Genomic DNA, 72,089 nt, shown 5'->3' with positions numbered 1-72,089 from the left:
AGGACTTCTTTCCCAGGGCTGTTGCCATTTTTTTGTTTTACATGTTATGTAAGGTCCATAACTGGGTGTGGCAAAGCTGCTATCATCTACAGGCCATGAGTGTCCCCTTGCATTCCCTTGGGGATGGCACTGTGACGTGAGGGCCAGGGAGTTACTCCAGTCCTCAGTGGGCTAATATTAGCAAACAGTCAGAGTCCAAATTAGTCCGAGGCTGGAACCACATCTCTGAGCTACATTCACTCCCCGATTCACCATCGCACAATGAGTCATCTCTCTTGCACCACGACGCTCACACACCACCACCCACATTAATCCCCGGCGTAGACACCAATCTCTCCACTCTCCGGCGCCTTCACCTCAAAGCGGCATGCTGCCTACATTAAATTAATTACCTCGAGTACTGCTAATTTTATATATGAATACATGATGTGGGCCCAGCTCTTGGCCCAATAAACCAAATCTCGGACTGTCTTCTTCCTCAATTACCCCAGTGCAGTCACGGCTCGCTCTCCAATACTCGCGGGGGGCGTCACGTGTGCCGTGGGAGAGATTAAAATAAAGCACCATTATTAATATTCAGGAAACTAAACTTACCGGATCCGCGCCGCCTCTGCGAGTCCTCCTGGGCCAGGGTCCGATTCCCACTTTGGCGCCTTGGCAAGTATCGCCTGCTCTCAGCCAATCCAGACACTGCTCCAGCAGCAGCGCCAGGATTGGCTTGAGCAGTAATGCACATGCTCTGTTTAGGGCTTAACATTTTTTGCTACCAGCCCGAACATGCGCACTAGGCTGCTCATTAGAAGAGCAGCATGGAACAACCCTTGCACTTCTAATGAGCAGCCTAGTGTGTGCATGTTCGGTGTCGAAAAGTCAGCCCATATCGCACCCAATGCCCAGGCTGCTGGTGCAGGGCGACTCTTCGTTTCCATCGTGAATAATTACCAAATAAAGAGACGGGCGCTGAAGGCAGGAAAACAAGAACAGAGTTTATTACTCCAGAGGAGAGCATGTCATTTGGGACACTCGCATAGTGTCTTCGGGAGGTGCTCTAACAAGTTTCTCTGAGGCTTCGCCTTTTATACACAGGTTTGTGGCACACAGGCATCCTTTTATTACAATCAATACATTGTGTAGTATGAAGGTATTCCAACACGTGGCTACAGTAGGGGCCCTTATCCTTCATGCAATAGGAGGGGGCTGTCACGCCGCTGATAGTTCTGCTGATTCCATTGGAATGTGTGTGCCTGATCGAATCCCAGGGGGCGGGGTGGTCATGATCAATAGTGGCTTCTTTCAAGAGAGACGAGTGCATACAGTAGTGGGCAATAAACTGTATCCTCAGGCTAAGGGATGACCAGCGGTCCGTGCAAACAATTAGGTTCAGAGGAAGAGGTCATCACAGGAGGGGTATTCATGGAGGGACAGGAGGTGTTGGTCAGGCGCGGGGTGCGATTCTCAGAGACAGAGTCATGCGGGAGGGGAGGGCTCATGACTCGTGCATGTGAGAGCAGGGGCGGTCAGGGTGCATGGGGGAAACTTGCAGGGTCAGGGAAATGTGCCGATGATCGATCGTGAACTAGGAGACCATGATACCTAAAATGGCTGTCGTGTACGTGTGTGCATGGGTCTATGCTAGCGGGATGACACAGTCAGTGTTTTAGCGATATCCGTTCTGCTTACAACAAGGGGTACAGTGAACACAAAATGAACGCCGCTTATGTACATACACATTGCCATTTTCAACAGTCGCCGCTTTTTTACATAAGCAAGTTCAGTTTCTACATAGTTAATGCGATAGGCAGAATGCACTACATGTTAATTTACATTTGTTGGGTTCTTCATACAATCCTAGGGATCGGCATAATTTTTTAGTCGGAGTCAAGAAAAGAGGTTCCGAAACATTACAGCATCAAGTTCAGACTTTTTCTCTGATGACATTAATTAAGAGTAATCTGATACCTTCGGGTCTTATCAGTACTTTGGAGAGCTAGATACATGGGTGACTGACGAAACATTTTTGTAAGCAATAAAATTGAGGGAGGAATGCAATTCAATGTAAACAGCTAGTCAAGGGGTGGGTAGAAAGTTCAGGAAGCGGGGGTCTTAGTGAAAATGTCTTTTTCAACGACGAGCCACCACTGGTAGACTCTGGTAGTCCGTTTTCTTTTCGTTGGCGCTTTTGAGCAACGGCGGTGGAGCTATAAGTCCAGCTCGGAATCATCCTTACGCGTTGCAGGGTGCGATCAGTCCTCTGCTGTTAGATCACAGTCCTGTTTCCTAACTCATTTTCTTAGGGGTGCCTCATGCTGGGCACCTGCGTGTCTTTCTTTTTCCGTGGCAAAATCCCATTCCATAGTCAAAAGTTTATATGAAAGAGTTTGTTGAATAATCGAGGGAAGAGAGGGCGGAGTGGGGCCAGATCTTCGAACACACCAAGAGACCAAGGGAGCAAAGGACAATGAGCAGGCAGGCCCATCAGTCGGACTCAAAAGGGGACGGGGACTTCAGGCACGAGTGGGTCAGCAAGTCGAGGGCTTCAAGGTAGCCCTTCATTCTTTCATCTGCCGAGTTTGAGAGTTGTGCCTCGTCCCGCGTCTCGTTGCTCTGCGGCTCCACCTTAGGTTGTGGTCACATGTGCTTCATGATCTGTGGCCAGGCTGTGCGTCACGTCCAGCTCCTCTCCTCCGGTTATCATATCTTTAAATGAGTAGAAAACAAGTTTTAAGAAAAACTGGCAGGAGAAGACATTTATACATCTCAATTCCGTCCCCAATCCTATGTAGGTGGGGGATAAGTTCATTGGTCACAGTCAGAAGTCGTCATTTATGGAGTCTGTAGGAGTGCATTGCTATGGAATTCATAACCCTGTTCGGTGCTCATTCGTGACGTACGTGGAGAAAAATTGGACCTTTATACGCAGTATATTATATCAAACTCAAAATCGAGTCCTTATGTAGAGACTCGTCCTTCCCTTTAACCCACGCATCGACAATCTTACATCTCCCTTCGGGGTCGGCTAATTCTTGTAAGTGGGGCGTTAACGTAATGAAGAAGGGGGAGGGGGTGTACGTAAAATATGCTCTTCTTGGGGAGTGAACGTTATCAAGGTCATCAATTTCGCTTTCGAGGGTGGATGACATGAAGCTGGGGTTAATCGGGGGAAACGGGTGCGCTTTGGACGGGGAGCTGGGGTCGATCGGGAGAAGTGGGGTACTCTGGACATTCGTACTCAAGGGCAGAGGAGCGAAGTAATTTGTGCATTGGGAATTGCATTTTTAGCGAACTGAGAAACAGAAGGCCATTGACGTTATAGTTCCCTTATAAAAGGCCAGATTAGGGGACGTCCATCGTCTTACCTGTCCTTTCCTTCATTACCAACTCGGGTTCTATCGTTTTGCAGAAAGGAGAGGTAGTAATATGGCAAGTCACAATCGTTTTGGTTTTGGTCAATTTTGTTGAACACCTTTGCGTTCGAGGAAACCCAATTATGTTTTGTGCCGGAGGGGCACAACGTCACCATACAAGGAAAGAGGGAACAGGGGCTTTTGGAGAGAGAAAGAGAGAGAGAGAGAGAGAGAGAGAGAGAGACCGCACCCTAAATGGTCCATTCGGTACACGTATGACATGGAGAGAGAAAGAGAGAGAGAGAGAGAGAGAGAGAGACGTATACAATAATGGACCATTCAGTGCGCGCACAACATAGAACAACAGGTGTTAAGTAATACGGACGCACAAACGGAGGGATGACGTAAATCCATACATTACGTACACACAAACTCAGACGGGGAAGACAGTACATGTATTATACACAAAAATCCAAGACAAAACATAAAAAAGTTATTGGCCAAAATTATCCCTTTCTGTATGCTGTGCATTCTTAGCATCCTAAGCTCTTTTTACCTTTTTCTTCTCTTTTAACCGTCGGCTGCCCTTACTGGTGGCTTTGATTGTACACACTTACGCCTTTGGCAATTGGTCATGAACTAACCTGGTCGGGCTAATGCTCACGATGGTCTATTCGAGTCATTTTTTAGCAAATGTGTTTCCAGGCTGAGACAACAGTTGGTGTCAATTGGAGAACAATGGGGCAGCTTTTAGTTACTTGTCTATGAGGATGCGAAAAGGAGGTAGTAGGTCTTTAAGGGTCGGCGATATCCCTAGTCCTCCCGTCGGAGGGTACTTTCCTTAAACTTTCCCTATTTAGTTAAGTGTGGAGGGTTTAATCATGTGTGCACATTATTTTTAGTGGTATTATTCGGAATGCGTGGGCACCATAATCAAACGCCTTTTTCCCGTCTTCTTCGTCCGTTAGATCACCATTTTCCTTCTTTGTATTCTTAATCGATGTTCCAAGGTGACCTGCAGAAAGAAGGAAAAAGAAGGGGGGCGGGGGCAGCATTTTAAGAACACATCAGCGCGCATAAACCCGAAAAGGCTTTTACTTACTACATACTCGGTCTATCTCCCCGGAACGCAGTTCTTGCCAACTCGGCATTTAAGCCTAGATGAACCTTTTAGTGTGTGAGAGATGATTATCGGAAGCCGGTGGATAGCATAGGTCACCCAAGTGTGGTATTACGGATCGTATGTAGGGAGGCCAGATGGCACTCCTTTGGAGCGACTTAGGGGCATTTTTAGCACAATTTTTCTGATATCGGTAGCATATAAAGTATAGACTGAATTCCAGGGTCTTTTATTTATCGGTTGCTTTGGGCTGTACAAAAATGTGCAAAGTACATACAACAAAACCTGTACCATTCATTTTTGGCAGTATCTCTGCGTACTATACTTTTTAATCCTTAAACAGTGGTCATTTATTCGAAACTTACTAATTCACACGTGACAACTACGTTTGCTTTTTCCAAAAATCTTTAATAAGAATGTCGGTGCATAAATATGGGCCTACAACCCCGTGGGCCAGCCACGGAGCAGGCTGGAACTGTAGATGCGGGGATACTTTATTAATAAAAACTTTAGTGGAGTCAGTGGTCGTTTATTTCATAATAAAAGTGCGAAAAGCGCAATAAAATCATGTCGAGACTTCAGTGTGAGCGAGTGTCATAAGTGTTGGGCTTCCAACTTTCAATAATCATGATGCGTCAAACTTAACAACAATTCATTGTCCGAATGTTCAATTAATACCCATCTGATGTCCATTTACCGTCTGAACACATAACCAGTACCCATCCAATATCAATTCTTTGTCCGAACATATAACCCGTACCCATCTTATATCAATTCATTGTCCGAGCTGACAGTATACATCCTATATCAATCCATTGTCCGAACTCATAATCAGTACACATCCTATATCAATCTATATGTTTAAAAACTTCATACATATCCTATGACATCAAGGCTGAGCAATCGGGGTACAATAAGGAGTTGAGAGTTTCATTTGCATCGGCGCCATTTTGGGTGCAGTCAGGCAGAACCAGGCATAGTCTAAATGCCTACTAACTCGTGGTTGGCCCAGAGCTTCTTTCGGCAGTCCAAAAGTTCCGTTAAAGGGTAAAAGAAGGGATCGGTGGTCTGAACCATCAATCAAAAGGGGAGGGAGGCAACAATGTTCCTACCGGGTCATACTGTGCTTCCACCGGAACTGATCTGAACTGTAGTCTGCAGGATTCTAGTCATTCAAACTGAGGCTGGCGACAGCATGGAAGTGCCGACGTCCTGCGGCTATATTTCCATCGTTCCGTGGGCAATCATGGCAGTCATTCCCCATCGGGGGTATCTGCGGGGGTCGGGGACTCCCGCGGCTCCTCTAGAATCTTCAAGGTTGTGGAGAACTATGATGGTGGAGTCAACAAGTGACCGGGCCATTCCTTCATGCTGGGCCCGCTCTTGCCAGGTCGGTCGCCATTTTGAAAGTTCGGCAGCTACCGGCGATCGCGGGGTCAAATGAGCGGACGGGCTCTACCCTGCCGGGCGAGGCGTTGCAGCATCGCCACAGTGGAAGAACCCTTTTCCGGGCGCCTGGAGCGCTGAGGGTGCGGCTGGGAAGCCTCCGCCTGGGGAGGCGGGAGAGGCTTGTTCGCACCGTCTCTCCCTCCCAGTGCACCCCACAGCGTCTCGCTTGACATTTGTTATGGCCGGACCAGGCGATGAGGACGAGGGGGGGGGGGTCGGAGGCATGTGCAAGACATCCCCCCCCAGTGTTGTTGCAGCCATTATGGAAGAAAAAAGAAATGTCCCGTCTGTCTTTGGGCCGGGCCTTCGGTGGATGGCGGCCGGACGCCCTTTGCTCTGGCCCCATGAACGGGTTCCTTGGCTCATCCGGTGGGGCAGGCCTTGGCGTGTGGTGCCTCTCCTGGGCCTTTCGTGCAGTGGCCTCTCCACTCCCAGGCCCTCCATGGATGCTGGCCCAGACTGGGAAAGAGAGAGAGGGTCAACCTGCAACTCTCCAGTGTTACCGCCACCGCGGCCGGATCCCGTCGGCCTCAGCCTCTGGTTGATGGTGGCCGGACTGGGAGAGGGAGGGGAGGGTCGAGGACACGGGCATTCCTCCCCCTTGCAACTCTCCAGGGTTGTCGTAGCAGTCCCCCTGGCCGGGTCCCGTTGGCCTCGGCCTCTCCTCCGGCTACACCCTACGTGATGATCTCCGGTCGACGGTTGGCAGCAGGACCCGCCCTATATGTGTTGCTTCCGGCTGGGCGTAGCCGCAACCCTGTTGCACTTTGGAAGTTTCCAGAATGGGGGCGGATGTCTGCTGACTTGTATCTTTCCCAAGTTGCCGTTATTTGGGCGTGGCAGGCAGTGGGACAGACATGTTTGGGGCAGTGAGGGGCAATGAAGCCTCGTTGCCTTGTGGCCGTTGCAATGTCACGCTTGGTTTCTCTTACTGTTTTCAGGTTTCTTATTACGGGTTTACTTCTAACGTTTCTTGTTTCTAGGACAATAATAGATTTTATCATTAAGTATTGTTATCGTTTTCTTGTTCGTTATTTAATAAAAAGTTCATCAGTGGCCTACTGATTTTCGTTTTCCTATTCCTTTCTTTCCAGGTTGTTTCATGCTAAAGTTTCTGTTAACAGGATATAGTGATCACTTCGTTATTATTGCATATGTCCTTTTCACTAGGGGTGCTCTCTGGTCGGGCCAGATGACCTTCCTCTAGTAAATGGTCCGGGTGAGACTGGTGCATCAATCAGTGGGGAGTAGATAGGCATGGCAGATTACAACGGGGGACAAAGGTCCGCATTACCTACCCTTCACTATTTGCAAAGACTAGACAGAGCATGGCGACTCTGTGCTTGTTTGTAAATAGAGAATACCTCCAAAAAGAACCAATTCCAAACAATCAATGTTTGGTCAAACAATCAATCAATGAGGAATGAAATAGGTACGACGTGTTAAAGGTTTGCGTTACCTACCCTTCACTACCGGCAAAGGGAGGGAGAATATTCCTATTCTTCCCCGTTTGCAGGCAGAGAAGATCCTTAAGAGAACCAACTTCGAACAATTCAATGCTCGATTCAATCAATCAATCAATGGGGAGAAAAATAGGTATGACGGATTACAATGGGGACAAAAGTCTGCATTACCTATCCTTCACTATCTGCAAAGACTAAACAGAGTATGGCGACTCTGTGCTTGTTTGCAAATAGAGAATCTCTCAGAAGCAATCAATAAGTAATACTAGTATTTTCAAACAATCAATCAATCAATTTCGCAACTCGTCGTGTGTCACGACCTTACCCGGACCGGACCATGTGGACAGTTCTTCGCCTTCCTTTTTCCAGCGCCCGATCGTTCTCTTTCTCCATGTTTTTACCGCAGCAGTCCTGTGGGATTCCAGTCAGGACAATAGGTCACTTGAGAGAGGTCCGTTCGGTATCGGTGAAGTTCATTCAATCGGCAGCCGGACGAGGGCCCTCTCAAGGCAGGTATACTCCAATCATTTAGATGTTCACCCCATCGTCTGGACCTCTCTTACCGGACCTTATGTCGCTGATGGACCCCGCGTTGGGACGCCAATTGTCGAAAAGTCAGCCCATATCGCACCCAATGCCCAGGCTGCTGGTGCAGGGCGACTCTTCGTTTCCATCGTGAATAATTACCAAATAAAGAGACGGGCGCTGAAGGCAGGAAAACAAGAACAGAGTTTATTACTCCAGAGGAGAGCATGTCATTTGGGACACTCGCATAGTGTCTTCGGGAGGTGCTCTAACAAGTTTCTCTGAGGCTTCGCCTTTTATACACAGGTTCGTGGCACACAGGCATCCTTTTATTACAATCAATACATTGTGTAGTATGAAGGTATTCCAACACGTGGCTACAGTAGGGGCCCTTATCCTTCATGCAATAGGAGGGGGCTGTCACGCAGCTGAGAGTTCTGCTGATTCCATTGGAATGTGTGTGCCTGATCGAATCTCAGGGGGCGGGGTGGTCATGATCAATAGTGGCTTCTTTCAAGAGAGACAAGTGTATACAGTAGTGGGCAATAAACTGTATCCTCAGGCTAAGGGATGACCAGCGGTCCGTGCAAACAATTACGCTCAGAGGAAGAGGTCATCACAGGAGGGGTATTCATGGAGGGACAGGAGGTGTTGGTCAGGCGCGGGGTGCGATTCTCAGAGACAGAGTCATGCGGGAGGGGAGGGCTCATGACTCGTGCATGTGAGAGCGGGGGCGGTCAGGGTGCATGGGGGAAACTTGCAGGGTCATGGAAATGTGCCGATGATCGATCGTGAACTAGGAGACCATGATACCTAAAATGGCTGTCGTGTACGTGTGTGCATGGGTCTATGCTAGCGGGATGACACAGTCAGTGTTTTAGCGATATCCGTTCTGCTTACAACAAGGGGTACAGTGAACACAAAATGAACGCCGCTTATGTACATACACATTGCCATTTTCAACATCGGGGCTGGTCGCAAAATGTTTAAGCCCTAAACAGAATATGCACACTCTTGCTGTGCCCTCTGCCGACGACCACCGTGTTATGGTGGATGTCAATCAGATACTGTCTTGCAGATGAACTCCTCTCCTGTAGTGCTGCCCCGCCCCTTCTAAGCCAACTGCCTCCAGCTCTGGTGGCACGCTCAGTAGGGTAACACCCAAGCGCCCTGATGGACGCACCGCCCCTGGATGAGTGCGTGGGTGACTGTCTTCCTTCACTCAGGGGTGGCCCATTTGAAGGTCTTGCGGCGGTGAGTCGAGTACGATGCCAAGGTTTTTGCCATGGTCTGAGGGGGTTAGTGGGTTTCCGAGGGTGGTCAGCCACCAGGTGTTGTCCCATGCTGAAGGGGTTGTTCCAAGGACGAGTACTTCTGTGTTCTCGGCATTGAGCTTCAGGCAGCTGTTGGTCATCCAGACTGCTGCGCTTTGCATTCCTTTCCCACTCACTCATCCATAAAATCATTCACAGACCTAAACAGCCACTCACACACCCATCCGACCACTGACACATCCAATCAAACACCCACACAGGCACTTACACAGCCATACTGCCACTCACACACCGACTCCTAGACAGATAAAACCTCTCACACAACCACTCACACATTCACTTACCCACCGACTCAAAGACCCCAAAAATCACTCACACACCCACTCACAGACCTACACAGCCACTCACACACAGACACTTAACACTCTCACATACCCACACAACCACTCACATACTCACTCTCATGTAGTGTAGTCCCAAAAAGTACCCTGTCATGCAGGATCTACGACAATTACGGATAACATGTACTGTGGGTCTGGTGGCAGACTGACTCTGTGTACACCCCTGCCACAAATATTAGCCTATAGTTCACATTAGCTAGCTCCCAGTGCCACTAGAATCTCCTGTTATCAGAGAGATTAGTTTGTGAAACTTTAGAACACAATAACCTCAGACTCTTGGAAATAATGTACAACTTTTCACCCAGTGACTTATGCTTGCTTGTTGTTGCTCTCAGAGAGATACAGAGAAGAAACAGTTGAACATGTTTATAATAAGATTTTAATGTACAGTAGTTCTACTCATGTAGAATAAGGGTGCTTTTACGACTGTAATACAGTAGCAGAGATATAGAGCCAGCAGTACAGTGAATAAGACGAAACAGTATTGTTCTACCATTTTGCAACGGTCATGAACCTATACATTAATATCGATTGCATTTATGAAATAAAGTGTGTACTCCTAAGATGCCTGACTAGATGTACCTAAGTGTACCTAGCATGTGAGTAGGTGTGAAAGAGCTAATGAGCTTAAGAGCCTAATAGCCTATAATCTAAGAGCCAAGAATCCAGCTAGGATTTAGTACAACCCCCATACCTGAATAGTGAGAGTGTGGGACTCCGTCCTGGTCTCGAGTTGGACACCGCTCAAGGGATCGTCAGGCCACTGTCAGCTGGAGGGATCTCATGCCGGAGACGCAGCATCTCTGGTCAGTGTGTCAGCCTTGAAGTCTCCGGTCCCTCCTGCTTACTATTAGCAAGAGGTGCTGTATTTATACAGTCTATATGCGTGTGTTACCCATTGTTCAGTGTGAGGATGACATTTGGGGATTAAACCCTGTACGTTGAGGGGAGAGGTGAAATGTACCTCCCGGAGAGTGTGCTCATTAATTACTCATATGTCCTAAAGATGACGTCTTAGCAGTATTAATCTGGCAGAACCAACCCTCGTCATGAACTAGGTGAAAGGTTTAGTCCATAAAAGGCTGCAGACCTTGTAAGGCATTATGGCCTATATGTAGGTAAATGTGATTTACCGATTCATAAATACCGAATTTTACCGATTCGGTATTCATGAATCGGTAAATCATATGTAGGTAGAAATTCGGTAAAAAATACCGAATCGGTATGATTCGGTATTTACCGATTTGGTAATTACCAAATCGGTATTTGCCATTGATTCCTATGGGCCTTGAAGCCCATAGGAATCAATGGCAAATACCGATTCAGTAATTACCGAATCGGTAAAGACACCGAATTGCCAAGGGGGACAGGGTGTCACTTTGACACCCTGTTGCACCCCTGTTTCTGGCTTGTGTGCCATGTGACACACAGACATGCCCTTAGGGCATGTCTGTGTGCCACATGGCACAGGTGTACATGCACAGATGTGCATGTACACTGGAATTCGTTATTTACCATGTAATTGTATTACATGGTAAATACCGAATCGGTAATGGCCAGTGGCACTGTTTTCAGTGCCACCTACATATTGATTTACCGATTCTGTAAATTTACAGAATCTGTATTTTACCGAATCGGTGACTTTACCGATTCGGTAAATATACTGATTCTGTAAATTTTAAGGCCCCTACATCTGCATTTGTAAATACCGGTCGGTAACAGACGAAATCGGCCGTAACGGACCGGTATTTGCTGACCTAAATCTGGCCCTATGTAGGGAAAGTGTACGATGTTCCCTGGACCTATATTAGGGTACCGATATTGAAGATAACACCCACTCCACCTAATACTTAACAATAATAATACACATTGTCAAAATACACATTGATAACAGTGCCAATGCATAAAATTATCAAGCTGTCATTTAAAATGTTTAAAAACGTTAACATTTTCATTTAAAAACAGTTTAAAAAACAAGGAAAACATTTCTTTGGTAATGTTTGATATTGTGGTAAAGTTCCTCAAATCATAATTCTAAATGAGTTTGATCATGCAAGTTGAACTACTGCAAGCGTACTTAGAAGGCCATGCTTATAGAAAGTGTCAATTTGCAAAGTTAATTTGAAAAGGGGAAAGAAAATTACTGAATTCGTTCGCAGCACACGGCAAGCCTGATTTAGATTAGAAGTCCTGGCTGGGAGTCATAACATTATCGCTGCCTGCTACAGCAGGGGACACACACTGTAATACCTTGCACAGCACGTCAAGTGTGCATTGATGAAACTCCTTGCTGACGGCAGCTGTTGTGGAGGTAGATGGTGCTGAATTCCATACCTTGGTGCCAATACTAGGGCTGAAATTCAATTCAGTCGTGAAAGGCACCTGCGGTTCCTCTAGATAGGTATGCATCAATATGGGAATACGCTGGGGTCAGAGTTGTGCATGGGAACACAAGGGTTCCAGCCGGGAGTCTAAGTCCGCTGGTGTCTCCTTGTCAAATGTCAGACAGATGTCTAACTCGCATTCTCCTCCGCTGAACAGGCATCGGAAGACAGGTACGATGCAGTCATCAAAGACTGGTATGAAGGATAAGAACTAAGAAGCACTTCGTTCTCGTAGGCGAGGTGCATCCGATGGATTTAGGCCCAGATCCTTGTGCTTGGGTGAATGTATGATATTGTTCTACATTCTGTCCATCAACTGTGTTTTTTGCATCCAGATGTTGTACCATGCGCTCACTGAAATATCTCTCCAGGAGAGCTTTTGCAATCTCACTGGCGGATGCTCCGTCCATTGTGCAGCAGGTAGACGATAATCAGGATTCCAGCTACAGCGAGCAGGATCAGATGTAGACCCCCCAAGAATGCCTCCAAATACGAAGTGTATAAAGATAGGAATAACTCAGAGGATCGTCTGGAAGGTGTTAAGGAATCCTGACCCTATGGTCTTAAATAGGTGTACATTGCTGTTTGTATCTGACATGTTAAAGATACGTCCCACCATTGCTATGAAATGTAAGGGGCAGTAGGTACGAATTAGTACTTGTATCTCTGTCGAGGTCCTTGCAATTTAGGGTTTAAAAGGTTTCTCGAGCGGAGCTGTAAAAGCATTGCTTTCATTCTACTCAAAGTATCAAACTGTATAAAAGAAACATTCAGTGAAGGCCATACAAGCACCTCCCTGACTGTATTTGTCGGATAAAATAATACCTGCATACAGCAAGTAACCCTGGGTGTTCACCGTGACCAGATATGTAATGCCTGGAAGCATGCCACAACAACTTTGATCACTCAGCTTCAAGTAACTTCCATTCGAGAGTAGCTCAAACGCTGGCGTTATTATGGCAGCTGGTGTTCCTTTCATGTGGCAAGACAGATTCGAAACTGAGTCATTGCAAGCTCTGTATAAAACAGTGTCTTGGCATAGTATAGAACCACTTAAAGTGTTCTTGCAGTTTGTGCCACTAAGAAATACTTCTCGATCCACACTCCGGCATCAAAGTTTATAAGGTAAATCCCAAGATTTCTTAAAGTAAAGCTCATGTCGATGGGCAGTCAAGAAGATTAAGCAGTTTGAATATAATGATACAGGGCTGCATAATATTAAATCATTCATCAATTGTGAGACAACATATGTTGTATATGTTATTGTGTGTACCTGCAAAAAAATATATGTTGGTAGCACTATAAGACGACTGAGAGACAGGATGGTGGAACACTTTCGGGCACTAAAGAATGGGGACACAAAATATCCCATTTCTGCACACCTGGTCCAAAATTGTGATGAACATGAAAAACACAAATTCAGCTATCATGGAATTGAACATGTAGTGATGGATAGAAGGGGAGGAAATAGAATGCTTAAATTAAGACGTACTGAGGCCAAATGGATCATGAAATTGAGAGCAGTAGAAGAGGGGTTACATTTAGACCTAGAATTTCAATATTTTCTGGGTGATTAAGGTAGTTCTTATTATGCATTAATTACCAATCATTTCATAGATGAATATTTGAATGATGAAGATGACTTTTGTGTTTATCTTGATGCAGAATATACTGTTGCAAAATATGTCTGTCTTAGTACCCCTCTGAAGATGTGCAGCAATCTCTATAGTTTACTCTACTATAGATATTATAATGTGGATAGCCTTTTCTGATACTACATGTACTGATGTATTACGGGATTAGTACGGTATTGTGTTGAAGAATGTAGTAGTTATTATCCTTCCCTTCTGACTTTCTTTCCTTTTTTCTCCTCCTGAACTCAGTACATGAATATTGTGATGATGAACTGAGAACTGTAATATCAGAATGCTGGTAACGGTTTACGTTACATAAAGTTCTTATTAAGTAGTTCTTGGCACTATGAGATATACTGACATGGTTCAACTAACAACCTCGTGTCATTTGCCATATAGTAGCATGCGTTACTATTAAATGCGTAATATGTTTGAAAATAAGATTCCTCTGAGATGGTATGTTTTAACATGGTAGAGATGTGGAGTACTTTATTGTTTTCCTACCTACGATTGGAGAGGTTGCCGGTTCGATACTGGTACAAGATGTCGTGACCAGACAGCTGGGCACTAGGACCCACGTGAGCACAGACTCTGGGGACAGACACCGGACACCACATCCGTTCAAGGGGGCAAGGGGCAGAGCACTGGGAGCGGGGACAAGGGAAGGACGCATCCACACGAGCTTGTACACGAAGAGAAATAAAGGTACCTGATTATAGACACCAAGTGTCCTGTCATCTGTGGGGGGACCCTCCAGGACACCATAACTGGCGACGAAGGTTCGAGGAAGCCACGCGTGTTGGATCGACCACATCATGATCAAGCCAGGAGCCCACCCTGGATTGTGCCCATCGTGCTGAAAATAAAGCAGATCTGCCGCCGTGACGAAGAGTAGCGACACGGGAGCCCACCACGACCGCTGCAGAAATGAAATCGCCTGTACCCGGTAAGCGCCACAGAAAGAAGCGCAAAATCAAAGAAATTTGAGAGTCTCTGCGGGCATTTTCAAGTCAGGCAGAAGCGACGAATCAGCACGCAAGAAAGAGGAGCGGCCATTTTGAGGTCAGGCGAAGCGCGATTGGTCGCGAAGTCTCGCGAGAATCTCGGAGGCCATCTTGAAGTCAGGCGAAGGAGCCAATAGGAATACAGGAAACGCCGGCAGCCATTTTGAGGTCAGGCAAAAGCGAGAAAGCTCGAAAAAGGGCCAGAAAGAGCCCCAAAAGAAAAGAAAAAGGTGGCGAAGACAGCTAATATCAAAATAAAGAGTAAAGAAAGGCTCCAGTTAACAAAAAACAAAGGAAAAAGGGCCAGAAAGAGCACCAAAAGAAACAAGTGCCACACAGAGCATCACAAGAAATTAACAAAGGAAAGAGACAAACACATACATGGCAGAACCACGACCAAGCGCCCAATATCGCAGACCACTACCATTCAATTTATCAGAACCACAAGTAGGAATAAGATGGGAGCGATGGATCACAAGGTTTGAGAGATACATGGAGGCTACTGACGTAGTAGAAGCCAAGAAACTAGGCCTGTTTCGAAACCTAGTGGGTGATGACATGGATGAACTACTAGTGACCTTACCAGCAAGTGAGACATCAAACTACAAAAAGCTCATCAAGTGCCTGATAAAACAAGTTTGACCCTCAAAGAAACATCGATTTTGAAAGATACACTTTCACCATAGCTTTCCAACATACTGATGAATCGTTGGACGATTTTGCAACGCGACTAAGGAAGTTGGTGACGCACTGCGAGTTCGACAAGTATTATAACAAGCAAGCAATTCACCTGCGGATAATCGAAGGGTGTCGAGACACCGAGTTCCGCACACGAATATTGAAGGAACCAACATCGCTAAAAAACATCCTGTCGCTAGCAAGAGCAGAAGCAAGAGCAAAACTACCATCAAAGCAGATGGAAAGGCGAATTGAACAAGCGCACCGCATGACAGATAACAGTCGCGCCAGCAACTGGAAGAAAGGACAACACAAACATACAACGAAGAAACGACAAGAGTCACAGTGCTAGCGATGCGGGTTAGAATTTCCACGCAAAGGCGCTTGCAGAAAATGTAACAGGAGCAACCACTTTGCCAGTGTGTGCCAAGGAATACAGTTCAGAAATGACAGAGGAAGACCAGAAGGGCCGCAGATAACGACAAGCAGGCACGTCAGGCACATCAAAACAGCAAACAGGAGCTCATCAACAGAGTCAGGAGAAGAGGAAGAAGAAGAGAAAGTGGAGCGACTCTACCTCATGTCCACTGAGGAAGGCACAACGGAGGAAAGCATTCGTCTAGTGGATAAGAAAGCAATCAAAAAGACGGAATCTGTGACAATAGACGTCGGACCACACAAGGCACGGTTCGTGCTTGACAGCGGCGCCACATGCAACATCATGTGTGCGTCAGAATATGAAAAGATGGAAATAAAACCGGCGCTACAACCATCAAGAGTTGAAGTGTTCCCTTGGGGTTCAAGAAAACCAGTAACGAATCTAGGGAAATTCACAGAAAACATAACATACAAGAACCAAACGCTAGGAGAAGAGATTCACGTGCTGAGAGGAGACATTCCAGCACCATGCGTACTGAGCAATGTCACAGCACAAATAATGGGCCTGATGGCGATGACATAACATGTCAGAAAAGGAAAGCATCCTGAAAGAATATTCAAAGCTACTGAAAGGACGAGGGAAGCTAAAAGGGGGACAAATTACGCTACATATCGACGAAACAAAGAAGCCAGTAGCTCCGCACCACCGGCGGGTACCAATACACCTGCAACCTCAGGTAGAGGAAGAAATAGAAGCACTACTGAAACAAGACATCATTGACCCGGCAGAAGGACCAATGCCTTGGGTGTCGCCAATAGTGACCGTACCAAAGAAGAACACATCAAAAATTAGGATCTGTGTTGACATGAGGATACCAAACATGGCAATCGAAAGAGAAAGACACCCTGGACCGCACCTCGACGACATGATTAGCTGCCTGACAGGAACAAGACGATTCTCGAAGTTGGATTTATGCAAGGGATACCACCAGCTAGAGCTGGATCCGTAGTCGAGATACATAACAACATTCTCGACACACCTCGGTCTATTCCGATACAAACGCCTGAGCTTTGGGATATCGTCAGCAGCAAAAATATTTCAGGAAACGATCAGACAAGTAATAAGGCCAGTGAAAAACAGTCTCAACTAAAGCGATGACATCCTAGTGTTTGGCAAGACAGATGAAGAACACGACAAGGCCCTGCGGGAAGTATGTGCCCAACTAGAACAGGCTGGCCTCACACTAAATGAAGACAAGTGTGAACTAGGATGATATGAGCTTGTATTTTTGGGACATATCTTTTCAAAAAAAGGAATGAGGCCTGATCTCAGCAAGGTAGACACATTGGAAAAAGCGAAGCCACCAAACGATGTAGCAGAAGTCCGGTCATTCCTTGGGCTTGCCAGTTACTGTGCAAGATATATCAAAGACTTTGCAACAGTAAGTGCACCACTACGGGAACTGACGAAACAGGGACAAGTCTTTGCATGGACAAAAGAGTGCAGCAAAGCCTTTGAAGAAATAAGAGAAGCAGTAACTGCTGTAGACCATCTAGCATATTTTGACCCACTGTTGTGTACAGAGCTAACAGTAGACGCAAGCCCAGTAGGATTGGGGGCAATATTGGCGCAACTCAGACCAGGAAAGTACTCACCCAGATGAGTAGTGGCCTATGGGAGCAAGAGCCTGTCAGACATTGAGAGAGCTTACTCTCAACCAGAGAAAGAAAGTCTGGCAGTTGTGTGGGCATGCAAACATTATCACATGTTCATATATGGGAAACCTTTCACGATCGTAACGGATCACTAAGGTTTAGTAACAATCTACAGAAACCCAAACGCTAAGATACCACCAAGAATAGAGAGGTGGGAAATACGGCTAATGGACTACAACGTCAAAATAATACACAAGCCTGGCAAAGAACACAACCCAGCTGACTATATGTCCAGACCTCCATTGCCACACAAAGCAGAAACCACGACAATGGCAGAAGAGTACCTAAATTTCATCTTGAAGCACAACACACCAGCCTCAATAACAATGTCGGAGTTGGAACAAGAGACAAAACGAGACCACACCATGCAAGCCATCAAGAAGTTGACCAGACAACAAAGGTGGCGGCACATAAACAACAACAGTATTCTGGAGGAAGGGGTGGCAAAGGATTAACTGTTAGCATTCAAGAAAATAAATGAAGAACTGTCAGAGACTGAAAATGGCATCCTTATGAGAGACACAAGGATAGTAATGCCCCGCGCACTGAGAAAACAAACAATTGAAATAGCGCACGAATCACATAGAGGAATAGTGGCAACCAAGAAAATGCTGAGAGAAAAAGTGTGGTTCCCGGGGCTAGACAGCATGGTTGAAGCGATCGTCAGGCACTGCCACATCTTCCGGGTGATGGGACCACCACCAAAACCGGAGCCTCTTCAATGTCAGAACTACCAAAGGCGGTGTGGACCGAATTAGCGGCACATTTCCATAGACCGCTAGAGACAGGAAACTATCTACTAGTCATCATCGATGAATTCTCCCGGTTCCCAATAGTAAGACAAGTAGCATCAACGTCAGCAACTGCAACCCTACCGCTGATGGATGACGTGTTCGCCGCATGGGGCTCTCCGCAAACATTGAAGACTGACAATGGCCCACCATTTTCAGGAGAGGAGTTCTGAAAATGTATGGAATACCTTGGAATCAGACACAGGAAGATAACACCTCTGTGGCCACAAGCAAATGGAATGGCGGAGCGATTTATGGGGACCATCAAGAAGGCAGTTCAAAGAGCAAAATTGACACAAATATCAATAGGACAGGCACTATGCCAGATATTGAGGGACTACAGGAACAGCCCTCACAGTTCCACAGGACGATGCCCTGCCGAACTGGTTCTAGGGCGCTCGAGCAAGACCAGGCTACCACAAATGGAAGCAGTGACAGATGCAGACAGAAGCGACATAGCCATCAAAGATGGAGAAGCCAAGGCAAAAATGAAGGTCTACGCGGATCAAAGGAGGCATGCTGCAAAACCAAAATGAAAGGAAGGCGACACAGTAGTAGTGCGGCAACGGCAACAGAGGAAATCAGATAGCACATTCTCGAAAGACCCACTGACGGTGACGGAAGTAAAAGGACCGATGATAACTGCAGCGGTGGGTCGATACCACATCACAAGGAACAGTTCACATTTCAGACGGTTGAAGACGGAAGAAGAAGAACCACTGACAACAACCACTACAGCAATAAAGGAAGAAGATAATGAACTAGACAACGAAAATGACAGAAGACCAAGAAGAGCGTGCAAGAGACCACAGAGACTGATTGAAGAGATGTAATGTGACCAGCTCTCTATCTCTCTCTCTCTCTCTCTCTCTCTCTCACTCTCTCTCTCTCTCTCACTCTCTCTCTCTCTCTATCTCTCTCTCTCTCTCTCTCTCTCTATATATATATATATATATATATATATGTATATATATATATATATATATATATATATATCTCTATCAGCACTCACTAGCCGTGACCTCGGATTACAGCAACGAAAATGATTCTTTGCAACAAAGGGGGAGATGTAGTGACCAGACAGATGGGCACTAGGACCCACGGGGGCACAGACTCTGGGGACAGACACCGGACACCACATCCGGTCAAGGGGGCAAGGGGCAGAGCACTGGGAGCGGGGACAAGGGAAGGACGCATCCACACGAGCTTGTACACGAAGAGAAATAAAGGTACCTGATTATAGACATCGAGTGTCCTGTCATCTGTGGTGGGACCCTCCAGGACACCACACAAGGGAACTACGTAATAATATAGGAAATTGTTTTTGTGATTTTGTGATTATATCTTTTAAAGTTTACAGGAATAATATATTATCTTTATCTAGTTATAGATTTATAACTTGATTGATATTATTCGACCGTAAGATAGGTAGCATTCATATTACGATATAGATACTATTACGACCCATTTGACATTTGCGGGAATAGTCTAACTGTGAATAGGAAGATATTCCTATTTAACCCCTTCCATGCTCATGAGAAGGTCAGCTCGTCATGCAGTACACTGGAGCTGTGCTAATGACGAGCTGACCTTGTCATGAACAATGGTAAAGACATGGATACTGTGATAACAATAAAACCCTCTGGAAAAACAAGCTCCATGAATATAAATCTGCTATTGCTGAGAGCAAATCGACCTACTACTGCTCCACAATAGTTAACGCAGCGAACAGTTCAAAAAGCATATTCCAGATCCTGGACAACATCACACACCCTGACTGGGCCAAGAAAACTATCACCCCATCTCAGTCCCTCTGTGACAATCTCGCACAGTTCTTCTCGGACAAAATCGAGACCATCATCAACAACTTGGCAACTCCCCAACCACAAAACACTACAACTTCCCCCGGAGCTGTTTCCGCTAATCTCGATCCTCCAAATCTAGTATGTCCTCTGAGGGAAAGTCTCCTGACCTTTCCCCAGATCCCCGAAGCAGAATTTGAGAGATTGGCACTGGGCATTACCTCGGGTTCCCCCCTTGATCCATTACTCCCCAAAACCTGGAAAGCATGCAGGAACGAGCTATTTCACACCCTTCGGAGGATCTGTAATCAATCTCTCCGCTGCGGACTCGTTCCCAACCCTTGGAAACAAGCTCTCATCACCCCGCTACTGAAAAAAACATCTCTGAATCCAGATTGCCTCTCTAATTTTCGACCCATATCACTTCTGCCCTTTCCGGCGAAAGTGGTGGAACGATGGGTCAGCACCTGCTTGTCAATACACCTTGAGCAGAATTACGCTCTGGACGACTTCCAATTCGGATTTCGTCCAGCCCATGGCACCGAAACAGCTGTACTTACTGCCATGGAAGAACTTCGAGTGCGGGCAGACAGGGGCCAAGCCGTGGCCCTGATCCTATTGGACCTGTCTGCCGCATTTGATACGGTCAACCATGTAATCCTGCTAAAGAGGTTGAGAGAGGCGGGGGTTGACGGCACTGCCCTGCTTTGGTTTCACTCTTTTCTCAAAGATAGGAAACAGGCTGTATACCTCCCCCCTTTCCAATCGGCCTTCTCCCCAGTCCCCCACGGTGTACCCCAGGGCTCTTCTATCAGTCCGATCCTTTTCAATGTTTACCTCAAGCCTCTGGTCACATTAATCAAAAGCCACAATTTGACTACAGTAAACTATGCGGATGACACCCAGCTCATTTTCTCTTGGGAGGGGGAAGACTCCATCCCCATGGATGCCTTCCACGACTGCCTAAGGGACACTGCTGGCTGGTTACACCGTAACTCCCTCCAATTCAACTCCTCGAAAACCGAGGTCTTGTTCTGTCCTGCGAGCCGAATCCCTCGCCTTCTGCCTGTGGAGTTCTGGCCCCCGGAAAACTCAAACAATCCGCCACCCACCACCAGTGTTCGCAATCTCGGCGTCATGCTAAACAACAAACTTAGCATGGAAACGCAGGTAACGAGAACAGTCGCCACCTGCTCGGCCCTTATGCGTTCACTTCGTAAAATCCTGCCTTTACTACCACCTCAGGCCCGAGCATTGATAGTCAGGTGCACTATTCTCAGTCGCCTTGACTATTGCAACGCCCTCCTGCTCGAATCTCCCATGGTACTGCTGGACAGACTCCAACGAGTCCAATCGGCAGCAGCTAAATTGGCCCTTGGATGGACCAGGAGATCCTCGGCCACTGCAGCCTTAGCCGAGCTACACTGGCTCCCCTTGAAGCAACGAATAGCCTTCAAGGCTCTCTGCTTGGTCTTCAAGGCACTACACGGATTAGGACCAAGATCCCTACAACAAATGTTTTCTTGGTATATCCCAACCAGAACTCCACGATCCGCAACCGCCTGCCTTGTGATAGTGCCCAGGTTTAAGAAGGCCAGGATCGGGGGAAGATCTTTTAGAGTAGCTGCGGCTAAGCTGTGGAATAGCCTGCCTGCCGACATTCGCCAAATTCCACAGCTCCTACCTTTTAGGAAACGAATAAAAACATGGCTCTTCCCCTAGCTTTTCCCCTGCCACTTCCATCCCCCACAATCACTCCCTTCGCCTGTAAATTAGGAGGAAGCTTCTTAGCGCCAGGATACCTGCCAGGTGACAGCCGCGCTCTACAAATGTTTTAAATAAATAAATAATAAATAAATCTGACTTGTCAGCACTCAGCACCCAGCGGGAAAAGCCTTAGCACCAATGTGGTTAAGATCCTTATGAACAATATAGTTTTGTATAGACTGGGGAGAGTTATTGATGGTTACATATCTTAGGAACATATTAAAACATGGCGCTTACACTTTAGCGATCGGCACAAGATAAATCAAGATGGCAACCGCGTAAGACGCCACTTCGTGACCGCTAATACAGGATACAGCAGACTTATGATTCGGTAAGCAGCAACTTCTCCGTCAGGAAATTTAAGTTGTTATTATAAAATGTTATTATAGATATGTACTACTTATTTATATATACATCGTGTTCTTTTTACCACAGATACACGTACTCGTGTTCTTCTTTAACTTGAGAATTCTCACCTACGATAAACAGGTGAGCTTTTATATACTTGTGAATAGTAGGAGTGTAGGAACCATGGTAAATTGAAACTCAAGCTTCGGATACATTTATTATATTTATATCTTTTTAGGATTACCACGTCCTTAATTCATATTTGGACAGTCACAGACTAGTGACCTTGGATACATTTAGATTAATCGACAGTCATTGACTAGCCATCTCGGATAAATTCTGATTACTGGAATTATGAGGTGAGCCCAACTTGTAGACTGGGTATGTGTACGAGAGCAAGTATTATATTCTTAGTTGAAACCTCTAAATAGCAGATACATTTTGCTTATTGCAGATACTAAAACTTACTGAATTCAGAAGATTCTTATGTTGGGATCATTCTAATAACGGCAAGATAGTGAATCAGCCGATTATCTGAATTTATACGGAGTACTTTTTGGATGTAACTATAATTGGTGCCTTTCGTAGGGGTATAGTTAGAATATTTGAGCAGTCATAGATATTGTAGGATACAGATTTTGTAGATGGTTTTCCAAAAAATTGATGGAGAATAGGTTGTAATACTAAGCTGGCATTCTTTTGTTACAGATTCAGGTTCATACTGATTTGAGATTATTTTTTTATCTTATTACGCATGGATAATGTTTGAGGTAAATATATATTCTTTCCTTAATACACTGGTGTCTCGGGCTCTGTGAATACACTAAGGGTGTTTTTCTGACAAGTGAATTAACACCACAGAGATTTTTCAAAGTTCTGTCTACTAATAACACTTAGGGTGACTAAAACTTCCTACTTTCTAAGCTTGCTTTTCTGCTTAGGTTGCATTGGTGAAGGAGATATACTTAGATAATATTTATTTTTGAAAATTATTTGATATTGTGTATTTATATTTTCTTGGGTCGCAGTCCTGATGAAGTCAATGATGCATGTTAATTTTGCATGACGAAACACGTGTTGGCTGCAAAGAAGTTCTTTTGGATGACAACAATTAAACTTCTTCTGGATGTACTTACCTTCTTGGATATTTGAGTTTGGTGTTCTACAAACGGAACTTGATTACTTGGACTTTTTATGGGAAATATTTGGACTGCGTTGCACTTTAAATGGATATATCATTGCCTTATATGAATATATGTATTTGAATTATTAATATTTGAAGTGCTCAGGGGGAATCTCTTTTCAAGTGTTGTTTTACCTCTGTAAGTGTTGAGGTTTCTTGCCAATCTAGGCACAACTTCCCAACACTATAGGATGTCCCTACCCCTGGATGTTCTCTCTGTACATATCGTGGATCTGGCCTATGTAAACTAAGTCCCTCGGTGATGTGCAGGAACCGTTTATGACATGTGTTTGTGTCTAAGGGCAAAACCATCCGCTCCTTCCAATTGGGGTCTGATCTATTGCACTTTAGTAGTTGATAACAGTACAATTTGTCATAGTTTGATGAACTCTCCAATATTTCAGTATTAGAAAATGCAGAAGTTTTTTCCAGATCAGATTAACTGTTTCAGTGTCCCAATCATCAGAAAATGTACTGGAACTAATGAAAACACTTAATGAGATTTTAAATACATGAATAATTTTTAAAAGCTTGGTCGGTCCGAATATGTTAAAATCAACTTTGTCCCATACTATACAATGAGGTACAGGAACAGCTGTGATGTTCACTGATGACAAGTCTCTTTGTTCACGATGTTCATGATGCCAATGGGAAACCTGGGTACCAGTCGATTGGTAACTCTCCTGATGAACTAGGGTATTTCTTAGTATAACATTTGGTACAGGGAATGGAAACATGTTTACTTGGAATGTAAGGGTGGCTTCAGGAGAATGTTGACCTTTCGGGCTGTGAAATCTTGTTGAAGATTATGTCCATTAATGAACATGCTAAAAGTCAATACTAAACCTAGCCATAAAAAAAATTATCCCAGAAATTACCCGGAGTTCAATCTAAGGTGATACCAGGTATGTCTTTTGCAGAAAGAGAAGGTTCTTTAATTCTTGCTTGAATGGTGTTTTGGCTGGCGTCGTTTCCAGCTTGCTTGGATCCAGGGAAAACCTATCAAAGTTAATGAAATAGCCAGAAGCTGTTCGATCAATTTTAGGAATTGCATCTGGATTGGTTGAAATGTTATTATCCTCTTGATGAGGCAAGCTGATGTAGAAGTCTGGGGTATTATACCAAGACACCTCTATGGTAGGGGATAAGACCCAGTGGCAGGCGTGGATGAGAGTAGTAGGAGGATGGCCACGGGTGAAGTTAGGGGGGGCTCAGTTGGTGGGACCAAAAAAGGGGGAAAATTACAACGTTTTTTTGCAGTCGGATGGTGTTTGGTGAAAAAGTTCTTCGCAGGCACTGTGCTATATTTGGTGTTGCAATGTTTGATTAATACAAGTAAACAAATTGTATTATGTCTGTCAATGGGGCTTGAAATTAATTTCGTTTAATGTGAATGGTCTTAACAATAGGAAAAAAATGCGTGCCATAGAACCATGGATTCAGACTGAGAATCCTGCTGTTATAATGTTACAGGAAACTCATCTTTCTGCTACCAAAAAGGAAGATTTTCCGATGTTTAAAACAAGGGCTTCGTTCCTGGGTTTTTCATGCGCCATTAGTTCACAACGAGGTGTTGCCCTTTTTCTGAATAAAAAACTGGAAGTTGAAATTATTCAGATGGATCAGGATGGTCTAGGTCGCTGGTGCTGGGTTTCATGCCATTTCAAAAATCAACAAAGACCTATTACCGTTGTCAGTTTTTACGCCCCTATAGAGGATAATTCTCAGATTTATGATGCGATGATTCAGTCCTTGTTATTGGTAGGAAGGGATATTGTCATAGGTGGTGACTTTAATATACTCGTGAACCCTAAGTTAGACTCCACTTCATCCTTTAAAAGACAGTCTAAACCTAAAACCCGTCGGACTATGCTAAATAATATGACAACATTCGATTTATGTGATCCATGGCGTGTGAAAAATCCACGGAAAAGTGATTTTACTTGCTGGTCGGGTAGGTTTAAATCGTCCTCCCGCATTGATTTCTTTTTTGGCATCCAGACAGCTTAATTTTTGTCATAATGGTTTCTCAGATCATGCCATGGTGGTTATTAATTTTGTTCTGGGCAACAATAATAGTAAAATAGCTAAACGCTGGATTTTCAATAAAGCTTACTTACAAGAGATAAATTGGGTGGCGGTACTCAAATCAGAGATTTCAGATTTTATAACTCGAAATATAGGATCAGCTCCCGTACATATCATCTGGGACTCTCTAAAGGCTTTCATTCGGGGCATAATCATATATAAAGACGCAGCTGAGTGGCATGTCGTAAAAAATATTAGGAACTCTCTTTCACAGAAAATTCAGGATTTAATAACACAACGACATCTTAACCCAACTCGTAATGTTCAGGAACAACTTAGCGAGGCCAAGAGGGAACTTAATGCCCATTACGTTTCACAGAGCAAAGAGGTTTTTCGTAAACAGTTTCAAAAAGTTTACGAACAAAGTAACTTTACGGGGAAATTTTTAGCCTGGCAGGTGAAAGCACAAGCTGCCTCAAATATGATACATTCTCTGAAAAATTCAGTCACTCATATTGAGACATCTAATCCGGCAGAAATAAGTTCAATAATGCTTTCCACCTATTATAACATCTATAGTACACAGTATTCCATTGATCATCAAAAGTTGTCCAATTTTTTGGGGAGACACGTACTTCTAAGCCTATCTTTAGACGATCAACTAAATATGCGACGCCCATTCTCTAGGGCAGAAGTTGATTCAATTGTAAAGGGCCTACCATTGGGTAAGGCCTGTGGCCCTGATGGTTTTCCTGCAGAGTTTTTTTAAGGTTTTCTTTAGTTCATTCGGCGATTTGTTTCTGGTATTATTAAATTCCATGCTCGAAGGCGGGCAAGTTCCCGCATCTTTCCATGAAGGGACGGTTGTTAGTTTTTTGAAAAAAGGGAAAGATTCTAAAGACCCCAATTCATACAGACCGATTACACTATTAAATTCCGATTATAAAATTGCCACCAAATTATTGTCACTTTGTTTCAATAATATTTCGGCGGATCTAATTCATCCTGATCAAAACGGGTTTATTATAGGTAGACAACTATTCACAAATACACACCTTTTGATTGAGGCATTAGATTTTTTTGAGTCACGGGGTCTACAGGCTTTGGTTCTACTATTAGATGCAGAAAAAGCTTTTGATTTGGTGGTTTGGGACACACTTTTCATTATTTTGAAATATTTTGGGATTCCACAACAAATTATCAATTTAATATAGAATTTGTACACTGGTGCCACAGCTAACATAATCATCAATAAACTGATAGCAGGCTCAATTTTAGTTCAGCGGGGAACTAGACAAGGGTGTCCCTTGTCTCCTGTTCTTTTCGCTTATTTTATCGAACCACTTGCTGTAGCTATTAGGAATTGCGTACAGATTGCTCCCCCGGTTATCTCTATGGCCAAGATCAAACTATACGCCAACGACATTATGTTATTAATTAAGCCGGATCTTCGATCACAAACACAGGCTCTCAAGATTTTGGAAGAATTCGAGGCTGTAGGGGGCTACCGAATTAATAAAAAAAAGACAGAAATATTGGTCTGTGGGGGTGCAGACTCTGTTTTACATCCGGATTTATATGGTTGCATCAACTCAAAACCTAAAAGGTATTTGGGGATCTTTTTTTCTCCCATATTTCAGGATTTATATATACTTAACTTCGTCCCGTTGATTCAAAAGGTTCGCTTAATGTTTGCTCGGTGAGATCCACTACCGTTATCTCTTCTCGGTCGAATTGCACTGATTAAAATGTCAATACTTCCCCTTTTCAATTTTTTATTTTCCACTACTCCAATTTTTCTGCCTGGTTCTTTTTTTTCTAGAGTCGAATCTATGTTTTCTGCATTTGTCTGGGCAAAAAAACCCCTCGTATCGATATACGGACTCTATATGAAAGAACTGAATATGGCGGCCTTTCATTACCAAATTTAAGAGGATATTACTAAGGAATATTTTGCACACTATTTAGACCGATTCAAAAATGTAACTTCAGAAGCGAATGTATTTGTAAAAATTTTTGGGGGTTTAATATGTTCAGAAATTCAGATCCCATCTCCCCTTCTTGTACCCAAATCACCAAAATGTGTTCGATATAAGACCCTGAACTGTTTTTTTAAACAACGTAATGCCATGCTTAAGAGATACTCCCTCCCCCTCTTTAGTTTAACAACTCCACTATTTGGTGTTTTTTTCTTTTTTAAAGACCAAAATCGAACCCATAACCACTGCGAACTGGGAGCGTGCTGGGTTTAGAACGTTAGCTGATTTTGTGGACAATGGGTCCTGGCTAACGGTTGACGCCATGCAACGCTTCAATCCCAGCAACTTTTTGCTAATTAGGTCATATATTGAGATCTTTAAAATTCTGATTCAACTAGATCTAAGTCATATTAGTATCTCATCCCTGTTGTTTGAAGATCTTTTTATAAACGCCGCAATAAAAAAGCCAGGGGAATGGAAATATTACTTGGCACTGAGTCGGGAGGAGGAGTTGTGCTCTAAAGCTATACGCAAACTATCGATACATGGAAAACTATTAACAAGTTTAATTTTGGTTCATTACGCGGCGCCAATTGGCGTAGAATTTTATTTTTTAGCAAATGGCTTTTGTATCGCACTCCTGCTATTATTGCCAAAATGTATGATAATACGTCTGCAAATTGCTTTAGATGTTTTCAATGTGATCCAGCTAACTGGTCTCATATTATGGTATACTGTCCTAAAATCTAGCCTTTCTGGGATGCAATCGTTGATTTTCTTAAAATGTATTATGCGATTCCAATTGCTTGCAACGCTAAAATATTACTGTTTGGTTTTGATCCTATTTGCAAACTTTCAGAACATTTAGCAAAATTTGTCTATATTGCAATGGCTGTTGCTAGATCACTCTTATTGCAGAACTGGTGGTCACTACAAGTTCCGGTGTTTCAGGAATGGTTTGACAAAATGAAAAGGGTCAGGAAATGCGAACAATTGTATGCAAAACGAGCTGGGGGGATAAAAAAGTTTGAAAAGATCTGGGGACAGTTTTTTTGAGTAATCCCATACCTAATTATGTTATCCTATTAAGAATGCGAATGTATATTTGTGACAAATTATATCTTTCTTTTGTAATTGATTTAAAAGACTGCAATTAACTTCGATAAAAATGTATAAAAAAAAAAAAAAGAAATGTTATTATCCTCTTGATGAGGCAAGTTGATGTAGAAGTCTGCATGTGGTCGAATTGCAACTTGTAAATTATTCAGATTTTCATCTTGAATTTGAATGTTCGGTTCAAGTGGAACACGTTCCATAGCATTGTTGCTCAGTCCTTCATTCCTTACAGGTAGCTCTTCAAACGTGATGAGGCTTTCTATTTGAATTTCTTGGATTATAGCTAGAGGAGGATGTCTGCTACATTGGAGTCCACCAGGCCTACTGTTTATTATCAGCCACATAGTGTGGTTAGATTAAGTCAATTGAGACAAATCATTTTCTCCTTTTTTCTGGCAAGAGGCAGGAGCAGCACAGTTCTTGTTTTGTGTACTGCAAGGACTGGTACAGGTTTTCTGTAAGAAGGTCCAAATTCCTTTTTGGCCGCAATTTTCTCTCTGACCAGATTCCCGACTTTTGGGCTCCAGACAGGTCTTGCATTGACTACCTTGACTTCTTCAGTGGCGATCTGTTTTAGATAGACATTGCTTTATTTCGTCCAGGATTCTTTTAGATCCTGTAAAACAGCTAAACAATCATGGATATCAAATGGTTTTTCATCCGCCACTGCACCTTCACAATCAAGATCAGGTACCCACATTTGTGTCCCAAAGAGGACTCATATGGAGTGACACCTCCTAGTGAGTTTCTTGGCTGGTTGTTTAATGCCTGCTGAACCCCATAAAGGTGTGTGACCCAAGTACCGCCCTTGCCTAATACCCTAGCTGTTAAAGACTGCTTTAAGTCCTGTTTTTTCCTCTCCACAACATAATTTTCCTCAGGATGATATGGAGATGAGAACCGCAATTCTACGCCCATTTCTTTCATGGCCTCTTTGTAAGGCCGAGAGATAAACGCAGGGCTGTGGTCAGAGTGTAACATGCAAATTGCTCATGTACTGATAAAGACTCGCAAATCTTTCATAACAGTTCGAGTGCAAGAAGAACACTGAGGCAATACCCAAAGGCATCCCCATCCGTTTGTAGCGGGCCGCAGTGGTCCAAGTACACACATGCAAGAGGTTTGTCTGACTTTAGTAATGGCGTCTATGCGAGGCGTGCAATGGTGGAGCCTTTCATCTGCTGGCAGTTGTCGCATTTGAAGACCTACCCCCAGATGCATCAAGCATCCATTTTGCGATTCCTTATTAGCGAAAAATAAGGAATCGCTAATAAGGAATAGCAAAATGGTATGCAAGAAGAAATCACTTTAAAAATAGCGATTTCTTAAAATTCCTTAATTGCGATTCCCAAATTGCGATTCACAATTAAGGACTACCTCCCCATTCATTCCTGTGGGCCTAGATGCCCATAGGAATGAATGGGAAGAATTTTCAATTTGCGATTCGCAAAATGAGAATGCGATTTCAAGGGGGCAGGGGTGTCCAAAGGACACCCTGTTGCACCCCTGAAATTGATCTGTGCACATATGTTGAGCACACACATGCCCTAAGGGCATGTGTGTGCGCAACATGAAACTTTAAAAAATGCACTTTAGGTAATTTTTCAAAGTTTTTGCAATTTGCGTGCCCTATTAGCGAAATCGCTATTTTTTAAACTTTAATGCATTGCATTTAAGGAATTTCAATTTGAGATTCCTTAAATGCGAGTGATCGCAATTTAGCGAATTCTCAATTTGTGATTTTTGCATTTGGAATGATGCATCCCTAATGCAAAAATACCGGTCGCAAAGGGGGAGATTCTGAGAATCTGCCCCTTTGCGACCAGATTTTCCTTTGATGCATCTGGGCCAGAGTCTTTAGTTTGCTTAGTTAACCCTGGCCACCAATAGCACTGTTTCAGTAAAGAAATAGTCGCTGTAATGCCTGTGTGCGCAGAGCCCAAACCCTCGTGTGCAGCTAGTATTAACCCTTGCCTGCGATCCATATTCGGTATCACTCTATCCCCCTCTCCAAGAATCTGAGCATATGGAATGTTTTGTGCATCTAACTTGTAGGGGTATTTGAGTGGAAATTGTTTTGCTTCTGCTGCGCTGCCTTTGCATGATGCGATGACAGCTATCATTATATCTCTGTCTATTAATGTCTTTGAATGAGTCAGCGCAGACATGGAAGCTGTACAAACAGCCCCCTTTGCTGCTTCATCAGCCAATGAATTCCCTTCAATGTGCACGCCATCACGTTGATGACTCAGTTTATGGATCATGTGAGTCCTCGTAACTCGGATTTCAATTCCGCTACCTGTTCCCATAGCATTTTGTGCTTTATTATGCCACCTTTTGCATCTTTGAACCCGTTCTCCCCCAATGTTGTAAGTACTCATTGTACGACTGTACACAGTAAAAGGAATCACACATATTAGTGTGGGGAATTTGTGATCCGTATTTACAAGTGCCAATATCAGTGCTTTTAATTCTGCCAACTGAACCGTGCAGTCTCCTAGAGATTGCGTCTTTGTGTAACTAGGATGGAACTTGACATCATGCATGCGACCTTTTACGATTGCAGATGCTGAAAAGATATTTCTGCCTACTCCCTAGCGCCGGTTGAGCAGATCCGTCAGTGTAAATTATATATTCATACTGATCTAGAGGCAAGATTTCATTTGGTAGAGGATATTCTTGTTCATATTGCAGGAATGCCTGTGTTTTTAAACTGGATCAAATCTGTATTCAACGTCTGTTGCAGTAAGAGAATTAGCCCATTGTAACTACCTGGGATGTAACGCTTTCACATTCGGAATGCTGGCTTTTGTAACAGCTTCTAAAGCTGGTACTGGAGTAACAATAATGTGTTTCCCCTGAGCCAGTGCTCTTTCTCTTGCTACCGCAGACTGGACTGCTGTCAGAATCTTTTCTGGTGAAGTGAAACGCATTTCTGCATTTGCGTACATTTGTACTTTTTTTTCGCACAATGTTATTCATTAATGCAGCACTATGTGCATTTTAGACAGCAAATGTCAGTGTGCCTGAACTTAAATGTCTATAATTTAAAACTAGACGATATGTATTGCCGGGTTTAGCGACAGGAAACAAAGGATTGTTCATTGAGGAGGTACATTTTTCAATGACCTCTTGGTATTCAAGTTGATCTAGGATCTCCCTGACCTGTTTTTTAGCTTCTTGCTTTATTGGATAGTGCCTCTGAGCATTAGGTGAAACTATTAATGGGATCTCATCCCATCCTGCGTGATCTATGTACAGTGGTGGAGCTTGGGCTACTGCCCACTCCTGTGCATAAGCAATTGATTGGGAACATAGTTGGAAATTTCAGGAAAAATTATACTTTTTCCCCCGGGGTACTCCATAACGAATGAAGGCAGCCAATCTTGTTCTGCTAACAGAATGTCATAACCAGATGATAAGTTCTTCCAAAATAGAGCTTTCACGTTCCTGGGCTTGTCCCCCTCCAGCCAGACTGGTACTTCATATAACCTATGTGGGACGCACACCCTGGTGTCTGGTGTTTCCACTGTGATGTAATCATTCAATTCAGCTGTCACCAGAAATTACTTCAGGTTTAGGCGAGCTATTGTCACTTCTACCACACTGTCTAGAATCGTCAGAGCCCATTCCTCATTCAGAAGTTGTGTCCTCAGAATTCTGGGCATGTCTAATTTTCAGACCAGCAACTTTCTTTTTCTTAAATTGAGGTTTTAGATTTTCTCCTTTATTAGAAGTAAAGTCTTGAGCGCGCTGCTTGCCTCTGGACTATGTGCGCTCCTCTCTACTTTCTGACCATCCTTCCCTTTTGGAGCTTTTCTTCAAGCCCTGAAAGGAACATAGAGGAATGTGTATCAGTATCCTGATACCTGTCAGGTTTCCTAATATTACCCCTATTCCTGAGGTTATACCTCTTTTCAGAGGGCTCCTATTGAGAAAAAGTCTGAATTGTAGTCTCAGAACGAAAAAAAAAATGCATACTCTAGAGAATGACAACGGGTGCACCAAATCTACACTGTGACTCTCGCTGTCACACCTTACATCAATGTCTCATAAACATTGACCCCAATAATCAAACTAGAGGGTGAGAGCTCCACGTGCCCAAACAGACAAATAACGTACAACCAAACTCTCATGTTGAACAAACCTGTATATACACATCATTAAACCAGTGGACACACAGTGGTTATCTGCGTGTCAAAATCATAGTGACCGAAGACAAAGAGGTACAAAAGAAGAATTTTTATTTTTATTTTTGCAACAATGCAACCCAAAAATAAGAATTATATAATTACCAAAAATTCAAGTCGATTCACATACTGTTTTGTGCGTAATAACCGGTAGACTTATTCAGTAACTGAAGGAGACCTGGAGATATTAAATGTTTTGCCGCGAATCACGGGATGTTCAAAAAGTTTTCAGCACGTGATCTTTGGGACCCTTCACATCCACCTGAGTTGTGTTGCCAAACAAAGATCTCCAGCATCCATCTACCTTGGAGGTAAACTTCGCACATTGCTACATAGGAAAGCTTCCATCAACACACTTTTGGAATCACAGTTGTACGTACACATGGACAAAGCAACAACACCATATTGTCACACCAGCTGAAGCTGCATGCAATACGGACACCAGCTAACACAACATACTTTGGTGTTTACCATACTGGGGATGGTCTGAAGCTCGCATGATTTTCCAGCTGGTCCTGGGAGTAAACTGAAAGAAGGTCATTCACAGGTCATCTGCTTTGTAATACCAACCCCTATGAAGTATCCCTATGCCTGCATGTGTGACTGCTAGGGTGATTGTATAAGGGGAGTCTATTAAGGTTTTGTTACACCACTGTCTTTCAGACTGCCAGACAGTGTGAGGAGGGTGGAGAGAGATGAGGGGTGGAGGGAGGGCTGGTGCAGACAGTTTGTAGGCTCAGCATCAATATTTTTAGTAAACGACCCCTTCCTGGTTCACAGGCCGTCCTCAATTAGATTTTTGCGGAGCCCGTCTCATAGTACACACACCAAAAATGGTCTGCATGCTTCACATGCATTATTTAACCCTCCAGGCACTGGCCTCTGGCTTACTGCGCAAGGACAAGTCTGTTTAAACTATTGGCACTACTTCATCATTCTCTGAAGTTAGGAAGTCTAGGAAGCACGTGTCCATCAGAGGATGAAGAGTTCCATGTGGAGCAGGCACACACGAGTAACTAAAAAGTCGCTTACTACTTAGCAGACTTTGACACAAGCAATCATGGCTTGGAATCCCGGCTCTCGGCTTTCCATTGACCAATTTGTGTGCTCTGAGGTAGATCTCTTTTCCTTCTATACAACTGTATCCTTGAATGTCAAAATATGAAAATGTGCATAGAAGCACCTTAGTTTTCAATATTCGTAAAGCACAAAAAGGTAATTTATTCATAGTGTAGAGTCATGCCTCTCAATCTGGAGAGTGTGTGCAAAGAGTGTGCTACAGCTGAGGTTACTTGCCAGTATGGGTCTGGTTGCTCCTAAAACGGTTTATTTGCATCTATAATTTACATATGGATTTCCCGTGTTGTGGAAACAATGGGAAATTTAAATGTGGTAAACAACAGTTACTACTAGGCCAGGGGTGGCGTCACCCCTCCCACCCCTCACAGACACAGCTGTTTTATTTTGGAAATAGTGACTTCAGAAAAATAATCAGCTGACAGAGGCATACAACTAAAGCCTCAACTGAGTTTGTGCCCTAGAACCCTTTTTCTCCGTCAGCCCCTCCCCGAACTCCTGCCTGGGGAGATGCTGCCTGCACCGTTCTCCTACCTGCGTCAAGACACATTCGTGCTTTATGACACATTCTTGATCTCTTTTTGGGCTAGATTGATAGAACAGCTGTCTGCAAGATGATTGATAATACTTCTTTATGTTTTGTGGGGGCTATTTTCCTCTCACCTCATGCTATTGGTTGTTCGGTTTAGTATTCCACCTCAGATGTAGTGTTAGTATTGCAATGCATTAGGGACTATTTTACATTCCAAAGGTACACTGAAGCTTCATAGATTACATGATTTAACTCATACATGCGTTGCATGCAAAAAGCATGTATTTTCTTTAGTGTATCAGACTTTCAGTAATGTTTTACTATGAAGTGTGCATGTTTTCCCTTTCTTTCCTCCCCATTATTTCTTTCCTTTGTGTCTTTCCTAGTAAATTTCCATCTATGTTAATTCTCTAATTTACAACTGTATGAAACATCCCCGATGTTTCTTTCTCCTTTTATTCACACAAAATAGCTTTGCCAAAGCCAATATGTCTTGCTTTAATAATCTAACCAATGCAAATGCAGGCGTGCGCAAATATTGTTACATGTGTAGACACATTAAACTCAGATCTGTTGGTTTTGCCAATGCTTGTTTAACAACTTTTTAGGCGGATATGTGGAAAAGTAAATTTTGTCATGTTCTGTGTCCCTACGTGTCATCCATCATATGTTATGTGTGCATGACCAATATGCATATGTACTCCCCATGTCCGATTAATGACGCAATTATAGTTGTGTCCACCTCTGGTATGTCATTTTCCAGTCCCCGTGAATACTACGAATATCAGGCTTATGTAAAGTAATGTTGCCACGCTTCTCAGTGTGCACGTTATTTCATTATAAAGTCCCCGTTTCCAGGCCTCAAAAGGGCCTGGACACCAGATTCAGCTCCTGTCTCCTGAGCCTCGTTGAGGAGCGATCCAGCCCCCACCTGTATCCTCGACCTTTCACTTACTTCCTGCCTCGCAGTGCCCGGTGCAGCTTGGCTCAGTCTCTGAGTCTGCCAAGACTATGTTATGATTCCCGTTATCAGTTTAGTCCTCCTTCTCTGCATTCCTAAGCTACTGAACTGCATCAATAGTTTCCGTCATTGTCTAGCCTATGCAGCTCCATATTAAGAGAAATACTGTATTTAATGGTCATTTAATATTCTTCATCACGCACTACATGTAGAATAAATGCATGCTCTAGTCTTAGAGTCAGTTAGCTTTTCCCCTCTTGACTTCTAGTTTATATCAACATGTTCCCTAAACATCAGATACTAGATAGGGTTTAGGTACATGTCGCTCCGACCCTCCAGACTTTAGTCTCTGCTCCTAGCACAGAGTTCATAGCCCCCAGCTTCTCCTCGTAACACGTCATTGCCAGTTTGCGCGCACCACCAGGTTAGAGGTCCCGGCTCCTTAGGTAGCCCCCTCCTATGTTTCCGCCCATTCATGACATATTCTGTTACGTTTGCATCACATGTCTGAGTTACACCTTCTTTTTACTCTTATCTTTCGCGACTGCTACGCGTCACGCCTTCTGCTCCACCCACTGCTACGCCTACTGCAATGTAATGCTATGTGTTTGCGCTATGTATATATGCTCATGTATTGTTATTAAAAGTCAGCGCGCTCATCCCAGCCCCAGCAGCTGCTGGGCCCTGTCATCCTATTCCTATGCAGGTTGTCCTGTTCCTGTCCTTATGCTGTATTAAACCTGCAAAACTCCTACTACCTCGAATCTTGACTCTTATTTATTGAGCTATCTGTTATGATATATGTCTAGTCAAAAATAGGGTATTATTTATTTATTTACCACATAATGGCGCCCGAACAGGGACTTGCCCTTTCCCCACGCGTCGGTGAAGCCACGCCGACCCCCTGACCCTCTGCAGTCGTGACGGAACTCTTCTGCGCAGTGGCAGATATTTCTGCTCAAGTATCCCTCAGGCCCACGGAGGAGACGGAGGAGGCGGTCCAGCATCCAGACGAGACGGTGGAGGAACGCGGCGAGTCCCGACCAGAGCCCAAGCCAAGAGTCCAAGGTCCGAGGTATCCGGAGGTCCACCCGTAACTGAAGTCCGAAGTCCGAAGTTCGTCGTCGTAGCAGTCCAGTCCAGTCCGAGGCCTTCCGTTCTTGCTGCCCGGTGAGTACCGTTACTGGGGTGGTATCTAGACAGGGTCAATTTAATTGACTCTGGTCTGTGGGTTGGTGGTACACAGTCCCACAAACGAAGTGTCCACTTCGGTGGATGCGGGTCCTGACGTGTCTCTTTAAGAGACCGGTAAGTTTCGTACTGTTTCAGCAGTGCATCTAGTTTCTGTTCTAGTCAGTTCTGTTCTCGAGAAATTTCAAGTATTTCCAGGTAGTATTCTGTTCGAACTGTTGTTTTAAATGTTTTTCATGTATTCTAATGTCGTGGTATGAATGGGAAATAAGTATCGTGTTTATTGTGTATTGTATTGTGTCTAGATTACAGTTCAGTCATGCCTATATTTTCCAAGTTACGTCAGTTAAAGACTAGAAAGGGTCTGCTGGAAGCAGCAGTTCCCGTCCCGCCCAGGGACAGTCCAGGTCACTTTATGTATCAGAAACATGGCATAAGTGCCATATTGTATCTAGATTTATGGGTAGAGTATACCAAACAGTTAGAAGAAAAGTATAGATGGCCCGTATCGGGTACATGGGATGCCGAATGCATCATGCGAGTAGAAGAAGCATTATGGAAAAAGAAAGCCAGACAGTCACAGAAAGATGCCATCGAGTTATGGCGCAAAGAAGCTCATAAAAGAACCGAAAAAGAAATCAGAAAATCAGAACTAAGTAGAGAATCCCAAGAACGAGCCCAAGAAAGAGAATTAATCGAGATAGGTGAACGAGTTAGAACTGAGCAATCAGACAGACAGAGGAAAGCCCTCATTAAGGGTATGTATCCTCTTCTTGCCGAGGGCTTGCCAAAAGCGACCCCGGAGGCATCCAGTAATTTCCCGCCACCGTTAGTTCCGACCAAGCTACGTCACAAACCGACCGCAGCTGATATTTTTATTTCGTCCTATCTGGACGACACAGTCCCCGAATATGCAAATCCTGTTCGCGCTCCGCCAGTCCCTGTAAATCAGGTAATTCCTGCTCCTCCAGACACCGGGGTGCCCTTAACAGCCCCCCCGGGTCAGCCCGCCATACAAGTCCAGCCCACGTTACAATTACCGACCCTGCCAGGACGAAAAGCATCAGTTGATGATTCTAGTTTAGGGGCCGCAGGAGGAGGTCTTCCTCAAACTCCGCCGCCATACAAGCGTTTATCAGCACTCGAATTACATGCTCAAGCATCACAGCGTACTCCTAAAAGTAATAAGTCTGTTGCAGAGATCAGGCAAACCCTTGGCGAATGTGTCTATGACCCAGTTCCAGGCGAGTTTAATATGGTTTTATATTCCGTACGCGTAAGGAGAGTGACCGAGTATCTAGTCACCCTGCCGAATATGAAAGAAGATCTAGACAGGATATATCGTTTCATCCGTACAGGGGATGACCCACAAAGTATTAGTGATGCCATGTCTCAAAGGAAAGCCGAGATTCAGCGCATGATATTAAAGTTCTTAATTAACTGTCTAATAAGAGAACAAGATTACCCGTCTAAAGACCCGGAAGAAATGAAAACTCTAACAAAGTGGAGTGATAATATAGCCGAAGGAAAGCACAATACCATTGGTGCCATGGAAAGTATGTACAAGAAAATCCGTAGAGAGATAATAAAGATACACGAACAGCGTAAAGCAGCACAAGTAAGCGAGAAAGAAAGTACCTCTGATCCTGAAGAGGAAGACGACGAGAATACTGCCAGAATAGCGTATGTAGGAAAATCTAGATTTCCAGATCGCCATTTACGTCTAGAACACAAGCCAATTTTCCATCATCCAGCACCAGAACAAGGTTCCCTAGAACAAGTATTTCAAGCTACCGATCACATTCTGAAATCACGAATCGGTTATAGTGAGTTAAGTACTATGCATGAACAAGAAATAGTTCGATCAGCAGTCAGATGGATTACTGATTCTACCACTTTTCCAGACGAAATAGTGGCACAAATGTTTCTGAAAATGCCCCCAGCCGAGCAGCGACTGGTGGGTATGTATATGATTCAGCACCTCATTACTCTGTATGAGGGTCAACATTCTGATCCAGGCCCGTTACATGATATCTTGAACGAGTTACTCCAGTACAAATGGAGAGGTCTAGGTACCGATTTAATTAGTGTCATTCTAGAACAGCGCCACAAATATAGAACATTCTTGAACCCGCATTTTGTTCATGTCTCACCCCCAGAAAGTAAATCATTCTACATAGACAGACAGAATCCGTTACGAGAAGTGCATCCAGTTAAGACAGAGGGTGGCGAAATGCAGCGAGTGTTTGTATACACTCCGATCACAAAGATGGAACTCCTCGAAATGAAGAAATTAATTCCCTGTCATGACAAAGATCCAGCAGGGTTCCATAGAGAATTAAAAGACATGCTCCGTATGGGAGAATACACTTACCCAGATATCATTAAAATGTTAAAGGTTCTGCTACCCGCAGGGGTGTATGAAAAGCTAAAGGAAAAAGAATGGGAGGTGGGAGAGAAAAAGATAGATTGGGCAGTCCTAGAAGCAGAAGATAAGATACGTGTACCAGGTACTGGTCTTGGAGAGAAATGTAAAGAATTACCAGAATTATTAATTCAAGTTTTACCCAGATTATTAACAACTAGAAAAGAAGACTGGGATGCAATCTCAGCCTGTAAACAGAAACAAGATGAAGATATTAGTGATTTTTATTCTAGGTTTGAAAAGTGCTTTAGTATCAACAGTGGTCTCAAGACAAGTAGTGAGTCATACCCTCACCTTTTCGTTACTAAATTAGTCGAAAATTCAAGCCCACAAGTTAAAAATCGAGTTTTGAAAGTCGAAAGCACCTGGCAAGCAAATACTCCGTCCCAGATGCTCCAGATGCTCCAGTACCACCAGAATAGAATCAGGGAAGAGCAAGAACACGAGAGAAAACGTATGAAAGACACGAAAATGAAAGTACTAGTTGCACAATCTGTTCCTCAAGACAGTCAGAAGAGGGGTCAGAATCAAGCCAGTCATCCTGCAGCTCCCGTTAAAGGGAACTGCAATTATTGTAAACAGCCAGGTCATTTTATAAATGAGTGTGCAGTTCTGAAACATAACATAGCTACTGGTAAGACTAAAGAAAGACCACGTCCGCCTAGACAGGAACAAGTTTCACAGATTCCTCAGCCACAGAATGCACAACAGACAGTTACAGTACCGCAGCCTATTGCTGCAACACAGCATGTTACATCGCAGATGTACCAGTATGCACAGTCTGAGTATCCAGAGTACCAGCCGTATTCATGAAACAGCCTAGAGAGGGAGGTAGGCTTGCCTCTCATCGAGATACCTGTAGATCAAGAAGGTCCCTATGTTCACAGTCAAGTATTAGGGAAAGACAGAAAGTTTTTGATTGATACAGGGGCAAGTAGGACCACAATTAGTCATGCCGAAGTTCCAGGGGCTCCGCTCTCAGGCTCAAGAAATGTTTCCCTTGGATTTTCAGGAAAGCCTATCGTTAATGAGATTTCAAAGCCAGTCACTCTAGAAGTAGGTCCATTGTCCCGCACTACTGATCTGTTACTTACTAAGTCATGTCCAGAAAATCTATTAGGCATTAAAACACTGAAAGAGTTAGGTGCAGTTATATGTTGTTCCCCAGAGGGAATACGATTGTTCCTACGTGACTTTAAGGGTCACTATGTATTACGAGATTTTGATTCCAGACTGTCTAATGTCCCGCAGCATTTATGGGCGCAAGGTCCAACTGATGTAGGTTACATGCAAATCACACCCCATCGTGTGACTCTCAAACCAGGTGTAGTGTTACCACGAATCAGACAGTACAGATTGCCACCCGAGGCTGTAGCAGCCTTATCCAAAATTATTGACGAGCTCATGGCTCAAGGAGTAGTTGTAGAAACTGACTCCAATGTATGTAACTCTCCGATCATTCCAGTCATGAAACGTACTGATCCAAATGCACCCCCAGTATATCGATTAGTGATTGATTTACGGGAACTTAATAAATGTATTATTCCTCAGTACCCAGTTGTCCCAGATATCTCTTCCCTATTGACAGCCATTGATTCCGAAGCCACGTTCTTCACTGTCATAGACCTCAAGAACGCATTTTTTAGTGTTCCAATCCATCCAGACAGCCAGTTTCTTTTCGGATTTTGTTTAAATGGAAGGAGCTATATGTTTACACGAGCTCCTCAAGGTTTCACAGAAAGCCCTAGTATTTACAGTCAAGCACTTAAGAGACAACTAGATAATATTCACATGCCAACTGACACTGCGCTGCTCCAGTATGTCGATGATCTACTGATCACAGCCCGTTCTGAACGTGATTGCGAGCGAGCGTCACTTACAGTCTTGTATTTCCTAGCCGAGATGGGGCACAAGGTGTCCCCTTCGAAGCTTCAATTCTGTGTCCAGCAAGTGGTCTACTTAGGACACTTACTGTCCAAGAGGGGTAGGCAGTTGACACCAGACCGTATCCAGTTAATAGCGAGTCTTCCTCAGCCCAAGACCCAGAAGGAGGTACGTGCCTTTATCGGCCTTACTTCTTATTGCAGACAATGGATTCCTCAGTATGCATTTCTAGCCAAGCCACTGATACAGTTAACGACACAGGAGGCAGCCGTATCGACTGTTCTCCCTTGGACATCTGAACATACACTTAGTTTCAACGAGTTAAAGAAAGCTTTATGCCAAGCTCCAGTTCTAGCTACACCGAACTACAGTAAGCCTTTTACACTTTTCGTTACTGAACGTGAAGGTACAGCATTATCTGTTCTTACACAAGATCAAGCAGGACAATACAAGCCCTGTGCTTATTTTTCGAGCACACTAGATCCTGTAGCCCAGGCTCTGCCTGCGTGCCTCAAGTCAGTTGCAGCCACAGCACTAGCTATCAGACAAAGTGATTCCATAGTTTTAGGACATACCTTGACAGTACAAGTTCCACACTCCGTGGAAGTTCTTTTAAACCGAACACAAACACAGCACTTGACAATTGCACGTTTAACAGGTTATGAATTGACACTGTTTCAGCCACACATAGATATTAGACGCTGCAACATCCTGAACCCTGCTACACTGTTACCATCAGCTAGTTCAAATTCTGCCACACATGATTGTGTGGAAGTAGTCAACATTACGACAAAGCCAAGACAAGACCTGACAGACATTCCGTTACTAGATCCTGACCTGACACTTTATGTGGATGGTTCATGTATGAGAACTAGTACAGGAGAACTAGTCGCCGCGTATGCAGTGACTACTGACACCGAAGTTATTGAAACACACCGTATTGATACCCTGTCCGCTCAAGCAGCAGAGCTAGTTGCTCTGACACAAGCCTGTATACACGCCAAGAACCTGAAAGTTAATGTTTACACAGATTCACGTTACGCATTTGGAGTTGTACACGACTTTGGAGTGCTCTGGCAGGAGAGAGGTTTCATGACTTCTCATGGAACCAAGATTCAGCATGGTATCCTTATCCAAGCTCTGTTAGATGCAATACATTTACCGACATCTATCGCTATCATGAAATGCAAAGCACATACGAAAGTCACTGACATTATTTCCCAAGGTAATGATCTAGCAGATCGCACAGCCAAGCTTACAGCACAGACTCTAGACAGTCCAGTTAACATGACACACACTCCAGATCTGACTACATGTATGACAGTTAAGGACCCTACTCAAGATGTCATAGATATCCAGTTACATGCTACTCCCGATGAAATCAAGAAATGGTCTGAACAAGGAGGGGTCCAGACAGATCAAGGATGGGTGACGAAGGGTAGGACCGCATGGTTTCTCCCCGACTCTATGGTTCAAGTCATCACTAATACCGCACATAGTCCAGCACATTTAGGAGAAAAAGCAATGTTAGACAGTATCCAGAACATTTGGTTCAACAAGCATTTACGAGCTGCAGCCAAGCAGAAAGTCCGTACCTGTATGATATGTTGTCAGTTTAATCCAGGTAAAAGTGTCCCGGTGGAACAAGGGGGATTCCAGCCTCCTGACCACCCTTTTGAGGTCCTCCAGATGGATTATATTCAGATGGAGCGATGTCGAGGTTTCAAGTATGTCCTTGTAGTTGTATGCGCTTTGTCCAGATGGACAGAAGCATATCCAGTCCCAGATTACACAGCCGCGACCACTGCCAAGCAGTTGGTTCGTGAGTTTTTCCCTCGATATGGACTCCCTAGAGTCGTATATTCTGATAACGGTCAGCCATTCTCATCTGAGTTGATGAAGCACGTTTCCCTGTTGTTAGGGTACCAGTGGAAGTTCCATTGTGTACGCCATCCTGAAGCAGCCGGTCTAGTCGAGAGACATAATCAGACTCTGAAAATTCGAATTGCCAAAATATGTAAAGATAAGGGTGTGGACTGGCTAGTAGCTCTGCCAGTCGCTTTGTTTTATATGCGCATGGTCGCACATTCCAGATCAGGTCTGTCCCCGTATGAGGTCGTATTCGGCCGCCCCCCTAACATGTGGGGTACTCCTAGACCCCGAAGTATTACTGATGTTTCATGTAATATGCTGACAGATTACCTAGCTTCCTTGATGTCTGCCCTCAACTCATGTCGTTCACAGGTTGCCGCCACATTTCCAGACAATACCGAGGTGGCACCGCATGAAATCGTTCCAGGTTCGATGGTGCTCGTACGCAACTTTGACAGATTAAGTCCGCTGGAGCCACGTTGGAAGGAGCCCCGTCAGGTCCTCCTCACCACCCGTACAGCTGTGAAATTGGAAGGACGCCGCGGCTGGGTGCACCTTTCGCACGTCAAGAAATTCTACGGATTAAAACCGGTCTCCAAGAACATTTCCCAGGATATCAAGACTTGTCAAAACATTGTTCCTAAGGACTGTCCCGCAAATGACATTGACACAACCCCTCCCCTGTTAGAGAAAACTCCGCAACAGGAGTATAAACAGAAATTAAGGTCTAGTAAAATAAGTCAGCCAGTTTGATTGTCTAAGTCCTCCCCTAGGTGAAACGGTTAGACTGTTTCTGACATGTATAAAATAGACCCCCATAGTGAGAGAGTTAGTCAAAACTCAATCCGATGTATCGTTTTTCTAAGTTTCATATTATTTCTCAGCCTTTTGATATCCTGCACTAGTTACGCATTTTTCCTGTGTTTTCCAGTTCCTCATGTAAATAAGCCTTCTAATGTTACAGTAGAAGCACACGTTTAGTGATCTGCCTCCTCACGAATATTCATACCGCCTCGCTATGCGTAACAATACATTTATCCGCATGTTACACTACTCACACCAGGCCAGCAATGCCACTAATTGTTGGGTGTGTGGTCGACTCCCCCCTTTCCAGACCCCGAAGGGAGTTCTGCCACTTTTTCCTTATCCTTTTTCACATAATGGTTCGTGTGGAGCATGGTCCACGTTAACGTCATCCTTAACAGATATGTCTTTTCTTAACAGCACATGTTTCCCAGACAAGCAAGGTTTCCCCCACAGAACAGGTTTAGATCTAGAAAATGAAGTGTATAATTTAGGTAACTATTCTTCGAATTTCATGGTCCTGAATGTTCAGTCTGATACTACTCCAGACTCACCTGCTATTTCAGTATTACCAGTCAAAGGCGAATTATGTGTCCGTAATTATGGTTCTGTACACGTAGGACATAGTGATTGTACTACTATTATCCAGTATAGTGACAGTGGGAAATCTATTTTTAAAGCTTCACGTCATTCTTATTTTGTTTGTGGTCAAACCGCATATGTTCGTCTGCCCCTCGATTGGGAGGGAACCTGTTACATTGCCTTCCTACTGCCACCTGTTTTCCTAGCCCCACCTGACTACCATAGGAATTCCTTCCTAGTACATACTAGACACAAGAGAAATCTCCCGATTGTCGATTATACTGAAACTGCTGCAGAACAATTCATTGATATTGATAAAGGTGTTTTCCCTTATTTAGGTACAGTTGTAAACAGTAAGCTAATCCGTAGGTTAACAAGAACCCTTGAAGTTGTAGTAGATGAGACTGCCTCCGCTCTAGGTAACTTAACCGAAGAGCAATCCTTTATGAGAATTGTTGTGCTCCAGAATCGTCTCGTCCTTGACGTCATACTGGCCGATAGGGGCGGGGCCTGTAGAGTCATCGGATCCAGTTGTTGCATTTTCATTCCAAATAACGCGCCGTCTGTTTATTCAGCTATAACCAGACTCCATAAAATAGCCCATCTATTACACCAGGATCCAGGCACCTGGACATGGTCCGGTTGGTTCTGGAATATAATTTCCGCCTGGGGATGGAAAGTCCTGTCCTTTCTAGGTATCGCAGTAGCGATCATATTCAGCTGCTGTCTCTGTATACAATGTGGCCCTGCGATTTGCGGCATGTGTGCTACCTCTTGTATTCCTAGTCCCAAGCCCCGTTCTAAATCCCGTTCCAAGACAATTCGAGATGAACAAATGGTACTGTATGAAATGATAGATGGTATCATGAATATTGATGTTTCCTGATGGAAACGTAGTGACAAGGAGGGAATGTGGAAAAGTAAATTTTGTCATGTTCTGTGTCCCTACGTGTCATCCATCATATGTTATGTGTGCATGACCAATATGGATATGTACTCCCCATGTCCGATTAATGACGCAATTATAGTTGTGTCCACCTCTGGTATGTCATTTTCCAGTCCCCGTGAATACTACGAATATCAGGCTTATGTAAAGTAATGTTGCCACGCTTCTCAGTGTGCACGTTATTTCATTATAAAGTCCCCGTTTCCAGGCCTCAAAAGGGCCTGGACACCAGATTCAGCTCCTGTCTCCTGAGCCTCGTTGAGGAGCGATCCAGCCCCCACCTGTATCCTCGACCTTTCACTTACTTCCTGCCTCGCAGTGCCCGGTGCAGCTTGGCTCAGTCTCTGAGTCTGCCAAGACTATGTTATGATTCCCGTTATCAGTTTAGTCCTCCTTCTCTGCATTCCTAAGCTACTGAACTGCATCAATAGTTTCCGTCATTGTCTAGCCTATGCAGCTCCATATTAAGAGAAATACTGTATTTAATGGTCATTTAATATTCTTCATCACGCACTACATGTAGAATAAATGCATGCTCTAGTCTTAGAGTCAGTTAGCTTTTCCCCTCTTGACTTCTAGTTTATATCAACATGTTCCCTAAACATCAGATACTAGATAGGGTTTAGGTACATGTCGCTCCGACCCTCCAGACTTTAGTCTCTGCTCCTAGCACAGAGTTCATAGCCCCCAGCTTCTCCTCGTAACACGTCATTGCCAGTTTGCGCGCACCACCAGGTTAGAGGTCCCGGCTCCTTAGGTAGCCCCCTCCTATGTTTCCGCCCATTCATGACATATTCTGTTACGTTTGCATCACATGTCTGAGTTACACCTTCTTTTTACTCTTATCTTTCGCGACTGCTACGCGTCACGCCTTCTGCTCCACCCACTGCTACGCCTACTGCAATGTAATGCTATGTGTTTGCGCTATGTATATATGCTCATGTATTGTTATTAAAAGTCAGCGCGCTCATCCCAGCCCCAGCAGCTGCTGGGCCCTGTCATCCTATTCCTATGCAGGTTGTCCTGTTCCTGTCCTTATGCTGTATTAAACCTGCAAAACTCCTACTACCTCGAATCTTGACTCTTATTTATTGAGCTATCTGTTATGATATATGTCTAGTCAAAAATAGGGTATTATTTATTTATTTACCACAGATACATCGACGCTCCTTGTGAGGCCACTCCCACTTCTTCTGCTGACCATGCAAAAAGTTAGCTTGCTTTCTGACTCGGGATGGGTAAGGTCTGTGCCATCTAGTGGGAGTGCATTATTCTAGCACCATACGTGTCACACAGTCGATCCTTTGTATTGCAATCATGTGAGAACAAGCAATTGCCATTGTGGGTCTGTAGTGCAGTGTGTGGTTCTTGTAGGTGTAACTTGCACTTTCACCAGCAGAATGATCAGTGAGTTGAGCACACCTATTAACATTCCTTCTGACATTCAGAAAGGAAGTTCAAAATCTGGCGGGCCATCTCTACCTTTCATCCTTCTCAGGCTGATAAATTGTGTACTGTTAAACAGGGTAATAATCACACTTGTTTTTACATAGTTATGAATCTTCAAGATATATTATATGTGACATTATGCAAAAGCAATATTTTTCTTGGTGAATAAAGACCTTTCACATTTATTTCTGCAGTTGAGTTCCATGGTCATGATTTGAATGGTGCAGCAGGTGCAATGGCACTGGGCCAAAAAGTTGTCAGCACTCCTTCAAACACCTAATATCGCTATATTTTACCTCTAAACAGCCAGTCCAAATTGCAGTTAACTTGCAGTTGAAATAGGCTTTAGGAACCCTGCTAACCACCAAATATTTCAATATTTTACTACTAATTAGGTAGACACCTCAGACAGAAATAAAACAAAGGCTGAATTGGCATGGGAAAAGGACTTATCTCAGTGCTGTTCGACCCTCATATGGGATAAAATATGGTTCAAGATTCACAAAACATCTAGAGCCGCTAACACTTCTCAAACCCTTTATTTTGTTTATCAACGTCTTTTATATACTCCTGCAAAAATAGCGTCCTTCTGTCCGAATGCTTCGTCTACTTGTTGGTCCTGTCCTTATACACCTGCTAACTTGAAACATATGCTTTTTGATTGTCCTATTATTTCTCACTTTTGGGATTAAGTTTAGAATTAAATTAATAAAATATTTAAAACTGATATACATTTTCCCTTTCTAACATTTTCTTAGGTTCTTTATCACCGCAATGCTCCAATCCCCTTTTAACTTTAAATTAATAGATTTATTATTAGCAGTAGCCTTACATTTAATAACTTCGAACTAGAAACAAGCAGACAAAGTCACCTTCAGAGCCTGCTGGAACGCTGTATGTTTTCCTTACAGGCAACAGGATGTGGGAGCACACCACTGAACTCTCAGGCAAGGTTCGCCCCTGGCATTCTGGCAAATGCAGTCTCTTGTAGCTCGTTCCGACATTTTCGAGTATTTCGCAAAGGTCGGCGCAAATAGTGCTTATGTCTAGACACGTGTTTCTGGTTTATTAACCGTCATCAGTAGAGAATACAGGCTTGTATTTTGGGGTTTGCCGAGTAGGCTGACAAACATTATATAAGGTCCGGTACCTCTCACTGGTGCACAGGTGCTTCATCCACGAGCTTGTCAGCTCAATGACTCACGGGAGTACTTTAAATAGACAACAGGATGTGGTAGCACACCACTGACCTCTCAGGCAAGATTTGCCCCTGGAATTCTGGGAAATGCAGTCTCTTGTAGCTCGCTCCAATATTTTCGAGTATTTCGCCAAGGTTGGCGCAGATAGTGCTGATCTCTAGACACGGGTTTTTGGTTAATTAACCGTCATCAGTAGAGAATACAGCCTTGTATTTTGGGGTTTGCTGAGTAGGCTGCCAAACATTATATCAGGTCCGGTACCTCTCACTGGAGCGCAGGTACTTCATCCACAAGCTCGTCAGCTCAATGACTCTCTGGAGTACTTTTAATAGACAACAGGATGTGGGAACACAACGGTGACCTCTCAGGCAAGATTCGCCCCAGGAATTCTGGGAAATACAGTCTCTTGTAGCTCGCTCTGATATTTTTGAGTATTTCACCAAGGTTGGCGCAGGTAGTGCTGATCTCCAGACACGTGTTTCTGGTTTATTAACCGTCATCAGTAGAGAATACAGGCTTGTATTTTGGGGTTTGCTGAGTAGGCTGCCAAACATTAAATCAGGTCCGTTACCTCTCACTGGCTCGCAGGTGCTTCATCCACAAGCTCGTCAGCTCAATGACTCACATGAGTACTTTAAATAGACAACAGGATGTTTCTAGCACACTGGTGACTTCTCAGACAAGGTTCGCCACTGGCATTCTGGGAAATGCAGTCTCTTGTAGCTCGCTCCGATATTTTTGAGTATTTCGCCAAGGTTGGCTCAGATAGTGCTGATCTCTAGACACGTGTTTCTGGTTTATTAACCGTCATCAGTAGAGAATACAGGCTTGTATTTAGGGGTTTGCTGAGTAGGCTGCCAAACATTATATCCGGTCTGGTACTTCTCACTGACGCGCAGCTGCTTTACCCACAAGCTCATCAGGTCAATGACTCACGGGGGTACTTTAAATAGACAGCAGGATGTGGGAGCACACCACTGACCTTTTAGGTAAGGTTTGCCCCTGGCATTCTGGGAAATGCAGTCTCTTGTAGCTCTCCCTGATTTTTTTGTGTATTTCGCCAAGGTTGGCGCAGATAGTGCTGATCTCTAGACATGTGTTTATGGTTTATTAACCGTCATCAGTAGAGAATACAGGCTTGTATTTTGGGGTTTGCTGAGTAGGCTGCCAAACATTATATCAGGTGCGGTACCTCTCACTGGCGCGCAGGTGCTTCATCCACGAGCTCGTCAGCTCAATGACTCATGGAGTACTTTAAATAGACAACAGGATGTGGGAGCACACCGCTGAGAGTCATTGAGCTGCCGAGCTCGTGGATGAAGCACCTGCGCGCCAGTGAGAGGTACGGGACCCGGACATTTCTAGAGATCCGCACTATCTGCGCCAACCTTGGCGAAACACTCAAAAATATCGGAGCGAGCTACAAGAGACTGCATTTCCCAGAATGCCAGGGGCGAACTTTGCCTGAGAGGTCAGCGGATTTCTCCCAAATCCTGTTGTCTATTCAACCACTTGGATGCTAAGGCTCTTGCAGGCTCCCCATGTAATTTCCATTGAAATGAATGGAAACTCCATGACGAGCTGAGCTCGTCATGAGCGTCCAAGGGGTTAAAGTACTCCCGTGAGTCATTGAGCTGACGAGCTCGTGGATGAAGCACCTGCGCATCAGTGAGAGGTACCGGACCTGATATAATGTTTGGCAGACTACTCAGCAAACCCCAAAATACAACACTGTATTGTCTACTGATGATGGTTAATAAACCAGAAACACGTGTCTAGAGATCAACACTATCTGCGCCAACCTTGGCGAAACACTTGAATATATCGGAGCAAGCTACAAGAGACTGAATTATCCAGAATGTCAGGGGCGAACCTTGCCTGAGATGTCAGCCCTGTGCTCCCACATCCTGTTGTCTATTTAAAGTACTCCTGTGATTCATTGAGCTGAGGTGCTCGTGGATGAAGCACCAGCGCGCCAGTGAGAGGTACCAGACCTGATATAATGTTTGTCAGCCTACTCAGCAAACCCCAAAATACAAGACTGTATTCTCTAATGATGATGGTTAATAAACTAGACACCCGTGTCTAGAGATCAGCACTATCTGCGCCAACCTTGGTGAAACATTAGAAAAAATCGGAGCGAGCCACAAGAGACTGCATTTCCCTGAATGCCAGGGGCGAACCTTGCCTCAGAGTTCAGCGGTTTGCTCCCACATCCTGTTGTCTATTTAAAGTACTCCTGTGAGTCACTGAGCTGACGAGCTCATGGACGAAGCACCCGCGCGCCAATGAGAGATACGGTACCTGATAAAATGTTTGGCAACCTACTCAGCTAACCCCAAAATACAAGACTGTATTCTCTATTGGTGACGGTTAAAAAACCAGAAACACGTGTCTAGAGATCAGCACTATCTGCGCTAACCTTGGTTAAACACTCGAAAATATCGGAGCGAGCTACAAGAGACTGCATTTTCCAGAAGGCCATGGGCGAACCTTGCCTGAGAGGTCAGCGGTGTGCTCCCCCATCCTGTTGTCTATTTAAAGTACTCCAGTGAGTCATTGAGCTGACGAGCTCGTGCACAAAGCACCTGCGCGCCAGTGAGAGGTACCGGACCTGATATAATGTTTGGCAGCCTACTCAGCAAAACCCAAAATACAAGACTGTATTCTCTACTGATGACGGTTAATAAACCAGAAACATGCGTCTAGAGATCAACACTATCTGCGCCAACCTTGACGAAACACTCAAAAATATCGGAGCGAGCTACAAGAGACTGCATTTCCAACAATGCCAGGGGCGAACCTTGGCTGAGAGGTCAGCCGTGTGTTCCCACATCCTGTTGTCTATTTAAAGTGCTCCCGTGAGTCATTGAGCTGACAAGCTTGTGGATGAAGCACCTGCGCACCAGTGAGAGGTACTGGACCTGATGTAATGTTTGGCAGCCTACTCAGCAAACCCCAAAATGCAAGAGTGTATTCTCTACTGATGACGGTTAATAAACCAGAAACACGTGTCTAGAGATCAGCACTATCTACGCCAACCTTGATGAAACACTCGATAATATCGGAGCGAGGAACAGAGACTGCATTTCCCAAAATGCCTGGGGTGAACCTTGCCTGAGAGGTCAGCGGTGTGCTCCCACATCCTGTTGTCTATTTAAAGTACTCCTGTGAGTCATTGAGCTGACAAGCTCGTGAATGAAGCACCTGTGTGCCAGTGAGAGGTACCGGACCTGATATAATATTTGTCAGCCTACTCAGCAAACCCCAAAATTAAAGACTGTATTCTCTACTGATGACGCTTAATAAACCAGAAACACGTGTCTAGAGATCAGCACTATCTGCGCCAACCTTGGTGAAACACTCGAAAATATCGGAGCAAACTCCAAGAGACTGCATTTCCCAGAATGCCAGGGGCGAACCTTGCCTGAGAGGTTAGCAGTGTGCTCCCTCATCCTGGTGTTTATTTAAAGTACTCCCATGAGTCATTGAGCTGAGGAGTTCGTGGATGAAGCACCTGCGCGCCAATGAGAGTTCGGGACCTGATATAATTTTTGGTAGCCTATTCAGCAAACCCAAAATACAAGACTGATGATGGTTAATAAACCAGAAACACGTGTCTAGAGATCAGCACTATCTGCGCCAACCTTGGCGAAACACTCGAAAATATCGGAGGGAGCTACAAGAGACTGCATTTCCCTGAATGCCAGGGGCAAACCTTGCTTAAGAGGTCATCGGTGTGCTCGCACATCCTGTTGTTTTCCTCACAGACTTAACATGAATTACATTACCCCCATATCCTTATCCATTAAAAGAGTTTTTTTGTGGCTCCCTCTGACTACCTGTTTAACCTGTGTTGCATCATCTATTGTTCCACCTATTACCACTTCGGACGAAGTTCGGAAACCACCATAATTCACCATGTTGTCTTTTATCTTTTGAAATATCATATCATTATTATTCCTTACTTCGTTCTCTGTATCATAGTATGATAGTTCTTCTTTTATTGTTTTTTATGCTTACAGTAAATATTTCCATATGCTATTTTACTTTTAAAGTATAAAGTTATGGTGTACTCTTCATTCCATGTTTTTGCCCCCCCACCTCTCCCCTTCCTAACCCTTCCTTCACTTCTTATTTTACGCAGCATGTTTTCTGATAATGATTGTATTGTGATTCTTATTGTTCTCTTTACCGTATTTATACTTCTATGAGATGTATCATGTTTTCTGTACCTGCTGTTTTATTTTGCTTCTATTTCTTCATTGTATATTAAACTCAAACTTAAAAAAAGACAGGTAGACCCAAGTACAGTTATCTTACCTTACAGGCAATATGGACATGATTTGCATGATGCAGCAGGTGCAGTAGCACCAAAGCAAAAAATTATAATACCTTCTCTAAAGACCAAATATTGCTATATTCTACAACTAAACAGGCAGTCACAAATGTAGTCATCTTGCAGGCACTAGGGCATGATTTCAATGGTGCAGCAGGTGCAGTGGCACCTGTCCCAAAAGTTGTCAGAAGTCCTGTACACAAATAATATTGCTATTATATCCATTAAATCTATTACTTCCAAATTGGCATTGTAAATGACAATACCTTTTATTTATCTGTTTTAAAAAAACTGCAATAATAATAGGCATTGTCATTTACAATACCAATAAGTTAAGGGTCCATATTTATCAAGCCTTTTTCCCGTTTGCAAATCGTCCCATTTGCGAACTGGAAAAAGCCTTTTGGGACGTATCATCCCAAAAGGCCATCGCAAAATAGAGAGTTGCTAAATTTGTGATTCTCTATTTTGCAAATAAAATTAAGGAATTGCAAATTGCGATTCCTTAAATGCAATTCTGGAAGCACCAGAAATTTGCTATTTGGCCTTAAGAAATTGCAAATTACAACCAACTTCAAGTCACGTTGGTGGTAATTTGCGATTTTCTTTAAAAAAGCACTTTTTGGATTTTTTGAAAGTGTCAAATGTTGCACATTAGGGCATGTATGTGCGCAAAATGTGCACAAATGCATATTTCAGGGGTGCAACAGGGTGTCCTTTTGGCACCCTTTCAACCTTGAAATTGCATTCTCAATTTGCGATTCAATCACAAATTGAGAATATCTTCCTATTCGTTCCTATGGGCCTCCTAGCCTATAGGAATGATTGGGAGGTATTCCTTAATTGGGAATCCCAATTTGCGATTCGCAAATAAGGAATATGTAGGATTCTCAAACATTTTAGCAAATCCTACATACATTGCATTTTGCGATTCTCTAATGGCGATTCGCTAAAAATCGCAATTTGAGAATCACAAACTCTTTTTTGATACATATGGTCCAAAGTTTATAAAATGCGAGACCTATTGCTTTGGAAATGCTTGTTCTCCTTCCCCCTTGTAACTTTCTGTGGCTTATGTTCAGTTAATTACGAATATAGAGTTGGTTGTATTTTATCAGAACTCAACCACATTCTCAGCTCAGATATATAAGGAGCCTACATGACGTCATGTAGCTAAAGGGAACAGCCGAATCCTTACTGGAGAAGTAAAGTGGAACAAATGACCTTTGTCATGAATGTAAATATTTCCCCAAATAAAACTAATAGAAGGAAGGTGATTCACATTTTAGGTTACACAGCAGTGTTCAGCCCACCGCCATCCTGGACAAAGAAAGTGTAACAGAAATATTGGCATGATTTACAATGTTTTGATGGAGATCCCCTCTCCCTCGGCACATGTCACTCTACATTGACTAGCCATTCTGAAGAGGATTCTGTTTAAAGCACTCGGTATTGCTCACCGTTCGAAGCACAGAAAGGTCTGTGAATTCCTCATCATTTGGTCAGCCATTCCCTCCCCAAAAGAGGGCGTAGTTCTCTCTATCCCTAGAGCGAAAAAAGAAAGGTGTGGTGGACGTTCTTTTGCCTACCTTGCCCCCAAACTATGAAACACCCTACCTCTTACCCTAAGGATGAATAACAATCTACTCAGCTTTGGGAAACAACTCAAGACCCATTGCTTCACCTAAAAGATCATGACAATGAGCCTGACAGACCTTAGCACTAGGAAGCCCGTCTCGGGTAGGTACGTGCCTAATAAATATTTAGAATTCAATTGAATTGAATCCTTATGTTGCTTGAAAGTAGGTAAATGATCACAATGACTTTCATGATCAATATTTTGCAAACCTTAACTGCTGGTCTAGGGGTAGTTTACAGAAGAGGAAGAGTCAACCAAGAGGCCATGGTGAATGGGAAGACACATTAATAAATATTTTCTGTGAACCCTCACGACGATGAGTCTTTTAGTAAGCCAACAAGAAAAGAAAAGATCAAACAGAAGTTTTACAAAAATCATTTTCAGAAGTTAAAACTTAATGCACCCATTGCCCTTAAGGAAGATTGGCACTTTGGGTCAAATCTCTGATGCAAGTTTGCAGGAGGCACATTGTCTTACTTACATTTGATGGAAAATGTGACATGAGCTTAAAACATAACATGTATGTGCACATCATTCCATACTTAACACTTTTTGTAAGCCAGTTCTGTGTACCAAACGTAGGGGCCGATTAGGATGGCGGTCAGAATACCACTCTGACCGCCTTGGTAGCGGAAATTAACCATCCACATGTACCGCGGAAAAACCGGCGGTCAGATTATGACAAACTGCCAGAAAAAGCCGACTGCCACGGACGTATCCCACGAAGCTCCGCCAGGACCATCCGGAGCAGGTGAAAATCCATCCACGGAAGTCAGATTTGCTGCGGAAAGACCCCAAACCGCTGTTCGATCAGCGGATTGACAGTACATGAAATTAGGATACCAATGCGGTGACAGCGGAACAATTGATTGTTTCCAACTGCCGCAATCGCAACAATTGATGAATGCTAGAGCCGGCGGAAGGGCTGTTGTATTCCGTCCGCCACGGTCGCTCCGGAAGAGTAATGGCGGTCGAAAGCAACCACACAACAAAGCTTCCAAGTGTGGCCATAAATCCAATGGCAGCTGGTGACATGTGAAAGTGTTGAGGCGTAAAAATATTGTCATACTGCACCGCAGCGAGCAAGCGTAGCGAGCACGCCTAACAACCTAAAGGGGGATGGGGGGGGATTTCCCCCGAGAAAAATTTGAAAAAAGAGTGGCCAAATGGTGAATTGTCAAGCAAATTTGAGAAAGCAAGAAGGATATCAAAGTACTTCTACAACATGCGGGCAAAATGATCTTCAGATAATAACCTTTATGATGCAGGAAAACAACCACCGTCATTGCTACCATAAAGATATTTTTCTGACATTTAACCCATTCGCTGCGGGGCCAATTCCCCCGCTGTACAGGGGGAGGGGGAACGCGCACAGCGCCCCGGGTCTCAGGACGAGCACAGCTCGTCCTGATCCATGTTTCTCGTGTGCTATGATGAGCTGAGCTCGTCATGACCACGCCCCTTCCTTAGAACGCCCAGCACAGCAGGGGAATTAGCCCCGCGTGTGAGTGTTCTAACGGTCATGACGAGCTCAGCTCGTCATGAGCACACGAGAACTGTGGCTCATGACGAGCTGAGCTTGTCATGAGCGTGGGAGGAGTTAACTGTGATCAAGCTTGCCAAAATATAATTACTTGTTTCCAAAATGTATATTAAGATAATAATTGTTTATAAAGCGCCTTGTTGGTTCTGTAAATAAAAACAGGTTTTGTTTCTGTGAACCTGAGAAGGAACCTTACTCTGTGTCAGCGGAAGAGTGACTTCCTAATCCTACCCTTATATTTTCATCACATATGTCTTTGGTGCTTCCAGAACTAGCTTCAATCCATTAATTGACCTAGCAATGCCCGCTGAGCACTAGAACTCTCTGCATAGGCCCCCTCTCTAGCTTAGATTCAGGGTAACACATGCAACCCTGTTTATTCCCAAGCATGGATGGCAGCAAATAGAACTGAATGTGCAACAGGATGTAACAGCACTTGTAATGGTTCAGGGACAAGACACTTATGAATGTGTATTGTTTATCCCCATGTTTTTTGAGATCAGCCTGATGTGCGTGCCTAGCAGCATTGTTGGCAGTGTGCTGTTTAACTGTTTTGTGCACTTTTATGGAGGATACAGATGTGTCTATTGTGTGTTTTTCCCTTATGTGCTGTGTGTGTACTTGTTACATGCGAGTTGCCTTTTGTGTTATCACAGCTAGAAGTTTGTTGTCCACCCCCAAACATGCCTGTAGTGTTTCCTGTGTAGTTCTGCATGTCTGTTGCCAGGTTGGTGTGCGTGAACTAGACAGTACCAGAGCTCTGGGCAGGTCTGAGCCTGAAAATATAGATATAACTCACTGAAAAGGAAGAAACGAAACCAGCACATCACAGGAGGGAGGGGAATCTGCACATCTATCCGTGCAGACACAGGTGTGCCAGGCTGCGACATCTGATAAAATAGAGGGACGGGTCCGCACACAGCTCAGCCAGGACGCCCCAGTAACCACCTGCTACTCCAGTACTGAGGCTCAACTATATGCATTCTCTGGTTTTCCACTGCTGTTCCCTACATAAAGCCAGTCAAACTAGCTCAATCCAGAAATGCAGCGCCTCGTCCTATTTCCGTATCTGACCCCTCACACGGCTGACAATGCACCTCAGTTCTGTGTAACAGCGTCCCTTTGATTCGTTCCTCCACTGAGGATCGGCAGTACTCCCACTATTCCACTGTAAATATCTGGAATTTATTAAATCCACTATTGCTATGCGGCGCTGTATCAAAAATGGAAAGTAAACAAGTACATTTACAACACAGAGCTGTGCCAGCACATGTCACCCATAACCTTTGGCACTCCATTATTCCATAAGAATACCATTCTGTATTTACCCCCTGGCCCCCCCTATCCTGTCCTGCACCGACCTCACTCTGCTGTTCAAGTCACACCATGGACACACAGGTACGCCGATGCACCTTGTTGGCATATCTAAATGTAGATATGTGTGTGTCATATATTGCTCCGGACACCTTTGCGCTGCAGTTCCATCATTCCAGCCTGGCTGGAATAGCTCCTCCGAGCGCCACTACCAAGAGGTTATGAAAAAGCTTGTTTTAAATATAACAAACACTGTCATCTCATTTTAGCCATGGTGAACAACTAACTGCGGGGCTGCTGTTCATCATGACTGCAAATATTTATTTTAAAAGTGCTATGACGCAGCGGGCACTAATGCGCTTAATGGGTTGGGTGTAAGGCAACAGAGAAAGGGAAACAACCATCTGCATGACCAGAACCTGCATGGTCTTGGACTGCCGGCCACCTCCCCCCTTGAACACTGACTGAATTACCCAACTCAACCAGTCAACACATGGGGGTCTTTGGAAGTCAAGGGGGGGTACGGGGCCCCCCCCCTGGCCGTATTTATTAAAATATAAAACAAATCAAAAATTTTAATCAAATAAACATTTCTGATAATTATTAAAATGCACACTTTTCAGAATATTAGATTGACATCCGTTTCGACATGGTATGATGGGCTAACCTTAACAAATAGCTAATACAGCGTGTCTCCTAACGTAATCTAATCATCCTGAAAATTAAACTGCATTCTAATATTTCCAATACTTAATAACTTTTTAATAACTTTAATAAAGGCCTAGGGCAAGGTCGCCAACCGGTGTCAGATCCTTTTACAGCTGCGCTCTCGCGTTGAAGATGCGCATGCGCAACCCAGGGCACGTTACACCCACGTGCGCTCCCCGAACTCCATTTAACCATAACAGGAGGGCCCAGACACTCGCGCACCTTAATGACGTCATAGTGTTGTGAGGGGTGGCTACCAGCCTGAGGAAAGCGTAAACTCCCTCCCCCGCACCCTTTAAATTAATGGAGACCATCTCCTGCCCCTGAAGTTCTGAGAGAGACCAAATGGCCCCTCCCGCGGGCGGCCCCTTTCGTGAATGGGTCCGCCCCCCCCGTAAGGACCTTAAAATGCTGCTCACCGATTAATGACCTTACCGCCAGACACACATAATAAATACGACAATGCTATTCTAAAAGGAAAAAAGGCCTAAGGATAAAATTGTTAACACACAGCAAAGCATAACATCACATATATAATTACTCCTGTAAGCGGGAAAAAAGGGGCCTAAGGAAAGAATTGGTTAAAATCACGGCACTGCACCAACGTTTAAATTCTGTACTTCCTTCCAGTATACAGGAAATTCCAGGCCTACTGGATCAAGTCCCCCATACATCTATGTTCCGGCACATTGACAAAACCTGATACTCACCATTTACCAAGCCCCAAGGTCTGCTAAATAAGGGATGGAGGGTGGGGAAAATTAAACGGCCCCAACGGTGGGGCGAGGAGCGAGCCCGGGGAGCGCGGGCACAAAGAGGCCGCTTCCCGCGCTCCCCAGGCTCTTAACCCCTTCGCCGCCGCGACCCCGCCCCCTCGCCCCGGAAGCACACCAGTACTTCCGGGGCGAGGGGGCGAGGAACGCGGCCCCGAAGGGGACGGGTTGTGGGAGGGACCGGGCCCCGCCATGCTTGCGTGGGGGCCTATTGGCCCCCCCTTGTATCATGGTCTTGGACTGCCGGCCACCTCCCCCCTTGAACACTGACTGAATTACCCAACTCAACCAGTCAACACATGGGGGTCTTTGGAAGTCAAGGGGGGGTACGGGGCCCCCCCCCTGGCCGTATTTATTAAAATATAAAACAAATCAAAAATTTTAATCAAATAAACATTTCTGATAATTATTAAAATGCACACTTTTCAGAATATTAGATTGACATCCGTTTCGACATGGTATGATGGGCTAACCTTAACAAATAGCTAATACAGCGTGTCTCCTAACGTAATCTAATCATCCTGAAAATTAAACTGCATTCTAATATTTCCAATACTTAATAACTTTTTAATAACTTTAATAAAGGCCTAGGGCAAGGTCGCCAACCGGTGTCAGATCCTTTTACAGCTGCGCTCTCGCGTTGAAGATGCGCATGCGCAACCCAGGGCACGTTACACCCACGTGCGCTCCCCGAACTCCATTTAACCATAACAGGAGGGCCCAGACACTCGCGCACCTTAATGACGTCATAGTGTTGTGAGGGGTGGCTACCAGCCTGAGGAAAGCGTAAACTCCCTCCCCCGCACCCTTTAAATTAATGGAGACCATCTCCTGCCCCTGAAGTTCTGAGAGAGACCAAATGGCCCCTCCCGCGGGCGGCCCCTTTCGTGAATGGGTCCGCCCCCCCCGTAAGGACCTTAAAATGCTGCTCACCGATTAATGACCTTACCGCCACAGGCCAGGTAGTTAACCGACTATCTGGCCCCCCCCCAAACCGCCTACACTGAAAGGTCATAACTTCCTAATCCAAAAACCCTCTACCCCTGCTATTTAATTCCCTATCCCTAGGGCATCCCCGACTCTGTCCACTGGACCCCCCACCCTGTGAGTAGAGCCTCTAATAAACGTCAACCCCTCATTATCAACCGACTGTTAGTCTACTTGGTCCTGCGATGACCCCCTGTGGGATATTCTGCGATTAATGTGTATGAAATAGTTTCTCAAACCAAGTGTTGATCCTCTTTATCGAGTGATTCTTCACCGAGTGACTCCTTGCACTCGCCTAGTCCCCCCCCCCCCTTTTACGTGCAGCCTGGGGGAAACTGAGCCCCCCCTATGGTGCCGTCTGTGTCCTATCACCGTTACCCCATGTCCTAACATGAATGAGGGTGTGGGGGGCACGCCTCTCGAGGCTCCCTGCAGATGCTATGACCGGGGGTATCCTGGTACTAACATTCTACCCTTCCCACTGGTATACTGTACAGTCTGCTAACCATCCACACCCAGCCACTACGCCTGGAAAGTGTTAAGTGTATGATACTACTTTTACCATGGAAGTCCCCACTTCCTGAACCGGGGAAACGAGGCGTTGCATAGGCCTATCCTTCCTGGGGTTGCCGAGGCTAGGACTGCACACCCTTGTGTACTGTCCCATCTCTACCGTTGTCACTTACCAATTGGTGATCTATGCATATCTGACACTGGTGGCCCTGCGTGCACAGGCTCCGTTACTGAAGGTATACATTTTTCTGTGATGGCAAATACTGCCATTTTTTGTGAAGCCACATCCTGCTACATTACTTCCGCCAGCCCAATATAAGGGCTTACACACCGAAACAATCAACTCCGTGTTGGCACCTCCTGCGTCTTTTGATCGCTCGCCCATCACACTTGCGTTGTTGTTTGCCATCCACTACCTGACGTCGGCATCCCTTGGGCTGTCCACCTGTAGCAGCTGTTGTGATGCGTAGCACTCCAGATATCCACCATGGACCCGGCCATACATAAATGAAAAAGATAAACACAAACCATTAGTGTTTCTGGCGATAACCGCTGTACACGTGATAATCTGACATTGCCCTCCCTGGCCACGTTTGAGTTACGATTAGCATCAGATGCATACTCCTAAACACTTCCGACTAAGTGTTGAGCATAGCCCCAGTTTGTGTCCCCTGTAGCGTGACTGTATTGGTGTCACGAAGAGTGCCCTGTAACATGGCCTTCCTTAACGAATACTACCCAGTGTGTAGGGCAGTGACACAAAGCATGGGGTCCCCATTGCATACCATAACGCCCTCCTGACTCCTTAAGGATTATTAGGATCTCAGTTTACAAGGAACAGTCCGTTTGTATTAGCACCCACCCAAACACAACTTGATGGGATATACGTATTCGTAATATAACTCAGGGGCAACCATAAACTATATATATTATTCTTAAGGTACCCGACTGAGCATCATTCCCTTAACCAGTTGCAGTAACCGGTGGCCCTCCAACTGCCACACATGATTTTCCACAATTCATAGTATACCGCCACCTATTCATGATGCAACATTAGTTTCAACCGATCAGGGTTTAATGTGTTACCGTTCATTAACCCATCCTGCTTCCCCCAGTTCAGCCCTGTTCATATGCACATCTGTCTGCCCCTCCTGCCCATACAGGAGCTCCAGCAGTATCAGAGATGGGATTTAGGCATGGTCACGACCTTCCACTTTAGATCAACTACTATAATGAAACCTTTGCGTGCTCTAAGGCCTCTGAGTAAATTACCTGAAACTAACAGGCCTACTATGGAATGGCAATTTCCTGGCTAACATTTGGTACGGCTGACTTATTTAGGCAACAAAACAGGGGAGGAAGAATTAAGTGCCAAATGCTGTTAAGTAAACACGCAAGTACGCCCCGAACTAGTATTGTCAATATTCCTGATAGATGTATCCCTTACGTAGCCCCCTTACCATGGTACCGTTGGTAAGTAGCCTTACCTCGGTCCGGGGGTGTCAAAGGTTTTCTTCCACTGTAACCAGGCTTACATCGCACTGTGCCGGCTAACCTGTGCTACACCTTTGATAGCTCTGGCTAGATCAATGTTTAACGCATTTAGCGCCCTCTACAGAGCATCTCAATGAACAGGTGTACCACTATAAATCAACTGTAAGTGATGTAGACAACACCGGGTTCTTTGCCCCGTAACTTCCTAAAGGGACCCGACGAAAGTGTTCAGAATAAATACCTATATCCACCTCTATATCCACCTGGTGTGGTAGTACTTTAATTTCCTCACTCGTGAGAATTTTTAGACTGTTAAAACCAGCTGCTTTTCCTCCCTAGCCGCCTGAGCATGACGGCTGCTAACCACAGCTACCCCTAGGGTAGCTTTCTAATAAGGTTGTCTTTAATCTACCGTCAATAAGGGTCGCCTAGACTGGTGCAGTGCGCCCCTTATAATGTCACTCAACTCTCTCCCACTATGCTCACATAATCTGGCTCCCTGATCTGGCCAGATCAATGTTTGAGGCCTTCTGAACCATCTAGAAAAACCTCTCAGGAAAAGGAGGAACACTACAAGCAAAATGTCAGCAATGCGGACAACCAGAGTGGCGACACCCTTGATTCTCACTCAATATTCACCAAAGAAACCACTTGAGGACTCCCTTTACCCAGTGGCCAAGCCCTGGACGTCAATCACCTGAGATTCGTTGCATTCAGTAACGCATAAGGTTCAGAAGAGAAGAGTAGGCTGTTCATGGGTAAACCAAATGTAAGCAATGCAGACCACAAAAGAGGCAGCACCCCAGATTCCCACTCAAGATTCACCAAAGAATCCCCTTGAGGACTCCCTTTTTCCAGTGACACCTTTAATTGACTTTGCCAGGGAAATGCTAAGGAGGGATGTCACATTAGAGATAGAGTAGGGATAGCCTAATGCGTTCTACTTTTGAACGTCAGATAAAGTCTGACTTAAATTTTGGAGCAGCCCTTGCTTGCGTCTTATTTTGGGATTTTTTTTATTCTCTTCATGATTCATCGGATTAGGCTCATTCGTAGATATGGCTTTGTATTAGTTCCCATTTATTTTTGCAACCTTGTCTTGAGGTGCTTGTATATTCAGTTGGTTTTGGCTTTGTAATAAACCCCTAAACTGGCGATCGGAGTCTGTGATCTTTTAAGTCATAATTATTATTGACTGTTGAATTGACTGAAATGAGGTGGTTCTCCCCTTTACACTTCTCAGCAGGTAATAAAGATACATCGACCTAGGGTTCCTTGTTACATTTTGGTAGTGGAATCCAGCCGTATCAAAATGCTCCTCTGAACTGAGTGCTGGACTCTATCACTCTCTCTGAGATGTGTTGGGATATAAAGTGTCCCACGGTCCCTGCACACAGCTGGAAATTATTCTAATGTTTATGACTATTAATGAAGATCCTACAATGCAGAAATAAATAAACGGACGCTTATATTTGAATGCACTGGTACATTTAAGTCATATGTATTCGTTTTGAGGATGCTTGTTTTTTTTTTGTGTGTATTTTTACTAATGTTATGATTTAGCTAGTAGTATTTCATCTGCATCTGTTCGATCTCCCCTTAGATCTGTTGCCTTTGACAGAACAAAAGACGTTATTGTAATCCCACTGTAACCTACTTACATATGTCCAATGACCACTGTAATGCTATAAATGTGCTGAAGTGATATGACTAAAACTGCTGATATTTGCTGCAAAAAAGCGCAGAAGAAATGATTAATGATGTCACTGTTGTTCAGGAGGCAGTCTTGCCCCTTAGTGAAAAGTAAGTCTTTGTAGTGACTCCTGCGGTTGGTGGTAATGGCGACAAATCTAAGAAATACACCTATAAATCAACCAAACACGGCGAAAGCCATTTGAAGGCCCGCCTAGGTCTAGATATACGAATCATGCTTCTTCAAGCACGTCTAGAGATGTGACCTGTCTCGGCGTGCTGTCAAGCGGCTCGCGGAAAATAACATAACCTGATGAGGTATAACAAAACACAGTAAGCCCGCACAGAACTGAATAACATAGTATAAGACAACACAGCCACCATGATTGCATACATGGACGAACATTGTACGCAATAGAATAATTTAGCAGGTCGCATCACGACATAACATGGTTTCTCACAACTAGACGCACAAAAGCCACAGGTCTGCCCGAAAGAAAGTAATCTTGAAATGAGTGCTTTCTAAACGGCATTTTTGGTAACAGAAATAACATTTTTTTTTTTTTTTTTTTTGCGAAATGCAGAGAAGAGGGTTTGTGGTGTACTCTCTAAATATATTTAGAATTTAACGTTCCTCTGTTAAATAGTATAATCCTCGCACGTTGAAATTTTTCAAAAGTACATGAAAGTAGACGCAAATGGATTTAGTTCATGGATCAACATTTATGAAATCACCTAGCACCATCTAGTGGCATGCTAACGTCATTGAAAACGAATCAAGCAAATAATCTATGAATACTAAACAGAGGTGCATTTATTGTATCAAACTGAATTCTCTCTTTGACCCATATGCTACGTTTTTCTAGATTTTAGCAGTTTTCATAGTCGATACAGTGAGATGGTAGACGAACCAGTAACAGGCACCTGAAACGGACCCACTAAGACACACGAAAAAGCCTTTCGAAACATAAAATCACCGTATATAGCAGTAGATCTTTTGCGTCATCTACTACCGCATTGGGTAAATATTGTTACCAATCATACCCCTCCCCCCCGTCTGTACCTGCGCACACCCAGCTGAGACTCCTCTAGATAAAAGAAGGCGAGGGGGTCGCAGGCCGGAGCACACAAGTGTATGTACACACCACCATGTGTCTGTACGCACAGCCAGCCACAACTACATAAAGAGAAGGCAAGGGGGAGGCACAGACCGCCCACCTCTGCATACCGGACGCTGCACATGCACACTACATTGTAAGAATATCTGTACACGCTCCCACAATTAGAGCGCTTGAAATCAGACTAGCTGGAAGCCACATTAAAATGTGCCGCAAGTCGGAATTGAACCAGGGACCTTTGAATCTACAGGCTAGCTCTCTTCCCACTGAGCTATTACAACCTTGTTTCAAAAGCCCGCTCGGAATTCATACCAGAGTAGCAGAGATGCAGTGTCCCGTTTCTTGTGTCAACACTCCTTTCGGAAGGAACTTGAATTCGGAAGGAACCTGAAGCCCACACCCTTGTGAACAGTCATATCTGGCATCGAGCACTAATACTTGAAGCAGCTATGCGCCAACTCGCTCCTGTAATGCTACGGCAATGCGGAAGCACATTTCAACAAAGCCTATTCGCTAACACTATACCTGGCCCCCGTCGACAGGAGAGGAGAACAGCACGCCCAGGGGTCCCGTCGGCAGCCGCAAACCACCCGATCCTAGGGCTCTCCGACCGTCCCGCTGTTTCCCATGGCAGTTCCCACGCACGTCCTGTCCTGTGGTACTCCCAACGACGACGCACCAGCTGCGATGTTCCAGGCATGCTCCTCCGTCGCGATACCGACCGTCTTCATCCACCTGAAAAGACAAACAAGAAAATTAAACGGCCCCAACGGTGGGGCGAGGAGCGAGCCCGGGGAGCGCGGGCACAAAGAGGCCGCTTCCCGCGCTCCCCAGGCTCTTAACCCCTTCGCCGCCGCGACCCCGCCCCCTCGCCCCGGAAGCACACCAGTACTTCCGGGGCGAGGGGGCGAGGAACGCGGCCCCGAAGGGGACGGGTTGTGGGAGGGACCGGGCCCCGCCATGCTTGCGTGGGGGCCTATTGGCCCCCCCTTGTATCACTCCGCGGCTCTTGTGCCATGCGTGCCACCCACGTTCCCAGAGCACAGATTGTGGGGAGAAGCCTGTCTGTAGCAAAACACCGACAACCGTCAAACATTTTAGCAAATCCTACATACATTGCATTTTGCGATTCTCTAATGGCGATTCGCTAAAAATCGCAATTTGAGAATCACAAACTCTTTTTTGATACATATGGTCCAAAGTTTATAAAATGCGAGACCTATTGCTTTGGAAATGCTTGTTCTCCTTCCCCCTTGTAACTTTCTGTGGCTTATGTTCAGTTAATTACGAATATAGAGTTGGTTGTATTTTATCAGAACTCAACCACATTCTCAGCTCAGATATATAAGGAGCCTACATGACGTCATGTAGCTAAAGGGAACAGCCGAATCCTTACTGGAGAAGTAAAGTGGAACAAATGACCTTTGTCATGAATGTAAATATTTCCCCAAATAAAACTAATAGAAGGAAGGTGATTCACATTTTAGGTTACACAGCAGTGTTCAGCCCACCGCCATCCTGGACAAAGAAAGTGTAACAGAAATATTGGCATGATTTACAATGTTTTGATGGAGATCCCCTCTCCCTCGGCACATGTCACTCTACATTGACTAGCCATTCTGAAGAGGATTCTGTTTAAAGCACTCGGTATTGCTCACCGTTCGAAGCACAGAAAGGTCTGTGAATTCCTCATCATTTGGTCAGCCATTCCCTCCCCAAAAGAGGGCGTAGTTCTCTCTATCCCTAGAGCGAAAAAAGAAAGGTGTGGTGGACGTTCTTTTGCCTACCTTGCCCCCAAACTATGAAACACCCTACCTCTTACCCTAAGGATGAATAACAATCTACTCAGCTTTGGGAAACAACTCAAGACCCATTGCTTCACCTAAAAGATCATGACAATGAGCCTGACAGACCTTAGCACTAGGAAGCCCGTCTCGGGTAGGTACGTGCCTAATAAATATTTAGAATTCAATTGAATTGAATCCTTATGTTGCTTGAAAGTAGGTAAATGATCACAATGACTTTCATGATCAATATTTTGCAAACCTTAACTGCTGGTCTAGGGGTAGTTTACAGAAGAGGAAGAGTCAACCAAGAGGCCATGGTGAATGGGAAGACACATTAATAAATATTTTCTGTGAACCCTCACGACGATGAGTCTTTTAGTAAGCCAACAAGAAAAGAAAAGATCAAACAGAAGTTTTACAAAAATCATTTTCAGAAGTTAAAACTTAATGCACCTATTGCCCTTAAGGAAGATTGGCACTTTGGGTCAAATCTCTGATGCAAGTTTGCAGGAGGCACATTGTCTTACTTACATTTGATGGAAAATGTGACATGAGCTTAAAACATAACATGTATGTGCACATCATTCCATACTTAACACTTTTTGTAAGCCAGTTCTGTGTACCAAACGTAGGGGCCGATTAGGATGGCGGTCAGAATACCACTCTGACCGCCTTGGTAGCGGAAATTAACCATCCACATGTACCGCGGAAAAACCGGCGGTCAGATTATGACAAACTGCCAGAAAAAGCCGACTGCCACGGACGTATCCCACGAAGCTCCGCCAGGACCATCCGGAGCAGGTGAAAATCCATCCACGGAAGTCAGATTTGCTGCGGAAAGACCCCAAACCGCTGTTCGATCAGCGGATTGACAGTACATGAAATTAGGATACCAATGCGGTGACAGCGGAACAATTGATTGTTTCCAACTGCCGCAATCGCAACAATTGATGAATGCTAGAGCCGGCGGAAGGGCTGTTGTATTCCGTCCGCCACGGTCGCTCCGGAAGAGTAATGGCGGTCGAAAGCAACCACACAACAAAGCTTCCAAGTGTGGCCATAAATCCAATGGCAGCTGGTGACATGTGAAAGTGTTGAGGCGTAAAAATATTGTCATACTGCACCGCAGCGAGCAAGCGTAGCGAGCACGCCTAACAACCTAAAGGGGGATGGGGGGGGATTTCCCCCGAGAAAAATTTGAAAAAAGAGTGGCCAAATGGTGAATTGTCAAGCAAATTTGAGAAAGCAAGAAGGATATCAAAGTACTTCTACAACATGCGGGCAAAATGATCTTCAGATAATAACCTTTATGATGCAGGAAAACAACCACCGTCATTGCTACCATAAAGATATTTTTCTGACATTTAACCCATTCGCTGCGGGGCCAATTCCCCCGCTGTACAGGGGGAGGGGGAACGCGCACAGCGCCCCGGGTCTCAGGACGAGCACAGCTCGTCCTGATCCATGTTTCTCGTGTGCTATGATGAGCTGAGCTCGTCATGACCACGCCCCTTCCTTAGAACGCCCAGCACAGCAGGGGAATTAGCCCCGCGTGTGAGTGTTCTAACGGTCATGACGAGCTCAGCTCGTCATGAGCACACGAGAACTGTGGCTCATGACGAGCTGAGCTTGTCATGAGCGTGGGAGGAGTTAACTGTGATCAAGCTTGCCAAAATATAATTACTTGTTTCCAAAATGTATATTAAGATAATAATTGTTTATAAAGCGCCTTGTTGGTTCTGTAAATAAAAACAGGTTTTGTTTCTGTGAACCTGAGAAGGAACCTTACTCTGTGTCAGCGGAAGAGTGACTTCCTAATCCTACCCTTATATTTTCATCACATATGTCTTTGGTGCTTCCAGAACTAGCTTCAATCCATTAATTGACCTAGCAATGCCCGCTGAGCACTAGAACTCTCTGCATAGGCCCCCTCTCTAGCTTAGATTCAGGGTAACACATGCAACCCTGTTTATTCCCAAGCATGGATGGCAGCAAATAGAACTGAATGTGCAACAGGATGTAACAGCACTTGTAATGGTTCAGGGACAAGACACTTATGAATGTGTATTGTTTATCCCCATGTTTTTTGAGATCAGCCTGATGTGCGTGCCTAGCAGCATTGTTGGCAGTGTGCTGTTTAACTGTTTTGTGCACTTTTATGGAGGATACAGATGTGTCTATTGTGTGTTTTTCCCTTATGTGCTGTGTGTGTACTTGTTACATGCGAGTTGCCTTTTGTGTTATCACAGCTAGAAGTTTGTTGTCCACCCCCAAACATGCCTGTAGTGTTTCCTGTGTAGTTCTGCATGTCTGTTGCCAGGTTGGTGTGCGTGAACTAGACAGTACCAGAGCTCTGGGCAGGTCTGAGCCTGAAAATATAGATATAACTCACTGAAAAGGAAGAAACGAAACCAGCACATCACAGGAGGGAGGGGAATCTGCACATCTATCCGTGCAGACACAGGTGTGCCAGGCTGCGACATCTGATAAAATAGAGGGACGGGTCCGCACACAGCTCAGCCAGGACGCCCCAGTAACCACCTGCTACTCCAGTACTGAGGCTCAACTATATGCATTCTCTGGTTTTCCACTGCTGTTCCCTACATAAAGCCAGTCAAACTAGCTCAATCCAGAAATGCAGCGCCTCGTCCTATTTCCGTATCTGACCCCTCACACGGCTGACAATGCACCTCAGTTCTGTGTAACAGCGTCCCTTTGATTCGTTCCTCCACTGAGGATCGGCAGTACTCCCACTATTCCACTGTAAATATCTGGAATTTATTAAATCCACTATTGCTATGCGGCGCTGTATCAAAAATGGAAAGTAAACAAGTACATTTACAACACAGAGCTGTGCCAGCACATGTCACCCATAACCTTTGGCACTCCATTATTCCATAAGAATACCATTCTGTATTTACCCCCTGGCCCCCCCTATCCTGTCCTGCACCGACCTCACTCTGCTGTTCAAGTCACACCATGGACACACAGGTACGCCGATGCACCTTGTTGGCATATCTAAATGTAGATATGTGTGTGTCATATATTGCTCCGGACACCTTTGCGCTGCAGTTCCATCATTCCAGCCTGGCTGGAATAGCTCCTCCGAGCGCCACTACCAAGAGGTTATGAAAAAGCTTGTTTTAAATATAACAAACACTGTCATCTCATTTTAGCCATGGTGAACAACTAACTGCGGGGCTGCTGTTCATCATGACTGCAAATATTTATTTTAAAAGTGCTATGACGCAGCGGGCACTAATGCGCTTAATGGGTTGGGTGTAAGGCAACAGAGAAAGGGAAACAACCATCTGCATGACCAGAACCTGCACTCCGCGGCTCTTGTGCCATGCGTGCCACCCACGTTCCCAGAGCACAGATTGTGGGGAGAAGCCTGTCTGTAGCAAAACACCGACAACCTTGAATATTTGCACCGAGAAGACGAACGGAGCTGCCTCTGGAAACCTACTGCTCCCCACTCAGTGATACTTATTTTAACGGTCATGGAAGGATGAAAAGTGGAGTTGGCAGGCATCCCGACTGCGTATCCAGCTCAGTTCAAATAACTTATAACTTGAGGCCTGGTTCGCAAAAATACACTTTTCTGTAGAATGTTGTATTAGTGCGCAAACTTTTAGCGCGTGCAATATTAATTACATAATAACTAAGAAGCATCCACATTCGATAGTGAAAGAGTCCTGGGGTTGGTTTTGAAGTTCAGCAGGGATCACCATTTACACAGAAAGGAGAGCGGCCATCAGGTTCTAATTAAGGGAGATGAAGAGCAGCGTAATGAAAGCAGCATGAAGGGGGGTCAGGGGACGGAGACCACCAGAGTTTCAAAAGTCAGATCTTTCAACGTAGCTTAAAGGGGTGGGAAAAAGGGTTAAGTTAGTCAGCAGTGCTTGGAATACAAAAATACAAGTGCATGTGTTTACTATAATGGGAAACTGAATTCCTACGGAAAAAGGCCCGTACACTACTGCTGATAATCAAATGAAGTTTGGACAGTCATGGCCGGTGTTCTAACGAGCATCGTACCCTCATCGAGCGCTGTACCCCCTACGTCACCCTACGTCACAGGGGGTGCAGCGATTCTAACACCAAGCTATCGGCCATCGTTCCCCCATCGAGCTTTGTGCCCCCTACGTCACGGGGGAGGAGTTGTTCATTGTTCGTTGTAGCTTCTGGGAGACGGTCGCTGTGTTTATCGTTGCCCGCCATTATTTTCTAAAAGTGGAATTACGCAAGCAATTCTTTCAAATTGTTGGAAATAAATTTTGTAACATGTTATTTGCATGTTTAAAGGAATTGTTTTCACATATTGTTTTAATCGTTCATTTTTTTTTTTTAAAGTTCAGAATGATTTTATTGAAACAAAATGCAAACAGGAGAAATTAGACACATACAATACAAAAGAATAATTCTCATATGCATAAATGATGAAATTGCGACCAGAAAATGCAATAATCCTGGGAATAGGAAAGGGGGAGAAAAAGGGGTGGGAAGGGACGGGGTAGGGGATATATCATAGTATCGAAAAATACAATAAAATATAGACTTAATTGAAATAAATTTTAAAGGCCTGTAACATAGGGGAAATAAAGTAACAAAATACAGCATAGAACTAGCGGTCATCGCAATACATATGCTATATATCACTGCAAAACATACGAATCAATAGGTGACCAAAAAGATTGAAATGACTGTGAATTATGAACAACGCCTCTAAGAGATAACTGTGCTCCTTTTCTAGTAAAGATAATCCATGACCACCAGGCATGAACTGAAAGAGAAGAAGCATCTTTCCAACAAAAAGTAATGGATTTCAAAGCAGCTGTAATTAAGAAATTAAATAATTTAGCTTCTGACTCACTAAGAGGATGGGAAAGGGCAACTGATTTACATATTACCATAGCATAAGAAATATCCTCTTGTACAGGTAAAATTTTTGAAATTACAATCCAAACATCCGACCAAAATGTCAAAATAATTGGGCAATCATATAACATATGACGAAGTGATCCAGAGCTAGAAGTACAATGCCAACAAACATCAGATGGTAACAATTTTGCATGGTATAATCGAAATGGGGTCCATAGGGCATTAAATAAAATAAAAGCATTAGTTTGATACAAAGACACTGGAAGCCAACCAGAAATACTGTTAAGCCATATAGAGGACCATATGTCATCTGATAGGGAGTGGGACAATTCAGTATTCCAAAAAGATGATATTGTACCAACATTGGAGCCCTGGAAAGAAATCAATTTTTTATAAAATACCGAGACAGCTTTGCGAGATGACGTAACAGCTGCAAGGTAAGTCAATAGGTCGTTAGTGGTGGAAGAAGGAATACCATTGGCAAAATTGAATTACATAAAACTTGGTATTTAACAAAATCAGATGCCGGGATATCAAATTTTAACCGCAGTTGCTCAGAAGGAATAAAAGCAGTACCACAAAAGACATCTTTGAGATAAAAAATTCCTTTTGAAATCCATGAGGACCAAAAAGTAATGTTTCTATTTAGTTTAAGTAAAGCACTGTGCCATAAAGACAAGTGGATTGTGGATAGTAAGGGTAATTGAAAATTAGAATCCAAATCATTAATTATTAATCTGGAGGATTTGATGATAGAGGACTTATGAATAACCTTGGATGTAGAAGACATGGACAGCACAGAGGGCAATGAAAAGGGACGAACAATTGAAGACTCAATATCAAGCCAAATTGGAGGTTTGACTATATGAGAGGATGTGAACCATGAGGAGCTTTGCTTTATAATAAAAGCTTTATGGTAGAGGTAAAAGTCCGGAATAGCAAAGCCAGCCTGGGACTTAGGGAGTTTTAATTTCTTATAAGCTATACGAGGAACCTTATTAGACCAAAGGAATTTAGACAACAATCTGTCAATATCTTTATAAAATTTAAGAGGGAACTGAGTGGGAATCATGGCCAATGAGTAGAAAATTTTCGGTGCAACAGTCATTTTAATAGCTTCAATTCTACCCCACCAGGTAAGGAAAAGGGGAGACCATTTGGATGTTTTGTTCTTAATATAATCAAGTATAAAGTCACCATTAAGTTTTAAAGTAGCAGGCAATGAGGAGGCAAATAGGATACCTAAGTATTGCAGCTTACTATTCTGCCAAATAATATCTGTGTTCGGTAACATATCCGGGGTACAAAAAGCATTCAGGGGAAAAAATTCAGTTTTGCTGACATTTAATTTATAACCAGAAACTACTGAATATTTACTAATAATGTATAAGAGGGAGGGAACAGAAAAAAAGTGGATTATTAATAAACAATAAAACATCATCAGCATAGGCCAAAGTTTTAATCATGACATCATTTCTCGCAATCCCCTGAATATTATCATTGCATCGGATATAATTAAGAAAAGGCTCAATTCCTATTAAATACAATAGTGGAGAAAGGGGGCAACCCTGCCTAGTACCTCTAAAGAGGGAAAATTGATTGGAAATTTGACCATTAATAAACAAACGAGCAGTAGGGGCAAAATATAAAGCAGAAATCATACGAATAAAATGTGCACCAAAATTAAAAGATAATAGAGTTTTAAATAAAAATTGCCAATGAATTTTATCAAAAGCTTTTTCTGCATCCAAAGCCATTACTCCAGCAGGGGAAGTTAGATGAGAGCTCTGTTCAATAACGTG

The sequence above is a fragment of the Lissotriton helveticus genome, chromosome 1_2 (genome assembly GCF_964261635.1).
Source record: "Lissotriton helveticus chromosome 1_2, aLisHel1.1, whole genome shotgun sequence".
NCBI classification, from domain to species: domain Eukaryota; kingdom Metazoa; phylum Chordata; class Amphibia; order Caudata; family Salamandridae; genus Lissotriton; species Lissotriton helveticus.
This window is presented reverse-complemented; position numbering follows the sequence as displayed.